The sequence below is a fragment of the Passer domesticus genome, chromosome 13 (assembly GCF_036417665.1).
Source record: "Passer domesticus isolate bPasDom1 chromosome 13, bPasDom1.hap1, whole genome shotgun sequence".
Lineage (NCBI taxonomy): Eukaryota > Metazoa > Chordata > Aves > Passeriformes > Passeridae > Passer > Passer domesticus.
In genome coordinates, this window is record NC_087486.1 from 17,975,232 (window position 1) to 18,032,873 (window position 57,642).

The following is a 57,642-nucleotide window of genomic DNA, read 5'->3' on the forward strand; positions in this document are numbered from 1 at the left end:
GGATCCCGGAACAAGTGGAAATCCCAACTGTGCAAATGCTTCCTGTGCCCAAAAGTGTCGGAACCCAGAGCATCTCTCTGGATGCCCTGGATGTCTCAAAGCCCTGGCAGGGGCTCGGAGACCCTGGCAGGAAGCCAAAGACACCTGGAAATTCGATCTTAATTCATGGAGCAAATTGCCAACCTTATATGAAGAACTACAGGCCACAAAAGTTTAAGTAGCACAGTAGTAGGAATCACAGGGTGAAGGACGAAATTATAATGCACTGTACAGGGGGGTTTTCTATGTTGTACAGGGGGGATTTAGAATTCTGTGCATGGGTCGGGAGTCCCAAGGTGGAGGAATTTGGGCGTGCCCTGTCCTTCTTCTTTCTTCTTCTTGGCATCCATGTTCAGGATGATGTTGGCATGTGTGCATTGGTTCATAGAGAAAGTGCACTTGCCAACAAGGGCGAAAAGTATTGGAAATTAAAGGTAAATATCTACTATGTAGTTTTCACTAGAAAAGAGACAACCACCCCGTGGGCGGGGGAGAGTGCCCTTGGCTGTCTTGCTGATCAGACCTCGGCTGGACAGACAGAAAAACTTTGGAGATAAGGAACAATAAAGTCAACTGAAGACCAAAAAGCAAGAGTCCAGACTCCTTCTTCGAAAGCGCGGCCTGCCCAGAACCACCTTTTCCTGTGCTGGGGCAGAGACCACTGGCAGCCGACCCCGGCACGAAGGAATGAGAAAGAGAAGTGAGGTTTTCTAAAGAAGCAGTATTTACTTGCTGAAGATCGGCAAATTCTAGGATTTCCAGAACACCTTTCATATTTCCTGGGATCCTATGGACTAACAGTCTTCAAAACATATTTACAGAGAACTTCTAAGCGACGAACATATTTACAGAATTCTTCTCACTTTTCAAACATATTTACAGAGGCGTCATATCTGTGGCCATCATCTGCATCAGGCCTGGAAGAAAGGAAGAAGCAAAGCTGGCCTCTGCTGCCAGCACTGGGCCCAGCTGGGCTGGGAGCTGGCCCCCAGGAGCTGGGACAGGGCTGGCAGGGCTGCTGTGGCCCCAGGCAAGTGCAGGGCAGGCCAGGGCTGGTGCTTGTGGCAGCACAATCCAGGCCCCCTGCGGGCAGCGTGTCCCTGAGCGGGGCCATCCAGCCCAGCCCCAGCCTGGCGTCAGGGCAGCCACTGTGTCTGTGGGCAGGGCATGGGGAGCATCTGCCCGTCTTACTTGTGGGGCTCCATCTTCATCCAAGGACCATGGGCTCCTCCTCATCCTCCTCGTCCACTTCCATCTGCTCGATATTGTCCTCCTCTTCGACTTCCATCTCCTCAAGTGGCTCTTCTGTGTCTACCTCCATCCTTTCTTCCCCATCCAGCACCATGTCCACTTCCATTTCCTCTATACCATCTCTGGCAGTCTGCAAGAGACAGCAAAATCTCACAGTGGGCTTCCTGTCCCACACCATCCATTGCCACGTGGCTGCAGCCTGCTCAAGCAGGCTGCCCCCTCCCTGGAATGGCACTGTACCTCCACTGGAGCAGCAGTGCTCATCCTGCTGGGATTGGCGCTCCAGAGCAGGCGTCAGGAAAATCCCAGGCGGCAGCAGCAAGAGAGCGCTGACGGGCAGAGCGCAGAGCGAGCGACAACTGAGCGCTGGCAGCAGGCAGAGTGTCTGCTCTGCTGGTTTCCAGGTGCTGGACGTTCCACCTGGTACACTGTGGGAGCTGTGATGTCACAGAAGTTTCAGGGCCGCGCCACACTGGGAAATGGGCATGGTAGAATGATGAAATCCTTGAATGGTTTGGCTTGGAAGCGACCCTAAAGATCATCTGGTTCCAAGCTGAGCAACTTCCCAGCAGAGCAGGTTGCTGCGGCCCCTGTCCAAGGTGGCCTTGGATGCTCCTTGGCATGGGGTATGCACAGCCTCTCTGCACTGGTCCCAGTGTCAGGGACAAGCACCCTGACAGGAAAGAACTTCTTCCCATCATGGAATGGATTCCAGCTCTTGCAGTTTCATCTCATTCCCCCTTGTTCTGTCACTTCAGTTCCTGGCGGAGAGTCCTCTCCCACTTCCCTGTGGGTCAGGCTGATCCTGCAGGGTCACACATGGGGCTGAAGCTGCAGGCAGGAGAGATTGAAGCCAAGGTCCCAGAGAGAGGAAATGGGGAAAGTGACATGAGAGATGAGCAAAGAAGGAAAATGTAAAGACATGCAAGGCATTGGGTTGGGTGGGCTGCGGGATTCATGACTTCTTTTAGAGGCCAGCTTCTCTGCTGCACTCAATGACTGTGTGATTGCGGCGTGTCCACAGTGAGCCCGTGTGAGCGAGCTGCACTGCCAGAGGCCGGAGCACACTTGCTTCAAGTGCTGATGAACGAGGCCAGAGACGGGTCTTTGTGTGGAACTCCAAACGCTGTGCATTGCGAGGAAGAGGGTCCAGGGCCAGAGAGAAAATGAGGCTGGGGACTGAGGGTTTTATATGGGGGGGAGAAGGGGCGAAGCCAGGGCCTGCAGGCGACAAGAGAGGGAAGAACATTCTCTGGAGAGTAGCTATAAGGAAAAAATGGCAGTTGAAGTGGGTGATGGCAACAAAAGCTGCAGATTGCAAGAGCCTGCAAGTGGCCATGGGTGAGAGCCCTGCATTCAGAGGGGTTTCTCTCTTTCACCTTGGTCCCCTTTGCCCTAAGGTATTACAGTTGCAATGAGAGGCCCCTGGGCCTCCACAAGTGCCCCCTTTTTGTTTTCAAGAATGAAAGCTTCTGCCATGGACTTTTGCAAGCGTTGAGCAAAACTGGATAAAATAAGCAACACAATGAATACAATGTCTCTGCTGCTGTAGGGACACAAGCATATCCTCTCCCCCAAGTAATGAATGGGAAAGGGCCCATAATTTTTTTAGATTCAGGGTCTTTGATCAACACAGGTGGCTTTTCTTTTCACTGGGCTGCAGTGAAATTAAATGCCAATCGCCTGATGACTGGGGGAGTTGGCTCCATAAATGAGGTGTTGAAAAAGTTGAGCACATCAAGGGCCTTGGCCAGTGTCTCAATGGGAGATAATATGTGGACTCCCTGTCTCTGTTGATCAAGGATCCTTTGGATGGAAGAGTGGGCCCTCTGGACTATGGAGTGTCCTGTGGCAGAGTGTGGTATGGCTGTGACATGTTTTATAGCCCACTGGTCAGAAAATGGTTGGAATCAGTGGGAGGTATAAGCAGGACCATGATCAGTTTTCATTTCCTGTGGAACAGGGAAGGTGGAAAAAGCTAAAAAGGAACGTTTTATAGCACCTTTTGATTTCTCACCAGCATGGGCAAAGGCGAAAAACGCAGCGTTGTCGGTGTCAATTCAGACGGGGTTGTATTTTAGTCTCCCAAAAGGGGCTTGGTGTGTGATGCGTGATTGCCCGATCTGGAGACTCTTTAGTCCTCTTAGGTTGACTCCAGCTGTGACAGAAGCAAAGGCATGTTGCTGACAATTTGGGCAGGTGTTTGCCATGGGTCTTGCCTGATCTTGGGTAATTTTAAAGATGCTGAGCGGTGCAGGAATGTTTGGATGGTAGAAGCGGTGGCGGATCCTAGCCTGGTCAAAAACATTCCATAGGGAGGTTTGGACAACCATTGCTGGGGCATCTGCTCTAGCATTGCCTACTATAAATGCAGGAAGGGTGGTATGAGACCTTGTGTACATGATATAGTGTGGGTGTTGTCTGTGGGACAAAAGAGAAATGAAAGGGGAAAGCAAATGCTCTAGTTGGGGTTAGAAATGTCTTTGAAAATGGAATTTTCGGCCCGCTGCACTAGGCCTTAGACATCTGCCGAATCAGTGATCAAATGAATAGGTTCTTTGAAAGCGGAGAAGGTCCTAACGAGTGCAGTCAATTCAGCAATTTGGGCAGGATGAGGATCCCCTGGCTTGGCTTTTGTCTCTTGAGCAATGCGGGCCCAGGGCAGTGCAGGGCAGGCCCAGAAGTAGAGCCCGGAGCCCTTGGAGGCTGCAAGGCTTAAACATCAGCCCCTGCAGCAGCCCAGATGCAGGTGCCATAGTTGCCAAGGCTGTCAAGGCCTTGAGAGTGGGAAGGTGGATTTTGCATCCCTGTGGCCTGATGGCGGCTCTGGAGCCAGGAGTGGCTGTGGCTGCAGCAGGAAGGGTGGCTGAAAGTTTCCTGCCTTGCTTTGGTGGCATGGCTGCAGGGGCCAGTGCAGCGAGAGCCCCCTCTGTGCTGGTGACAGCTCAGCTCTTGGGGACGCGGCTGTGCCCCAGCCCAGGAGCAGCAGCAGTGCCCAGCGGCAGCAGTGGTGTCAGTGGGACCCCCTGTGCACAGGGACCCCCAGCCGCGGGGTGGCCGTGGCAGCAGCCCCAGGGAGCTCCAGCCCCGGGATCCCGGAACAAGTGGAAATCCCAACTGTGCAAATGCTTCCTGTGCCCAAAAGTGTCGGAACCCAGAGCATCTCTCTGGATGTCCTGGATGTCTCAAAGCCCTGGCAGGGGCTCGGAGACCCTGGCAGGAAGCCAAAGACACCTGGAAATTCGATCTTAATTCATGGAGCAAATTGCCAACCTTATATGAAGAACTACAGGCCACAAAAGTTTAAGTAGCACAGTAGTAGGAATCACAGGGTGAAGGACGAAATTATAATGCACTGTACAGGGGGGTTTTCTATGTTGTACAGGGGGGATTTAGAATTCTGTGCATGGGTCGGGAGTCCCAAGGTGGAGGAATTTGGGCGTGCCCTGTCCTTCTTCTTTCTTCTTCTTGGCATCCATGTTCAGGATGATGTTGGCATGTGTGCATTGGTTCATAGAGAAAGTGCACTTGCCAACAAGGGCGAAAAGTATTGGAAATTAAAGGTAAATATCTACTATGTAGTTTTCACTAGAAAAGAGACAACCACCCCGTGGGCGGGGGAGAGTGCCCTTGGCTGTCTTGCTGATCAGACCTCGGCTGGACAGACAGAAAAACTTTGGAGATAAGGAACAATAAAGTCAACTGAAGACCAAAAAGCAAGAGTCCAGACTCCTTCTTTGAAAGCGCGGCCTGCCCAGAACCACCTTTTCCCGTGCTGGGGCAGAGACCACTGGCAGCCGACCCCGGCACGAAGGAATGAGAAAGAGAAGTGAGGTTTTCTAAAGAAGCAGTATTTATTTGCTGAAGATCGGCAAATTCTAGGATTTCCAGAACACCTTTCATATTTCCTGGGATCCTATGGACTAACAGTCTTCAAAACATATTTACAGAGAACTTCTAAGCGACGAACATATTTACAGAATTCTTCTCACTTTTCAAACATATTTACAGAGGCGTCATATCTGTGGCCATCATCTGCATCAGGCCTGGAAGAAAGGAAGAAGCAAAGCTGGCCTCTGCTGCCAGCACTGGGCCCAGCTGGGCTGGGAGCTGGCCCCCAGGAGCTGGGACAGGGCTGGCAGGGCTGCTGTGGCCCCAGGCAAGTGCAGGGCAGGCCAGGGCTGGTGCTTGTGGCAGCACAATCCAGGCCCCCTGCGGGCAGCGTGTCCCTGAGCGGGGCCATCCAGCCCAGCCCCAGGCTGGCGTCAGGGCAGCCACTGTGTCTGTGGGCAGGGCATGGGGAGCATCTGTCCGTCTTACTTGTGGGGCTCCATCTTCATCCAAGGACCATGGGCTCCTCCTCATCCTCCTCGTCCACTTCCATCTGCTCGATATTGTCCTCCTCTTCGACTTCCATCTCCTCAAGTGGCTCTTCTGTGTCTACCTCCATCCTTTCTTCCCCATCCAGCACCATGTCCACTTCCATTTCCACTCTACCATTTCTGGCAGTCTGCAAGAGACAGCAAAATCTCACAGTGGGCTTCCTGTCCCACACCATCCATTGCCACGTGGCTGCAGCCTGCTCAAGCAGGCTGCCCCTTCCCTGGAATGGCACTGTACCTCCACTGGAGCAGCAGTGCTCATCCTGCTGGGATTGGCGCTCCAGAGCAGGCGTCAGGAAAATCCCAGGCGGCAGCAACAGCTCAGCGCTGACGGGCAGAGCGCAGAGCGAGCGACAACTGAGCGCTGGCAGCAGGCAGAGTGTCTGCTCTGCTGGTTTCCAGGTGCTGGACGTTCCACCTGGAACACTGTGGGAGCTGTGATGTCACAGAAGTTTCAGGGCCACTCCACACTGGGAGATGGGCATGGTAGAATGATGAAATCCTTGAATGGTTTGGCTTGGAAGGGACCCTAAAGATCATCTGGTTCCAAGCTGAGCAACTTCCCAGCAGAGCAGGTTGCTGCGGCCCCTGTCCAAGGTGGCCTTGGATGCTCCTTGGCATGGGGTATGCACAGCCTCTCTGCACTGGTCCCAGTGTCAGGGACAAGCACCCTGACAGGAAAGAACTTCTTCCCGTCATGGAATGGATTCCAGCTCTTGCAGTTTCATCTCATTCCCCCTTGTTCTGTCACTTCAGTTCCTGGCGGAGAGTCCTCTCCCACTTCCCTGTGGGTCAGGCTCTTCCAGCAGGGTCACACATGTGGCTGAAGCTGCAGGCAGGAGAGAGTGAAGCCAAGGTCCCAGAGAGAGGAAATGGGGAAAGTGACATGAGAGATGAGCAAAGAAGGAAAATGTAAAGACATGCAAGGCATTGGGTTGGGTGGGCTGTGGGATTCATGACTTCTTTTAGAGGCCAGCTTCTCTGCTGCACTCAATGACTGTGTGATTGCGGCGTGTCCACAGTGAGCCCGTGTGAGCGACCTGCACTCCCAGAGGCCGGAGCACACTTGCTTCAAGTGCTGATGAATGAGGCCAGAGACGGGTCTTTGTGTGGAACTCCAAACGCTGTGCATTGCGAGGAAGAGGGTCCAGGGCCAGAGAGAAAATGAGGCTGGGGACTGAGGGTTTTATATGGGGGGGAGAAGGGGCGAAGCCAGGGCCTGCAGGGGAGAAGAGAGGGAAGAACATTCTCTGGAGAGTAGCTATAAGGAAAAAATGGCAGTTGAAGTGGGTGATGGCAACAAAAGCTGCAGATTGCAAGAGCCTGCAAGTGGCCATGGGTGAGAGCCCTGCATTCAGAGGGGTTTCTCTCTTTCACCTTGGTCCCCTTTGCCCTAAGGTATTACAGTTGCAATGAGAGGCCCCCGGGCCTCCACAACTGCCCCCTTTTTGTTTTCAAGAATGAAAGCTTCTGCCATGGACTTTTGCAAGCGTTGAGCAAAACTGGATAAAATAAGCAACACAATGAATACAATGTCTCTGCTGCTGTAGGGACACAAGCATATCCTCTCCCCCAAGTAATGAATGGGAAAGGGCCCATAATTTTTTTAGATTCAGGGTCTTTGATCAACACAGGTGGCTTTTCTTTTCACTGGGCTGCAGTGAAATTAAATGCCAATCGCCTGATGACTGGGGGAGTTGGCTCCATAAATGAGGTGTTGAAAAAGTTGAGCACATCAAGGGCCTTGGCCAGTGTCTCAATGGGAGATAATATGTGGACTCCCTGTCTCTGTTGATCAAGGATCCTTTGGATGGAAGAGTGGGCCCTCTGGACTATGGAGTGTCCTGTGGCAGAGTGTGGTATGGCTGTGACATGTTTTATAGCCCACTGGTCAGAAAATGGTTGGAATCAGTGGGAGGTATAAGCAGGACCATGATCAGTTTTCATTTCCTGTGGAACAGGGAAGGTGGAAAAAGCTAAAAAGGAACGTTTTATAGCACCTTTTGATTTCTCACCAGCATGGGCAAAGGCGAAAAACGCAGCGTTGTCGGTGTCAATTCAGACGGGGTTGTATTTTAGTCTCCCAAAAGGGGCTTGGTGTGTGATGCGTGATTGCCCGATCTGGAGACTCTTTAGTCCTCTTAGGTTGACTCCAGCTGTGACAGAAGCAAAGGCATGTTGCTGACAATTTGGGCAGGTGTTTGCCATGGATCTTGCCTGATCTTGGGTAATTTTAAAGATGCTGAGTGGTGCAGGAATGTTTGGATGGTAGAAGCGGTGGCGGATCCTAGCCTGGTCAGAAACATTCCATAGGGAGGTTTGGACAACCATTGCTGGGGCATCTGCTCTAGCATTGCCTACTATAAATGCAGGAAGGGTGGTATGAGACCTTGTGTACATGATATAGTGTGGGTGTTGTCTGTGGGACAAAAGAGAAATGAAAGGGGAAAGCAAATGCTCTAGTTGGGGTTAGAAATGCCTTTGAAAATGGAATTTTCGGCCTGCTGCACTAGGCCATAGACATCTGCCGAATCAGTGATCACATGAATAGGTTCTTTGAAAGCGGAGAAGGTCCTAACGAGTGCAGTCAATTCAGCAATTTGGGCAGGATGAGGATCCCCTGGCTTGGCTTTTGTCTCTTGAGCAATGCGGGCCCAGGGCAGTGCAGGGCAGGCCCAGAAGTAGAGCCCGGAGCCCTTGGAGGCTGCAAGGCTTAAACATCAGCCCCTGCAGCAGCCCAGATGCAGGTGCCATAGTTGCCAAGGCTGTCAAGGCCTTGAGAGTGGGAAGGTGGATTTTGCATCCCTGTGGCCTGATGGCGGCTCTGGAGCCAGGAGTGGCTGTGGCTGCAGCAGGAAGGGTGGCTGAAAGTTTCCTGCCTTGCTTTGGTGGCATGGCTGCAGGGGCCAGTGCAGCGAGAGCCCCCTCTGTGCTGGTGACAGCTCAGCTCTTGGGGACGCCGCTGTGGCCCAGCCCAGGAGCAGCAGCAGTGCCCTGCACCAGCAGTGGTGTCAGTGGGACCCCCTGTGCACAGGGACCCCCAGCCGCGGGGTGGCCGTGGCAGCAGCCCCAGGGAGCTCCAGGCCCGGGATCCCGGAACAAGTGGAAATCCCAACTGTGCAAATGCTTCCTGTGCCCAAAAGTGTCGGAACCCAGAGCATCTCTCTGGATGTCCTGGATGTCTCAAAGCCCTGGCAGGGGCTCGGAGATCCTGGCAGGAAGCCAAAGACACCTGGAAATTCGATCTTAATTCATGGAGCAAATTGCCAACCTTATATGAAGAACTACAGGCCACAAAAGTTTAAGTAGCACAGTAGTAGGAATCACAGGGTGAAGGACGAAATTATAATGCACTGTACAGGGGGGTTTTCTATGTTGTACAGGGGAGATTTAGAATTCTGTGCATGGGTCGGGAGTCCCAAGGTGGAGGAATTTGGGCGTGCCCTGTCCTTCTTCTTTCTTCTTCTTGGCATCCATGTTCAGGATGATGTTGGCATGTGTGCATTGGTTCATAGAGAAAGTGCACTTGCCAACAAGGGCGAAAAGTATTGGAAATTAAAGGTAAATATCTACTATGTAGTTTTCACTAGAAAAGAGACAACCACCCCGTGGGCGGGGGAGAGTGCCCTTGGCTGTCTTGCTGATCAGACCTCGGCTGGACAGACAGAAAAACTTTGGAGATAAGGAACAATAAAGTCAACTGAAGACCAAAAAGCAAGAGTCCAGACTCCTTCTTCGAAAGCGCGGCCTGCCCAGAACCACCTTTTCCCGTGCTGGGGCAGAGACCACTGGCAGCCGACCCCGGCACGAAGGAATGAGAAAGAGAAGTGAGGTTTTATAAAGAAGCAGTATTTATTTGCTGAAGATCGGCAAATTCTAGGATTTCCAGAACACCTTTCATATTTCCTGGGATCCTATGGACTAACAGTCTTCAAAACATATTTACAGAGAACTTCTAAGCGACGAACATATTTACAGAATTCTTCTCACTTTTCAAACATATTTACAGAGGCGTCATATCTGTGGCCATCATCTGCATCAGGCCTGGAAGAAAGGAAGAAGCAAAGCTGGCCTCTGCTGCCAGCACTGGGCCCAGCTGGGCTGGGAGCTGGCCCCCAGGAGCTGGGACAGGGCTGGCAGGGCTGCTGTGGCCCCAGGCAAGTGCAGGGCAGGCCAGGGCTGGTGCTTGTGGCAGCACAATCCAGGCCCCCTGCGGGCACCGTGTCCCTGAGCGGGGCCATCCAGCCCAGCCCCAGCCTGGCGTCAGGGCAGCCACTGTGTCTGTGGGCAGGGCATGGGGAGCATCTGTCCGTCTTACTTGTGGGGCTCCTTCTTCATCCAAGGACCATGGGCTCCTCCTCATCCTCCTCGTCCACTTCCATCTGCTCGATATTGTCCTCCTCTTCGACTTCCATCTCCTCAAGTGGCTCTTCTGTGTCTACCTCCATCCTTTCTTCCCCATCCAGCACCATGTCCACTTCCATTTCCACTCTACCATTTCTGGCAGTCTGCAAGAGACAGCAAAATCTCACAGTGGGCTTCCTGTCCCACACCATCCATTGCCACGTGGCTGCAGCCTGCTCAAGCAGGCTGCCCCTTCCCTGGAATGGCACTGTACCTCCACTGGAGCAGCAGTGCTCATCCTGCTGGGATTGGCGCTCCAGAGCAGGCGTCAGGAAAATCCCAGGCGGCAGCAACAGCTCAGCGCTGACGGGCAGAGCGCAGAGCGAGCGACAACTGAGCGCTGGCAGCAGGCAGAGTGTCTGCTCTGCTGGTTTCCAGGTGCTGGACGTTCCACCTGGAACACTGTGGGAGCTGTGATGTCACAGAAGTTTCAGGGCCGCGCCACACTGGGAAATGGGCATGGTAGAATGATGAAATCCTTGAATGGTTTGGCTTGGAAGGGACCCTAAAGATCATCTGGTTCCAAGCTGAGCAACTTCCCAGCAGAGCAGGTTGCTGCGGCCCCTGTCCAAGGTGGCCTTGGATGCTCCTTGGCATGGGGTATGCACAGCCTCTCTGCACTGGTCCCAGTGTCAGGGACAAGCACCCTGACAGGAAAGAACTTCTTCCCATCATGGAATGGATTCCAGCTCTTGCAGTTTCATCTCATTCCCCCTTGTTCTGTCACTTCAGTTCCTGGCGGAGAGTCCTCTCCCACTTCCCTGTGGGTCAGGCTCTTCCAGCAGGGTCACACATGTGGCTGAAGCTGCAGGCAGGAGAGAGTGAAGCCAAGGTCCCAGAGAGAGGAAATGGGGAAAGTGACATGAGAGATGAGCAAAGAAGGAAAATGTAAAGACATGCAAGGCATTGGGTTGGGTGGGCTGTGGGATTCATGACTTCTTTTAGAGGCCAGCTTCTCTGCTGCACTCAATGACTGTGTGATTGCGGCGTGTCCACAGTGAGCCCGTGTGAGCGAGCTGCACTGCCAGAGGCCGGAGCACACTTGCTTCAAGTGCTGATGAACGAGGCCAGAGACGGGTCTTTGTGTGGAACTCCAAACGCTGTGCATTGCGAGGAAGAGGGTCCAGGGCCAGAGAGAAAATGAGGCTGGGGACTGAGGGTTTTATATGGGGGGGAGAAGGGGCGAAGCCAGGGCCTGCAGGGGAGAAGAGAGGGAAGAACATTCTCTGGAGAGTAGCTATAAGGAAAAAATGGCAGTTGAAGTGGGTGATGGCAACAAAAGCTGCAGATTGCAAGAGCCTGCAAGTGGCCATGGGTGAGAGCCCTGCATTCAGAGGGGTTTCTCTCTTTCACCTTGGTCCCCTTTGCCCTAAGGTATTACAGTTGCAATGAGAGGCCCCCGGGCCTCCACAACTGCCCCCTTTTTGTTTTCAAGAATGAAAGCTTCTGCCATGGACTTTTGCAAGCGTTGAGCAAAACTGGATAAAATAAGCAACACAATGAATACAATGTCTCTGCTGCTGTAGGGACACAAGCACAGCCTCTCCCCCAAGTAATGAATGGGAAAGGGCCCATAATTTTTTTAGATTCAGGGTCTTTGATCAACACAGGTGGCTTTTCTTTTCACTGGGCTGCAGTGAAATTAAATGCCAATCGCCTGATGACTGGGGGAGTTGGCTCCATAAATGAGGTGTTGAAAAAGTTGAGCACATCAAGGGCCTTGGCCAGTGTCTCAATGGGAGATAATATGTGGACTCCCTGTCTCTGTTGATCAAGGATCCTTTGGATGGAAGAGTGGGCCCTCTGGACTATGGAGTGTCCTGTGGCAGAGTGTGGTATGGCTGTGACATGTTTTATAGCCCACTGGTCAGAAAATGGTTGGAATCAGTGGGAGGTATAAGCAGGACCATGATCAGTTTTCATTTCCTGTGGAACAGGGAAGGTGGAAAAAGCTAAAAAGGAACGTTTTATAGCACCTTTTGATTTCTCACCAGCATGGGCAAAGGCGAAAAACGCAGCGTTGTCGGTGTCAATTCAGACGGGGTTGTATTTTAGTCTCCCAAAAGGGGCTTGGTGTGTGATGCGTGATTGCCCGATCTGGAGACTCTTTAGTCCTCTTAGGTTGACTCCAGCTGTGACAGAAGCAAAGGCATGTTGCTGACAATTTGGGCAGGTGTTTGCCATGGATCTTGCCTGATCTTGGGTAATTTTAAAGATGCTGAGCGGTGCAGGAATGTTTGGATGGTAGAAGCGGTGGCGGATCCTAGCCTGGTCAGAAACATTCCATAGGGAGGTTTGGACAACCATTGCTGGGGCATCTGCTCTAGCATTGCCTACTATAAATGCAGGAAGGGTGGTATGAGACCTTGTGTACATGATATAGTGTGGGTGTTGTCTGTGGGACAAAAGAGAAATGAAAGGGGAAAGCAAATGCTCTAGTTGGGGTTAGAAATGTCTTTGAAAATGGAATTTTCGGCCCGCTGCACTAGGCCTTAGACATCTGCCGAATCAGTGATCAAATGAATAGGTTCTTTGAAAACGGAGAAGGTCCTAACGAGTGCAGTCAATTCAGCAATTTGGGCAGGATGAGGATCCCCTGGCTTGGCTTTTGTCTCTTGAGCAATGCGGGCCCAGGGCAGTGCAGGGCAGGCCCAGAAGTAGAGCCCGGAGCCCTTGGAGGCTGCAAGGCTTAAACATCAGCCCCTGCAGCAGCCCAGATGCAGGTGCCATAGTTGCCAAGGCTGTCAAGGCCTTGAGAGTGGGAAGGTGGATTTTGCATCCCCGTGGCCTGATGGCGGCTCTGGAGCCAGGAGTGGCTGTGGCTGCAGCAGGAAGGGTGGCTGAAAGTTTCCTGCCTTGCTTTGGTGGCATGGCTGCAGGGGCCAGTGCAGCGAGAGCCCCCTCTGTGCTGGTGACAGCTCAGCTCTTGGGGACGCGGCTGTGCCCCAGCCCAGGAGCAGCAGCAGTGCCCTGCACCAGCAGTGGTGTCAGTGGGACCCCCTGTGCACAGGGACCCCCAGCCGCGGGGTGGCCGTGGCAGCAGCCCCAGGGAGCTCCAGGCCCGGGATCCCGGAACAAGTGGAAATCCCAACTGTGCAAATGCTTCCTGTGCCCAAAAGTGTCGGAACCCAGAGCATCTCTCTGGATGCCCTGGATGTCTCAAAGCCCTGGCAGGGGCTCGGAGACCCTGGCAGGAAGCCAAAGACACCTGGAAATTCGATCTTAATTCATGGAGCAAATTGCCAACCTTATATGAAGAACTACAGGCCACAAAAGTTTAAGTAGCACAGTAGTAGGAATCACAGGGTGAAGGACGAAATTATAATGCACTGTACAGGGGGGTTTTCTATGTTGTACAGGGGGGATTTAGAATTCTGTGCATGGGTCGGGAGTCCCAAGGTGGAGGAATTTGGGCGTGCCCTGTCCTTCTTCTTTCTTCTTCTTGGCATCCATGTTCAGGATGATGTTGGCATGTGTGCATTGGTTCATAGAGAAAGTGCACTTGCCAACAAGGGCGAAAAGTATTGGAAATTAAAGGTAAATATCTACTATGTAGTTTTCACTAGAAAAGAGACAACCACCCCGTGGGCGGGGGAGAGTGCCCATGGCTGTCTTGCTGATCAGACCTCGGCTGGACAGACAGAAAAACTTTGGAGATAAGGAACAATAAAGTCAACTGAAGACCAAAAAGCAAGAGTCCAGACTCCTTCTTCGAAAGCGCGGCCTGCCCAGAACCACCTTTTCCCGTGCTGGGGCAGAGACCACTGGCAGCCGACCCCGGCACGAAGGAATGAGAAAGAGAAGTGAGGTTTTCTAAAGAAGCAGTATTTGTTTGCTGAAGATCGGCAAATTCTAGGATTTCCAGAACACCTTTCATATTTCCTGGGATCCTATGGACTAACAGTCTTCAAAACATATTTACAGAGAACTTCTAAGCGACGACCATATTTACAGAATTCTTCTCACTTTTCAAACATATTTACAGAGGCGTCATATCTGTGGCCATCATCTGCATCAGGCCTGGAAGAAAGGAAGAAGCAAAGCTGGCCTCTGCTGCCAGCACTGGGCCCAGCTGGGCTGGGAGCTGGCCCCCAGGAGCTGGGACAGGGCTGGCAGGGCTGCTGTGGCCCCAGGCAAGTGCAGAGCAGGCTAGGGCTGGTGCTTGTGGCAGCACAATCCAGGCCCCCTGTGGGCAGCGTGTCCCTGAGCGGGGCCATCCAGCCCAGCCCCAGGCTGGCGTCAGGGCAGCCACTGTGTCTGTGGGCAGGGCATGGGGAGCATCTGTCCGTCTTACTTGTGGGGCTCCATCTTCATCCAAGGACCATGGGCTCCTCCTCATCCTCCTCGTCCACTTCCATCTGCTCGATATTGTCCTCCTCTTCGACTTCCATCTCCTCAAGTGGCTCTTCTGTGTCTACCTCCATCCTTTCTTCCCCATCCAGCACCATGTCCACTTCCATTTCCACTCTACCATTTCTGGCAGTCTGCAAGAGACAGCAAAATCTCACAGTGGGCTTCCTGTCCCACACCATCCATTGCCACGTGGCTGCAGCCTGCTCAAGCAGGCTGCCCCTTCCCTGGAATGGCACTGTACCTCCACTGGCACAGCAGTGCTCATCCTGCTGGGATTGGCGCTCCAGAGCAGGCGTCAGGAAAATCCCAGGCGGCAGCAACAGCTCAGCGCTGACGGGCAGAGCGCAGAGCGAGCGACAACTGAGCGCTGGCAGCAGGCAGAGTGTCTGCTCTGCTGGTTTCCAGGTGCTGGACGTTCCACCTGGAACACTGTGGGAGCTGTGATGTCACAGAAGTTTCAGGGCCGCGCCACACTGGGAGATGGGCATGGTGGAATGATGAAATCCTTGAATGGTTTGGCTTGGAAGCGACCCTAAAGATCATCTGGTTCCAAGCTGAGCAACTTCCCAGCAGAGCAGGTTGCTGCGGCCCCTGTCCAAGGTGGCCTTGGATGCTCCTTGGCATGGGGTATGCACAGCCTCTCTGCACTGGTCCCAGTGTCAGGGACAAGCACCCTGACAGGAAAGAACTTCTTCCCATCATGGAATGGATTCCAGCTCTTGCAGTTTCATCTCATTCCCCCTTGTTCTGTCACTTCAGTTCCTGGCGGAGAGTCCTCTCCCACTTCCCTGTGGGTCAGGCTCTTCCAGCAGGGTCACACATGTGGCTGAAGCTGCAGGCAGGAGAGAGTGAAGCCAAGGTCCCAGAGAGAGGCAATGGGGAAAGTCACACAAGAGATGAGCAAAGAAGGAAAATGTAAAGACATGCAAGGCATTGGGTTGGGTGGGCTGCGGGATTCATGACTTCTTTTAGAGGCCAGCTTCTCTGCTGCACTCAATGACTGTGTGATTGCGGCGTGTCCACAGTGAGCCCGTGTGAGCGACCTGCACTGCCAGAGGCCGGAGCACACTTGCTTCAAGTGCTGATGAACGAGGCCAGAGACGGGTCTTTGTGTGGAACTCCAAACGCTGTGCATTGCGAGGAAGAGGGTCCAGGGCCAGAGAGAAAATGAGGCTGGGGACTGAGGGTTTTATATGGGGGGGAGAAGGGGCGAAGCCAGGGCCTGCAGGGGACAAGAGAGGGAAGAACATTCTCTGGAGAGTAGCTATAAGGAAAAAATGGCAGTTGAAGTGGGTGATGGCAACAAAAGCTGCAGATTGCAAGAGCCTGCAAGTGGCCATGGGTGAGAGCCCTGCATTCAGAGGGGTTTCTCTCTTTCACCTTGGTCCCCTTTGCCCTAAGGTATTACAGTTGCAATGAGAGGCCCCCGGGCCTCCACAACTGCCCCCTTTTTGTTTTCAAGAATGAAAGCTTCTGCCATGGACTTTTGCAAGCGTTGAGCAAAACTGGATAAAATAAGCAACACAATGAATACAATGTCTCTGCTGCTGTAGGGACACAAGCACAGCCTCTCCCCCAAGTAATGAATGGGAAAGGGCCCATAATTTTTTTAGATTCAGGGTCTTTGATCAACACAGGTGGCTTTTCTTTTCACTGGGCTGCAGTGAAATTAAATGCCAATCGCCTGATGACTGGGGGAGTTGGCTCCATAAATGAGGTGTTGAAAAAGTTGAGCACATCAAGGGCCTTGGCCAGTGTCTCAATGGGAGATAATATGTGGACTCCCTGTCTCTGTTGATCAAGGATCCTTTGGATGGAAGAGTGGGCCCTCTGGACTATGGAGTGTCCTGTGGCAGAGTGTGGTATGGCTGTGACATGTTTTATAGCCCACTGGTCAGAAAATGGTTGGAATCAGTGGGAGGTATAAGCAGGACCATGATCAGTTTTCATTTCCTGTGGAACAGGGAAGGTGGAAAAAGCTAAAAAGGAACGTTTTATAGCACCTTTTGATTTCTCACCAGCATGGGCAAAGGCGAAAAACGCAGCGTTGTCGGTGTCAATTCAGACGGGGATATATTTTAGTCTCCCAAAAGGGGCTTGGTGTGTGATGCGTGATTGCCCGATCTGGAGACTCTTTAGTCCTCTTAGGTTGACTCCAGCTGTGACAGAAGCAAAGGCATGTTGCTGACAATTTGGGCAGGTGTTTGCCATGGATCTTGCCTGATCTTGGGTAATTTTAAAGATGCTGAGCGGTGCAGGAATGTTTGGATGGTAGAAGCGGTGGCGGATCCTAGCCTGGTCAAAAACATTCCATAGGGAGGTTTGGACAACCATTGCTGGGGCATCTGCTCTAGCATTGCCTACTATAAATGCAGGAAGGGTGGTATGAGACCTTGTGTACATGATATAGTGTGGGTGTTGTCTGTGGGACAAAAGAGAAATGAAAGGGGAAAGCAAATGCTCTAGTTGGGGTTAGAAATGTCTTTGAAAATGGAATTTTCGGCCCGCTGCACTAGGCCTTAGACATCTGCCGAATCAGTGATCAAATGAATAGGTTCTTTGAAAGCGGAGAAGGTCCTAACGAGTGCAGTCAATTCAGCAATTTGGGCAGGATGAGGATCCCCTGGCTTGGCTTTTGTCTCTTGAGCAATGCGGGCCCAGGGCAGTGCAGGGCAGGCCCAGAAGTAGAGCCCGGAGCCCTTGGAGGCTGCAAGGCTTAAACATCAGCCCCTGCAGCAGCCCAGATGCAGGTGCCATAGTTGCCAAGGCTGTCAAGGCCTTGAGAGCGGGAAGGTGGATTTTGCATCCCCGTGGCCTGATGGCAGCTCTGGAGCCAGGAGTGGCTGTGGCTGCAGCAGGAAGGGTGGCTGAAAGTTTCCTGCCTTGCTTTGGTGGCATGGCTGCAGGGGCCAGTGCAGCGAGAGCCCCCTCTGTGCTGGTGACAGCTCAGCTCTTGGGGACGCGGCTGTGCCCCAGCCCAGGAGCAGCAGCAGTGCCCTGCACCAGCAGTGGTGTCAGTGGGACCCCCTGTGCACAGGGACCCCCAGCCGCGGGGTGGCCGTGGCAGCAGCCCCAGGGAGCTCCAGGCCCGGGATCCCGGAACAAGTGGAAATCCCAACTGTGCAAATGCTTCCTGTGCCCAAAAGTGTCGGAACCCAGAGCATCTCTCTGGATGTCCTGGATGTCTCAAAGCCCTGGCAGGGGCTCGGAGACCCTGGCAGGAAGCCAAAGACACCTGGAAATTCGATCTTAATTCATGGAGCAAATTGCCAACCTTATATGAAGAACTACAGGCCACAAAAGTTTAAGTAGCACAGTAGTAGGAATCACAGGGTGAAGGACGAAATTATAATGCACTGTACAGGGGGGTTTTCTATGTTGTACAGGGGGGATTTAGAATTCTGTGCATGGGTCGGGAGTCCCAAGGTGGAGGAATTTGGGCGTGCCCTGTCCTTCTTCTTTCTTCTTCTTGGCATCCATGTTCAGGATGATGTTGGCATGTGTGCATTGGTTCATAGAGAAAGTGCACTTGCCAACAAGGGCGAAAAGTATTGGAAATTAAAGGTAAATATCTACTATGTAGTTTTCACTAGAAAAGAGACAACCACCCCGTGGGCGGGGGAGAGTGCCCTTGGCTGTCTTGCTGATCAGACCTCGGCTGGACAGACAGAAAAACTTTGGAGATAAGGAACAATAAAGTCAACTGAAGACCAAAAAGCAAGAGTCCAGACTCCTTCTTCGAAAGCGCGGCCTGCCCAGAACCACCTTTTCCCGTGCTGGGGCAGAGACCACTGGCAGCCGACCCCGGCACGAAGGAATGAGAAAGAGAAGTGAGGTTTTCTAAAGAAGCAGTATTTATTTGCTGAAGATCGGCAAATTCTAGGATTTCCAGAACACCTTTCATATTTCCTGGGATCCTATGGACTAACAGTCTTCAAAACATATTTACAGAGAACTTCTAAGCGACGAACATATTTACAGAATTCTTCTCACTTTTCAAACATATTTACAGAGGCGTCATATCTGTGGCCATCATCTGCATCAGGCCTGGAAGAAAGGAAGAAGCAAAGCTGGCCTCTGCTGCCAGCACTGGGCCCAGCTGGGCTGGGAGCCGGGCCCTAGGAGCTGGGACAGGGCTGGCAGGGCTGGTGTGGCCCCAGGCAAGTGCAGGGCAGGCCAGGGCTGGTGCTTGTGGCAGCACAATCCAGGCCCCCTGCGGGCAGCGTGTCCCTGAGCGGGGCCATCCAGCCCAGCCCCAGGCTGGCGTCAGGGCAGCCACTGTGTCTGTGGGCAGGGCATGGGGAGCATCTGTCCGTCTTACTTGTGGGGCTCCATCTTCATCCAAGGACCATGGGCTCCTCCTCATCCTCCTCGTCCACTTCCATCTGCTCGATATTGTCCTCCTCTTCGACTTCCATCTCCTCAAGTGGCTCTTCTGTGTCTACCTCCATCCTTTCTTCCCCATCCAGCACCATGTCCACTTCCATTTCCACTCTACCATTTCTGGCAGTCTGCAAGAGACAGCAAAATCTCACAGTGGGCTTCCTGTCCCACACCATCCATTGCCACGTGGCTGCAGCCTGCTCAAGCAGGCTGCCCCTTCCCTGGAATGGCACTGTACCTCCACTGGAGCAGCAGTGCTCATCCTGCTGGGATTGGCGCTCCAGAGCAGGCGTCAGGAAAATCCCAGGCGGCAGCAACAGCTCAGCGCTGACGGGCAGAGCGCAGAGCGAGCGACAACTGAGCGCTGGCAGCAGGCAGAGTGTCTGCTCTGCTGGTTTCCAGGTGCTGGACGTTCCACCTGGAACACTGTGGGAGCTGTGATGTCACAGAAGTTTCAGGGCCGCGCCACACTGGGAGATGGGCATGGTAGAATGATGAAATCCTTGAATGGTTTGGCTTGGAAGGGACCCTAAAGATCATCTGGTTCCAAGCTGAGCAACTTCCCAGCAGAGCAGGTTGCTGCGGCCCCTGTCCAAGGTGGCCTTGGATGCTCCTTGGCATGGGGTATGCACAGCCTCTCTGCACTGGTCCCAGTGTCAGGGACAAGCACCCTGACAGGAAAGAACTTCTTCCCATCATGGAATGGATTCCAGCTCTTGCAGTTTCATCTCATTCCCCCTTGTTCTGTCACTTCAGTTCCTGGCGGAGAGTCCTCTCCCACTTCCCTGTGGGTCAGGCTCTTCCAGCAGGGTCACACATGTGGCTGAAGCTGCAGGCAGGAGAGAGTGAAGCCAAGGTCCCAGAGAGAGGAAATGGGGAAAGTGACATGAGAGATGAGCAAAGAAGGAAAATGTAAAGACATGCATGGCATTGGGTTGGGTGGGCTGCGGGATTCATGACTTCTTTTAGAGGCCAGCTTCTCTGCTGCACTCAATGACTGTGTGATTGCGGCGTGTCCACAGTGAGCCCGTGTGAGCGACCTGCACTGCCAGAGGCCGGAGCACACTTGCTTCAAGTGCTGATGAACGAGGCCAGAGACGGGTCTTTGTGTGGAACTCCAAACGCTGTGCATTGCGAGGAAGAGGGTCCAGGGCCAGAGAGAAAATGAGGCTGGGGACTGAGGGTTTTATATGGGGGGGAGAAGGGGCGAAGCCAGGGCCTGCAGGGGACAAGAGAGGGAAGAACATTCTCTGGAGAGTAGCTATAAGGAAAAAATGGCAGTTGAAGTGGGTGATGGCAACAAAAGCTGCAGATTGCAAGAGCCTGCAAGTGGCCATGGGTGAGAGCCCTGCATTCAGAGGGGTTTCTCTCTTTCACCTTGGTCCCCTTTGCCCTAAGGTATTACAGTTGCAATGAGAGGCCCCTGGGCCTCCACAAGTGCCCCCTTTTTGTTTTCAAGAATGAAAGCTTCTGCCATGGACTTTTGCAAGCGTTGAGCAAAACTGGATAAAATAAGCAACACAATGAATACAATGTCTCTGCTGCTGTAGGGACACAAGCATATCCTCTCCCCCAAGTAATGAATGGGAAAGGGCCCATAATTTTTTTAGATTCAGGGTCTTTGATCAACACAGGTGGCTTTTCTTTTCACTGGGCTGCAGTGAAATTAAATGCCAATCGCCTGATGACTGGGGGAGTTGGCTCCATAAATGAGGTGTTGAAAAAGTTGAGCACATCAAGGGCCTTGGCCAGTGTCTCAATGGGAGATAATATGTGGACTCCCTGTCTCTGTTGATCAAGGATCCTTTGGATGGAACAGTGGGCCCTCTGGACTATGGAGTGTCCTGTGGCAGAGTGTGGTATGGCTGTGACATGTTTTATAGCCCACTGGTCAGAAAATGGTTGGAATCAGTGGGAGGTATAAGCAGGACCATGATCAGTTTTCATTTCCTGTGGAACAGGGAAGGTGGAAAAAGCTAAAAAGGAACGTTTTATAGCACCTTTTGATTTCTCACCAGCATGGGCAAAGGCGAAAACCACACCGTTGTCGGCGTCGATTCAGAACAAGTGGAAATCCCAACTGTGCAAACGCTGCCTGTGCCTCTTGGGTTTTGTTTGGTTGAGAGTATTTCAAGGTATGTTAAAAGTCTCTTTTTTCTAAGTTAGCTGTCAAAAGAAGAGTTGAGAAGTTTGTGGTTCACGCTCTTAAGGTTGATTTTTATATTTTGTCTAAAACATTTTTTGTCTGGCCTGCTGAGTTTTGTTCAGCAGGTCAACTGAAGGTACTCTTTTTGCCTCTCGCGTTGGTGTTATCTTTTATATTAAGAACTGCGTATACTGAAATGAATCGAGCAGGAGATCTTTCTCCTTTTTAATGCCTTTATTAAGTGATCAGCTCTGGGTGGGGGCCCGAGGGGTCGCGCACATCGCCACTGCTCCCGGTAGCGACGCAGAGGAGGAGGTGACGCAGTTTTGCTGCACAGCAGAACTGGGGCTTCCGTCCTCACGAGCGTGCCCAGGAAGTCAACTGTCTGGCTCAGAGTCTAGGGTCCTCACTTCAACTTTGTTCTGTTGAGGTTACAGCGATTTTTAAAACCTCACTAATTGAATAGCAGTACTTTTTGCCAGCAGAACCATTCTTGAATTTTAGTTTAGTTTGTCGGTTTCAAGGTCTATAGTTAGATTCCCTTGACTTTCTCTTGATTTGCATATTTCCCAGAGAGGTTTCCTCGGCGCCATTTTAGAGAGCAGTGGAGGCAGCACTTGACCGCGGTAACAAGGGTGGGTGTGAACTGCGGGGATTAACAGTGGAGGTAACTAACAGGTTCAACTTTGTAACAACAACTTTGCTTATTACAGCTTCAAATCAACAGTAACATTAGAGGTTTGACATTTTAACAACAACATAATTAACACACTTAACTTATTGAAACTTCATGTTTAACAGTAACACTTTCAATGGCTTTAACTTATAGAATTGTCCATCACATATACTATGTTTACAATAATGTTTTAATACCTATTACTTATGTTAGATAGTGACTTTCTACTTGAAACCAATTTGTGAATGCTAACATCATCTTTCATATGGATGCTAGGGAGAAGAAAGAGGAAGGACAGGGTACGCCCAAATTTTTCTATCTTAGAACCTTTGACTTCTATGTAGAGAATTCCAAACTCTTTGGTACGAGGTTCAAAACCTCTGTGTACAGTGCTCTAAAGGTTTTCTGTTCACTTTGTGATTACTATTACTAGACTATCTAAATTTTTGTGACTTTTAATTCTTGACATAAAGGTTGTAACTTGCTTTATGGGTTAAATTCAAAGCCACAGGGGTCTTTGGCTACATGCCAGGGACTCTGAAGCCCCTGCCAGGGTTTTAAAGCCCCCTGGCTGGGGCTGGAATCATTTAGGATGGTCAGGGGGACGTCCGGGGTTCTGACAGTGCCCAAAAGAATGAGAAAGAGAAGTGAGGTTTTATAAAGAAGCAGTATTTATTTGCTGAAGATCGGCAAATTCTAGGATTTACAGAACAATTTTCATTACAACAATCCTTATGACAACAACAATCAAGCACATATTTACATGGGATCCTATGGACTAACAGTCTTCAAAACATATCTACAAAGAACTACTAACCTAAGAACATATTTACAAAAATCTCCTAACTATTTAAACATATATACAGAGGCGTAATATGTACGGCCATCATCTCCATCAGACCTGGAAGGAAGAAAGAAGCAAAGCTGGCCTCTGCTGCCAGCACTGGGCCAGGCTGGGCTGGGAGCTGGCCCCCAGGAGCTGGGACAGGGCTGGCAGGGCTGGTGTGGCCCCAGGCAAGTACAGGGCAGGCCAGGGCTGGTGCTTGTGGCAGCACAATCCAGGCCCCCTGCGGGCAGCGTGTCCCTGAGCGGGGCCATCCAGCCCAGCCCCAGGCTGGCGTCAGGGCAGCCACTGTGTCTGTGGGCAGGACATGGGGAGCATCTGCCCGTCTTACTTGTGAGGCTCCATCTTCATCCAAGGACCATGGGCTCCTCCTTATCCTCCTCAACAACGTCCATCTCCTCGATGTCATCCTCCACGTCTACTTCCATCTCCTCAACCTACTCTTCCACGTCCACCTCCATCCTTTCATCCTCATTCAGCACCATGTCCACTTCCATCTCCTCCACAATGTCTCTGGCAGTCTGCAAGAGACAGCAAAATCTCACAGTGGGCTTCCTGTCCCACACCATCCATTGCCACGTGGCTGCAGCCTGATCAAGCAGGCTGCCCCTTCCCTGGAATGGCACTGTACCTCCACTGGCACAGCAGTGCTCATCCTGCTGGGATTGGCGCTCCAGAGCAGGCGTCAGGAAAATCCCAGTCGGCAGCAGCAACAGCTCAACGCTGATGGGCAGAGCGCAGAGCGAGCAACAACTGAGCGCTGGCAGCAGGCAGAGTGTCTGCTCTGCTGGTTTCCAGGTGCTGGACGTTCCACCTGGAACACTGTGGGAGCTGTGATGTCACAGAAGTTTCAGGGCCGCTCCAGACTGGGAGATGGGCATGGTGGAATGATCAAATCCTTGAATGGTTTGGCTAGGAAGGGACCCTAAAGATCATCTGGTTCCTAGCTGAGCAAGCTGCCAGCACAGCAGGTTGCTGCGGCCCCTGTCCAAGCTGGCCTTGGATGTTCGTGGCCATGGGGTATGCACAGGCTCTCTGCACTGCTCCCAGTGTCAGGGACAAGCACCCTGACAGGAAAGAACTTCTTCCCATCATGGAATGGATTCCAGCTCTTGTAGTTTGATCCCATTCCTCCTTGTTCTGTCACTTCAGTTCCTGACAAAGAGTCCTCTCCCACTTCCCTGTAGGTCAGGCTGTTCCTGCAGTGTCACACATGTGGCTGATGCTGCAGGCAGGAGAGAGTGAAGCCAAGCTGCCAGACAGAGAAAATGGGGAAAGTGACATGAGAGATGAGCGAAGAAGGAAAATGTAGAGACATGCAAGGCATTGGGTTGTGTGATTTGTGGGATTCATGCCTTTTATTAGAGGCTAGGTTCTCTGGTGCACTGAATGACTGTGTGATTGCGGCGTGTCCACAGTGAGCCCGTGTGAGCGACCTGCACTCCCAGAGGCCGGAGCACACTTGCTTCAAGTGCTGATGAATGAGGCCTGAGACGGGTCTTTGTGTGCAACTCCAAACGCTGTGCATGGCCATGAAGAGGGTCCAGGGACGGAGAGAAAATGCGGCTGGGGACTGAGGGTTTTATATTGGAAGGAGAAGGGGCGAAGCAGGGGAGAAGAGAGGGAAGAACATTCTCTGGAGAGTAGCTATAAGGACAAAATGGCAGTTGAAGTGGGTGATTGCAACAAAAGCTGCAGATTGCAAGAGCCTGCAAGTGGCCATGGGTGAGAGCCTTGCATTCAGAGGGGTTTCTCTGTTTCACCTTGGTCCCCTTTGTCCTAAGGTATTACAGTTCCAATGAGCGGCTCCTGGACAACTGCCCCCTTTTTGTTTTCAAGAATGAAGGCTTCTGCCATGGACTTTTGCAAGCGTTGAGCAAAAATGGATAGGACAACCAACACAATGAATACAAGAAACAAAGCCCACGAAACAGTCTTAACTAAAGGTCGAAGCCAACATTTCATGCCCCATTCTTTCAAAAGTCCAGTGAGCCAGTCGTTGTTGCCTTTTGTCTGGATCTTGTTGATTTGGTCTTTGAGCAGCTGGACACTCTGGTATACTGACTCCCTATGTGAGAAGAGGTTGACAAACGTGGCCATGGGCAAGAAATTGTGGCTTGGCTGTGGAAGCAGCCAGCTGAAGGCACGTGGCATAGTGAGGAGCTTTGCTGCTTGCGGCTGCCTGCTGCAGCGGCAACAAAGGACAGCATCCTTTGACTTTAGCTAATTTAGTCGTGGCTGGAGGCTTGGGTGGCCTGAAAGTAAAGAGATAGGGAGATTGCAATGTGAAACTTAAATTCTGGTCCCATTAAACTTTCTCTTCTGTAAGGCAAGAGTTTGAACTCAGCTTATTAGAAGAATCAAATATCAAGGCTAGAATACAGTTTTTACAAATGTTAAGTGATATATCCCGCTTAGTGGTGTCTGAGCTCTCTTGGTGTTGGTCTGTGTGGTCCACACTGCTTAGGAGATCTTCTTCTGTCCTTCTTCTTCTTCTTTTCCAGGCTGCTGCTGTCTCTCTTAGGCTTTCATTCTGTTCTTCTGATGGTGGCTCTGGTGTTTGCCTCGCCATTGGCAGAAGGGTTTGATGTTTTTTGGTGGGATCCATGTTGGGCCTGCTGCTGTAGAGACACAAGCGTATCCCCTCCCCCAAGTAATGAATGGGAAAGGCCCATAATTTGTTTGGATTCAGGGTCTTTGATCAACACAGGTGGCTTTTCTTTTCACTGGGCTGCAGTCACATGAAAAGCAAAAAGCCTGATGACTGGGGGAGTTGGCTCCATAAATTAGATGTTAAAAAAGTTGAGCACATCAAGGGCCTTGGCCAGTGTCTCAATGGGAGATAATACGTGGACTCCCTGTCTCTGTTGATCAAGGATCCTTTGGATGGAAGAGTGGGCCCTCTGGACTATGGAGTGTCCTCTGGCAGAGTGTGGTATGGCTGTGACATGTTTTATAGCCCACTGGTCAGAAAATGGTTGGAATCCGTGCGAGGTATAAGCAGGACTATGATCAGTTTTCATTTCCTGTGGAACAGGGAAGGTGGAATAGGCTAAAAAGGAACGTTTTATAGCATCTTTTGATTTCTCACCAGCATAGGCAAAGGCGAAACCCGCACCGTTGTTGGTGTGGATTGAGACGGGGATGTATTTTCGTCTCCCAAAAGGGGCTTGGTGTGTGATTGCCCGATCTGGAGAGTCTTTAGTCCTCTTGGATTGACTCCAGCTGTGACAGAAACAAAGGCATGTTGCTGACAATTTGGGCAGGTGTTTGCCATGGATCTTGCCTGATCTTGGGTAATTTTAAAGATGCTGAGCGGTGCAGGAATGTTTGGATGGTAGATGCGGTGGCGGATCCTAGCCTGGTCAGAAACATTCCATAGGGAGGTTTGGAGAACCATTGCTGAGGCATCTGCTCTAGCATTGCCTACTATAAATGCAGGAAGGGTGGTATGAGACCTTGTGTACATGATATAGTGTGGGTGTTGTCTGTGGGACAAAAGAGAAATTAAAAGGGAAAGCAAATGCTCTAGTTGGGGTTAGAAATGTCTTTGAAAACGGAATTTTTGGTCCGCTATGCTACGCCATAGACATCTGCTGAATCAGTGATCAAATGAATAGGTTCTTTGAAAGTGGAGAAGGTCCTAAGGACTGCAGTCATTTCAGCAATTTGGGGAGAGCCGTGAATGAATTCAAGATCTGAGTTCCCTTGTTGGGTTGTGGGGTCTTTCCATGTAAAGAGAGATTGGTGCAAGCTCCCGAGGCAGCTGTGAAAGCAGTTAGGGCCTTTAAAGGTGTTTAGCTTATTATAGATGTTTGAGGACTAAATTGCGAGCAGAAATAAAGAGTTTGTGTTTTAGAAAATGACTAGAAATTTGTCCTGAGTAACTATCCAAGGTGTATTGCAGCGGTTCAGGTATTTGAATTAGCCAATAGAGGTGTTCTGGAGTGAGAGGTAAGTATATATATTCGCAAGGTCTGTTCCTGCAAGGGGACACAGATGCGCTCTAGCTTTCCTGATTAGCTGTGCAATAACTATTTGTGGGGTTGTTATCGTTTTACTAGGTTGATGTGATCTGAAACCCCATGCAATTATTATCAGGAGATCAGAGATAGCTGAGTTCCACTGAAAACAATAATGCATGCAATTGTGGACTTACAGCAAGGATTGCCAGGGAGAAAGGTAAATTAGGCTGGTGTCAGTGCGCCTGTTTAGTTTGAATCGCCTCAGCTACCTTTTGTAGAGCTGCTTATACCTCCGGTGTCAAGGATGGTGGGGAATGGAGTTCTTTGCTGCCTTTGAGGAGCAGGAAGATTGGAGCGAGATCTTGTGTGGTTACTCCCAGCAGTGAACGTAACCCATTGATGCTTTGGCAGAGTTGGTGGCGTTCTGAGAGATTCTTTGGGCTGTCCTTGATTTGCAGTGTTTGGAGTGTGGTGGTTCTCTCTGCAGTTTTTAGGCCGCGGTGCTTCTTGGGGGCTGTCTTTTGGACTTTATCTTCTGCAATCTCAAAACCATTCTCCTGTAGCGCAGTGATGACATCTTGTTGTGCAATGTCCCAAGTAATTTCAGCTTCTGCACAAATGAATATATCGTGCATGTAATGAAAAATGGCAGCATGAGGATGTCTGTTCTGGATGGGCAAGAGAATTTGGGCTACAAACCAATGACAAATCGTTGGGCTGTTCTTCGTTCCTTGAGGCAATATCATCCACTGGTAGCTCTGTAAAGGTCCTTGTTGGTTTAGGGACAGAAAAGTCATACTGGGAGGCATCATTGGAGTGCAAGGGGATGTCCAGAAAACAGTCTTTTAGATCTGTAACAACCATCTGCCAATCTGGAGGTAACATTGAGGCTGAGGGCAGGTGGGGCTGGAGGGCACCCATGTCCTCGATGACCTCGTTGACTTTCCTGAGGTGCTGCAGGAGCCGCCACTAGTCCTTGCCTGGCTTTGGTATGAGAAAGACAGGCGTATTGCAGGGGCTAGTAGATGGTACCATGTGGCCCGTAGACGGCTGCTGCTGCACGAGGGAGTGCCGCGCCTTTGACTTTGTGCCTGGGAGGGGCCACTGATCCACCCATATGGGATCCTTGGTCTTCCAGGTTAACTTAAGGGTGGCACGCTGCTCAGTGGCCCCGGCTAGAAATGCTGAGGTGTTGATAGGACCTCTAGCCTTGTCCCTGATGGGAACAAGAGATCTCTACCCCAAAATGTTCTTGGTGCGCAGGTGATGAATGGTTTTACTGTAGCAAATCTGCCCTCAGGACCTTCCACACAGATGGTAGCTGGACTCCAAAAGCTGGTAGTGACTTCCCTTGATGCTAAAACTCACCCCAGCAGCTGGAACCAGGGGCCATTCTTTTGGCCAGCCAGAGTGGGAATCACGGTGATGTCACCTCCTGTATCTAATAGTTGTGAAAGACATATCTTTCTCCCTTGTCATGACAAAGCACACTTCATTACGGGGCTATTTCGGCCTATAATCAGTGCCCACATCACCATTGGATCAGCTGGTGGGGTGATCATGTCGGGTAGGAGGTAGGCTTGTGCTATGACTGTTCCTTTTGGGATGAAAAGGGGAGGGTCTAAGCATAGAGCCTGGAGAGTTCTGTCCTGCAAAGGTGTCAAGGTGACTGTCTCAGGTAGTCTCCTTGGTGAGTCCCTCCATCCTTTCCCTGGTGTCACTTCAAATCCAAATGTCTCCTGGCCGTTCTTCAGGCCCATATTTGCCTGCTGGAATGTGGTGAACGTAAACATGGTGGATTTGAGTTGAAAAGGAGCTTACCAGCTGCCTTTGGGTTCCAGGGCAGACCTGTCATTTGTCGAGTTCTTGTGTGGCAATCGAGCCGTCCCGATGGGTCTGAGAAGGTCAATGTGCTGGTTGTCCAGGATGGTGGGGAGAGGAGGGAGGAAAGGCCTTGCATTTGGTGTCATTGCGTGGGGCCTTTCTGTGGGCCTGTGTGGAGTTTCCTGAAGGCCACCGGTTTTGCTGGTGTTGGAAAGCGTGTTGATGAGGGGGGCAGTCAGGAGAGTGTTTGTGACACCTAGAAGGTCCCTGGTAATAGCCTTTATTTTTCCATTTCTCTTGAAAATGCTCCATCTCTCCACATTTAAAGCAAGATCCTTTTTCATGACTACATCGGGGAAGACCTTGGCAGGCTATTAGCACCTCTACTAGACCCTGCCTGGTAGCCTTAGCTATGCTGGCATCACAGTGGAAGGATGCCCTAAGGGTGCATGCCTCGATCATTTGTGCCACGGTAGGTTTTGGGTGGAGGGGTAGGGAGCATAAAATGTCTTTACAGGTGTTGTTAACATTTGTTTCAGGAAGTTTAGTAAGCGGTTCCTGCCTGGCTTTTGGATGGTCAACTTGCTTCTCTATTGCTTGTGTAAGGTGGTCAATAAATTTTCTAAAGGATTGCCCAGGTCCCTGCTGAATGTCTGTGAAATCTGGAGTAGGTGGTGTTCCATCAGGTGTCTGCATGAGAGCTGAGGTTGCAACACCTTTTATCCCTTCTAACACAGGTCGGGGAAGGTCTATTGCTTGATCCTCAGGTTTAGTGAAAAGTCCCTCCCTGGCCAGATGGTCTAGTGTTAGGTGTGACCACCTGTCTACTCCAGCATAGTCTTTTAATAGTGCTGACTTTCAACTTGGAGCCCTTGGTTTAGTTCCTGTGGGTAATATCTTTCCTAAAACACGTGGGATTTCCCACTGCTGCCAGTGATGGGGATGCTTGGGGAGTGTGAAGCTCTGGGGGCAGCTGCCCGGGCAGGGGCTGAGCATGGGGAACTGTTGGGCCCATGGTCCCCAGCAGCAGCACCCACAGGGCCCAAAGCCCCCCACCCCCGGCCCAGCAGAGCCTGTCCTGCTGTCACCTGAGTGGGGGAAAAGAGCCAGTGGCCACTGGGGGGAGAGAGCTGCCAGCAGTAAGAATGAGGATCCCCTGGCTTGGCTTTGTCTCTTGAGCAATGCGGGCCCAGGGCAGTGCAGGGCAGGCTGGGAAGCAGAGCCCGGAGCCTTTGGAGGCTGCAAGGCTTAAACATCAGCCCCTGCAGCAGCCCAGATGCAGGTGCCACAGTTGCCAAGGCTGTCAAGGCCTTGAGAGCGGGAAGGTGGATTTTGCATCCCTGTGGCCTGATGGCAGCTCTGGAGCCAGGAGTGGCTGTGGCTGCAGCAGGAAGGGTGGCTGAAAGTTTCCTGCCTTGCTTTGGTGGCATGGCTGCAGGGGCCAGTGCAGTGAGAGCCCCCTCTGTGCTGGTGACAGCTCAGCTCTTGGGGACGCCGCTGTGCCCCAGCCCAGGAGCAGCAGCAGTGCCCAGCGGCAGCAGTGGTGTCAGTGGGACCCCCTGTGCACAGGGACCCCCAGCCGCGGGGTGGCCGTGGCAGCAGCCCCAGGGAGCTCCAGCCCCGGCATACCGGAACAAGTGGAAATCCCAACTGTATAAATGCTGCCTGTGTCCAAAGGTGTCGAAACCCAGAGCATCTCTCTGGATGCCCTGGATGTCTCAAAGCCCTGGTAGGGGCTCGGAGACCCTGGCAGGAAGCCAAAGACACCTTGAAATTTGATCTTAATTCATGGAGCAAATTGCCAACCTTATATGAAGAACTACAGGCCACAAAAGTTTAAGTAGCACAGTAGTAGGAATCACAGGGTGAAGGACAAAATTATAATGCACTGTACAGGGGGGTTTTCTATGTTGTACAGGGGGGATTTAGAATTCTGTGCATGGGTCGGGAGTCCCAAGGTGGAGGAATTTGGGCGTGCCCTGTCCTTCTTCTTTCTTCTTCTTGGCATCCATGTTCAGGATGATGTTGGCATGTGTGCATTGGTTCATAGAGAAAGTGCACTTGCCAACAAGGGCGAAAAGTATTGGAAATTAAAGGTAAATATCTACTATGTAGTTTTCACTAGAAAAGAGACAACCACCCCGTGGGCATGGGAGAGTGCCCTTGGCTGGCTTGCTGATCAGACCTCGGCTGGACAGACAGAAAAACTTTGGAGATAAGGAACAATAAAGTCAACTGAAGACCAAAAAGCAAGAGTCCAGACTCCTTCTTCGAAAGCGCGGCCTGCCCAGAACCACCTTTTCCCGTGCTGGGGCAGAGACCACTGGCAGCAGACCCCGGCACGAAGGAATGAGAAAAAGAAGTGAGGTTTTCTAAAGAAGCAGTATTTATTTGCTGAAGATCGGCAAATTCTAGGATTTCCAGAACACCTTTCATATTTCCATGGGATCCTATGGACTAACAGTCTTCAAAACATATTTACAGAGAACTTCTAAGCGACGAACATATTTACAGAATTCTTCTAACTTTTCAAACATATGTACAGAGGCGACGTATCTGTGGCCATCATCTGCATCAGGCCTGGAAGAAAGGAGGAAGCAAAGCTGGACTCTGGTGCCAGCACTGAGCCCAGCTGGGCTGGGAGCTGGGCCCCAGGAGCTGGGACAGGGCTGGCAGGGCTGCTGTGGCCCCAGGCAAGTGCAGGGCAGGCCAGGGCTGGTGCTTGTGGCAGCACAATCCAGGCCCCCTGCGGGCAGCGTGTCACTGAGCGGGGCCATCCAGCCCAGCCCCAGCCTGGCGTCAGGGCAGCCACTGTGTCTGTGGGCAGGGCATGGGGAGCATCTGTCCGTCTTACTTGTGGGGCTCCATCTTCATCCAAGGACCATGGGCTCCTCCTCATCCTCCTCGTCCACTTCCATCTGCTCGATATTGTCCTCCTCTTCGACTTCCACCTCCTCAAGTGGCTCTTCTGTGTCTACTTCCATCCTTTCTTCCCCATCCAGCACCATGTCCACTTCCATTTCCTCTATACCATCTCTGGCAGTCTGCAAGAGACAGCACAATCTCACAGTGGGGTTCCTGTCCCACACCATCCATTGCCACGTGGCTGCAGCCTGCTCAAGCAGGCTGCCCCCTCCCTGGAATGGCACTGTACCTCCACTGGAGCAGCAGTGCTCATCCTGCTGGGATTGGCGCTCCAAAGCAGGCAGCAGGAAAATCCCAGGCGGCAGCAGCAACAGCTCAGCACTGAGGGTCAGAGCGCAGAGCGAGCGACAACTGAGCGCTGGCAGCAGGCAGAGTGTCTGCTCTGCTGGTTTCCAGGTGCTGGACGTTCCACCTGGAACACTCTGGGAGCTGTGATGTCACAGAAGTTTCAGGGCCGCGCCACAATGGGAGATGGGCATGGTAGAATGATGAAATCCTTGAATGGTTTGGCTAGGAAGGGGCCCTAAAGATCATTGGTTCCAAGCTGAGCAAGCTGCCAGCACAGCAGGTTGCTGCGGCCCCAGTCCAACCTGGCCTTGGATGTTCCTTGGCATGGGGTATGCACAGCCTCTCTGCACTGGTCCCAGTGTCAGGGACAAGCACCCTGACAGGAAAGAACTTCTTCCCATCATGGAATGGATTCCAGCTCTTGCAGTTTCATCCCATTCCTCCTTGTTCTGTCACTTCAGTTCCTGACAAAGAGTCCTCTCCCACTTCCCTGTAGGTCAGGCTGTTCCTGCAGGGTCACACATGTGGCTGAAGCTGCAGGCAGGAGAGAGAGAAGCCAAGCTGCCAGCCAGGGTCACACATGTGGCTGAAGCTGCAGGCAGGAGAGAGAGAAGCCAAGCTGCCAGCCAGAGCAAATGGGGAAAGTGACATGAAAGATGAGCGAAGAAGGAAAAAGTAGAGACATGCAAGGCATTGGGTTGGGTGGGCTGTGGCATTCATGCCTTTCATTAGAGGCCAGGTTCTCTGGTGCACTCAATGACTGTGTGATTGCGGCGTGTCCACAGTGAGCCCGTGTGAGCGAGCTGCACTCCCAGAGCCCAGAGCACACTTGCTTCATGTGCTGATGAACGAGGCCAGAGACGGGTCTTTGTGTGGAACTCCAAACGCTGTGCATTGCCATGAAGAGGGTCCAGGGCCAGAGAGAAAATGAGGCTGGGGACTGAGGGTTTCATTCGCTGGGGAGAAGGGGTGAAGCACTGTAGTAAGCCAGGAGCAACAGGGGAGAAGAGAGGGGAGAACGTTCTCTGGAGAGTACATATAAGGTAAACACAAAGTTGATGATACCAAGAAAACCTGTTGCATCATCATGAGCCTGCAAATGTCCGAGGGCAAGATCATTGCATTCAGAGGGGAGTGTCTCACTTTGGTCATCTTTGCCCTGAGATATTAGAGTTCCAATGGCAGGCCCCTGGACCTCCACCAGACTGCCTCTTCCTGAGACTTCATTGCTGTGTTAGGAGCCTGAGTGGCCTGAGTGCACATTCAGAGCCACCTTCCAGGCTTCTGATGCCCCGACACCGCAAGAAAATTGGCAACGTGGCTTCTTTGAATGACATGTAGTCCTGTTTAATATCTGCAGCAAGTGGTGTGAAAGTGCTTTCTGAGGCTGCTCCTTGGGATCAGCTGTGAGGGGCTGAGGGCTGGCGTGAGCCCAGTGCTGTGTCCCACTGGGAGCAGCCCCACAGCCTCACGTGCACAGCAGGCAGTGCCAGAGGCCCTGGAGATCACAGCTGCCCTGCAGCCACCTTTGCAAAGGTGCTTTAAACATCAGCGGGTGCTGACTTTCCCCATGGAACCCTTGGTTCACTTGCTCTGGGGAATTTCTTTAGTCACGTATGTGGGATTTCCCACTGCCACCAGTGATGGGGATGCTCAGGGTGTGTGGGGCTTTGGGGGCAGCTGCCCGGGCAGGGGCTGAGCTGGGGGCCCTGTTGGGCCCATGGTCCCCAGCAGCAGCACCCACAGGGCCCAAAGCCTCCCACCCCCTGCCCAGCAGAGCCTGCCCTGTCTGTCCTGCTGTCACCCGAGTGGGGGACAGGAGCCAGTGGCCGCTGCCAGCAGTAGGAATGAGGGCAGGGTGAGGATCCCTTGGCTTGGCTTTTGTCTCTTGAGCAATGCGGGCCCAGGGCAGTGCAGAGCAGGCCCGGAAGCAGAGCCCAGAGCCTTTGGAGGTTGCAAGCCTTAAACATCAGCCCCCGCCGCAGCCCAGATGCAGGTGCCACAGTTGCCAAGGCTGTCGTGGCCTTGAGAGCGGGAAGGTGGATTTTGCATCCCTGTGGCCTGATGGCGGCTCTGGAGCCAGGAGTGCCTGTGGCTGCAGCAGGAAGGGTGGCTGAAAGTTTCCTGCCTTGCTTTGGTGGCATGGCTGCAGGGGCCAGTGCAGTGAGAGCCCCCTCTGTGCTGGTGGCAGCTCAGCTCTTGGGGACGCCGCTGTGGCCCAGCCCAGGAGCAGCAGCAGTGCCCTGCACCAGCAGTGGTGTCAGTGGGACCCCCTGTGCACAGGGACCCCCAGCCGCGGGGTGGCCGTGGCAGCAGCCCCAGGGAGCTCCAGCCCCGAGATCCCAGAACAAGTGGAAATCCCAAGTGTGCAAACGCTGCCTGTTCCCAAAGGAATGACAAAGAGAAGTGAGGTTTAAAAAGAAGCCGTATTTATTTGCCAAAGATTGGCAAACTCTAGGATTTACAGAACACCTTTCATTACAACAATCCTTAGAACAACAACAACAACAATAACAATCTACAGGATTTATTTACATGGGATCCTAGGGACTAACAATCTTCAAAATATATTTACAGAGAACTACTAACCTAAGAACATATTTACAAAAATCTTCTAACTATTCAAACATATATACACAGGCGTAATATCTACGGCCGTCATCTCCATCAGTCCTGGAAGAAAGGAAGAAGCAAAGCTGGACTCTGCTGCCAGCACTGGGCCCAGCTGGGCCCCAGGAGCTGGGACAGGGCTGGCAGGGCTGCTGTGGCCCCAGGCAAGTGCAGGGCAGGCCAGGGCTGGTGCTTGTGGCAGCACAATCCAGGCCCCCTGCGGGCAGCGTGTCCCTGAGCGGGGCCATCCAGCCCAGCCCCAGGCTGGCGTCAGGGCAGCCACTGTGTCTGTGGGCAGGGCATGGGGAGGATCTGCCTTTCTTGCTTGTGGGACTCCATCTTCATCCAAGGACCATGGGCTCCTCCTCATCATTCTCATCCACTTCCATCGCCTCGATATTTTCCTCCTCATCAACTTCCATCTCCTCAATATTATCCTCCATGTCGACTTCCATCTCCTCAACTTGCTCTTCTGTGTCCACCTCCATCCCTTCTTCCTCACCTAGCACCATGTCCACTTGCATCTCCTCCACAGTGTCTCTGGCAGTCTGCAAGAGACAGCACAATCTCACAGTGGGGTTCCTGTCCCACACCATCCATTGCCACGTGGCTGCAGCCTGCTCAAGCAGGCTGCTTTCTCCCTGGAATGGCACTGTACCTCCACTGGCACAGCAGTGCTCATTCTGCTGGGGTTGGCGCTCCGGTCCAGGCATGAGGAAAAGCCCAGGCAGCAGCAGCAACAGTTCAGTGCTGACGGGCAGAGCGCAGAGAGAGCGACAACTGACCACTGGCAGCAGGCAGAGTGTCTGCTGTGGACGTTTCCAGGTGCTGGACGTTCCACCTGGAACACTGTGGGAGCTGTGATGTCACAGAAGTTTCAGGGCCACTCCACTTTGGGAGATGGGCATGGTGGAATGATCAAATCCTTGAATGCTTTGGCTAGGAAGGGACCCTAAAGATCATCTGGTTCCTAGCTGAGCAAGCTGCCAGCACAGCAGGTTGCTGCGGCCCCTGTCCAAGGTGGCCTTGGATGTTCCTTGGCATGGGGTATGCACAGCCTCTCTGCACTGGTCCCTGTGTCAGGAACAAGCACCCTGACAGGAAAGAACTTCTTCCCATCATGGAATGGATTCCAGCTCTTGCAGTTTGATCCCATTCCTCCTTGTTCTGTCACTTCAGTTCCTGACAAAGGGTCCTCTCCCACTTCCCTGTAGGTCAGGCTGTTCCTGCAGTGTCACACATGTGGCTGATGCTGCAGGCAGGAGAGAGTGAAGCCAAGCTGCCAGACAGAGAAAATGGGGAAAGTGACATGAGAGATGAGCGAAGAAGGAAAATGTAGAGACATGCAAGGCATTGGGTTGTGTGATTTGTGGGATTCATGCCTTTTATTAGAGGCTAGGTTCTCTGGTGCACTGAATGACTGTGTGATTGCGGCGTGTCCACAGTGAGCCCGTGTGAGCGACCTGCACTCCCAGAGGCCGGAGCACACTTGCTTCAAGTGCTGATGAATGAGGCCAGAGACGGGTCTTTGTGTGCAACTCCAAACGTGTGCATTGCATTGAAGAGGGTCCAGGGCCAGAGAGAAAATGAGGCTGGGGACTGAGGGTTTCATATGGCGGGGGTGAATGTGCGAAGCCAGGACCAGCAGGGGAGAAGAGAGGGAAGAACATTCTCTGGAGAGTAGATATAAGGAAAAAATGGCAGTTGAAGTGGGTGATAGCAACAAAACCTGCAGATTGCAAGAGGCTGCAAGTGGCCATGGGTGAGAGCCTTGCGTTCAGAGGGGTTTCTCTGTTTCACCTTGGTCCCCTTTGCCCTAAGGTATTACAGTTGCAATGAGAGGCCCCTGGGCCTCCACAACTGCCCCCTTTTTGTTTTCAAGAATGAAGGCTTCTGCCATGGACTTTTGCAAGCGTTTAGCAAAAATGGATAGACAAACCAACGCAATGTATATAACAAACAAAGTCCACAAAACAGTCTTAAGTAAAGGTGAAAGCCAGCCTTTCATGCCCCAGTCTTTCAAAATTCCAGTGGGCCAGTCTTTGTTGCCTTTCGTCTGGGTCTTGTTTGTTTGATCTTTGAGCAGCTGGACGCTCTGGTATACTGACTCCCTATGTGAGAAGAGGTTGACAAACGTGGCCATGGGCAAGAAATTGTGGCTTGGCTGTGGAAGCAGCCAGCTGAAGGCACGTGGCATAGTGAGGAGCTTTGCTGCTTGTGGCTGCCTGCTGCAGTGGCAACAAAGGACAGCATCCTTTGACTTTAGCTAATTTAGAAGTGGGTGGAGGCTTGGGTAGTCTGAAAGTAAAGAGATAGGGAGATTGCAATGTGAAACTTAAATTCTGGTCCCACTAAACTTCCTCTTCTGTAAGGCAATGGTTAGAAGTCAGGTTATTAGAAGAATCAAATATCAAGGCTAGAATACAGTTTTTACAAATGTTAAGTGATATATCCCGCTTAGTGGTGTCTGAGCTCTCTTGGTGTTGGTCTGTGTGGTCCACGCTGCTTAGGGGATCTTCTTCTGTCCTTCTTCTTCTTCTTTTCCAGGCTGCTGCTGTCTCTCTTAGGCTTTCATTCTGTTCTTCTGATGGTGGCTCTGGTGTTTGCCTCGCCATTGGCAGAAGGGTTTGATGTTTTTTGGTGGGATCCATCTTGGGCCTGCTGCTGTAGAGACACAAGCATATCCCCTCCCCCAAGTAATGAATGGGAAAGGGCCCATCATTTGTTTGGATTCAGGGTCTTTGATCAACACAGGTGGCTTTTCTTTTCACTGGGCTGCAAATTAAATGCAAAACGCCTGATGACTGGGAGAGTTGGCTCCATAAATGTGGTGTTGAAAATGTTGAGCACATCAAGGGCCTTGGCCAGTCTCTCAATGGGAGATAATACGTGCACTCCCTGACTCTGTTGATCAAGGATCCTTTGGATGGAAGAGTGGGCCCTCTGCGCTATGGACTGTCCTGTGGCCGAGTGTGGTATGGCTGTGACATGTTTTGTACCCCACTGGTCAGAAAATGGTTGGAATCAGTGGGAGGTATAAGCAGGACCATGATCAGTTTTATTTTCCTGTGGAGCTGGGAAGGCGGAAAAAGCTAAAAAGTAACGTTTTATAGCATCTTTTGATTTCTCACCAGCATGGGCAGGAGCGAAAACCGCACCGTTGTCGGTGTGGATTGAGACGGGGATGAATTTTAGTCTCCCAAAAGGAGCTTGGTGTGTGATGTGTGATTGCCCGATCTGGAGAGTCTTTAGTCCTCTTGGGTTGACTCCAGCTGTGACAGAAGCAAAGGCATGTTGCTGACAATTTGGGCAGGTGTTTGCCATGGATCTTGCCTGATCTTGGGTAATTTTAAAGATGCTGAGCGGTGCAGGAATGTTTGGATGGTAGAAGTGGTGGTGGATCCTAGCCTGGTCAAAACCATTCTGTAGGGAGGTTTGGAGAACCATTGCTGGGGCATCTGCTCTAGCGTTGCCTACTATAAATGCAGGAAGGGTGGTATGAGACCTTTTGTGAATGATATAGTGTGGGTGTTGTCTGTGGGACAAAAGAGAAATGAAAGGGGAAAGCAAATGCTCTAGTTGGGGTTAGAAATGTCTTTGAAAATGGAATTTTTGGCCTGCTGCACTAGGCCATAGACATCTGCCGAATCAGCGATCAAAGGAATAGGTTCTTTGAAAGTGGAGAAGGTCCTAAGGACTGCAGTCAATTCAGCAATTTGGGGAGAGCCGTGAATGAATTCAAGATCTGAGTCCCCTTGTTGGGTTGTGGGGTCTTTCCATGTAAAGAGTGATTGGTGCGAGCTGCCAGAGGCAGCTGTGGAAACGGTTAGAGCCTTTAAAGATGTTTAGCATTTAGATGTTTGAGGACTAAATTGGGAGCCGAAATAAAGAGTTTTTGTTTTAGAAAATGACTAGAAATTTGTCCTGAGTAACTATCCAAGGTGTATTGCAGCGGTTCAGGTATTTGAAGTAGCCAATAGAGGTGTTCTGGAGTGAGAGGTAAGTATATATATTCGCAAGGTCTGTTCCTGCAAGGGGACACAGACGCGCTCTAGCTTTCCTGATTAGTTGTGCAATAACTATTTGTGGGGTTGTTATCGTTTTACTAGGTTGGTGTGATCTGAAACCCCATGCAATTATTATCAGGGGATCGGAGATAGTTGAGTTCCACTGAAAGCAATAATGCCTGGAATTTTGGACTTACAGCAAGGATTGTCAGGGAGAAAGGTAAATTAGGCTGGTGTCAGTGTGCCTGTTTAGTTTGAATTGCCTCAGCTACCTTTTGTAGAGCTGCTTGGGCCTCCGGTGTCAAGGATGGTGGGGAATCGAGTTCTTTGCTGCCTTTGAGGAGCAGGACGAGTGGTGCGAGATCTTGTGTGGTGACTCCCAGCGGTGAACGTAGCCCATTGATGCTTCTGCAGAGTTGGTGGCGTTCTGACAGGGTCTTTGGGCTGTCCTTGATTTGCATTGTTTGGAGTGTGGTGGTTCTCTCTGCGATTTTTAGGCCGCGGTGCTTCTTGGGGGCTGTCTTTTGGACTTTATCTTCTGCATTCTCAAAACCATTCTCTTGTACCGCAGTGATGACATCTTGTAGTGCATTGTCCAAAATCATTTCAGCTTCTGCACAAATGAATATATCGTGCATGTAATGAAAAATGGCAGCATGAGGATGTCTTTTCTGGATGGGCAAGAGAATTTGGGCTACAAAGCATTGACAAATCGTTGGGCTGTTCTTCGTTCCTTGAGGCAACATGGTCCACTGGTAGCTCTGTAAAGGTCCTTGTTGGTTTAGGGACAGAAAAGGGGAACCGGGAGGCATCACTGGGCTGCAAGGGGATGTCCAGAAAGCAGTCTTTTAGATCTGTAACAACCATTTGCCAATCTGGAGGTAACATGGCGGCTGAGGGCAGGCGGGGCTGGAGGGGACCCATGTCCTCGATGACCTCGTTGATTTTCCTGAGGTGCTGCAGGAGCCGCCCCTAGTCCTTGCCTGGCTTTGGTATGAGAAAGACAGGCGTATTGCAGGGGCTAGTAGATGGTACCATGTGGCCCGTAGACGGCTGCTGCTGCACGAGGGAGTGCCGCGCCTTTGACTTTGTGCCTGGGAGGGGCCACTGATCCACCCATATGGGATCCTTGGTCTTCCAGGTTAACTTAAGGGTGGCACGCTGCTCAGTGGCCCCGGCTAGAAATGCTGAGGTGTTGATAGGACCTCTAGCCTTGTCCCTGATGGGAACAAGAGATCTCTACCCCAAAGTGTTCTTGGTGCGCAGGTGACAAATTATTTTATTGTAGCAAGTCTGCCCTCAGGACCTTCCACACAGATGGTAGCTGGACTCCAAAAGCTGGTAGAGACTTCCCCTGATGCTAAAAATGACCCCAGCAGCTGGAACCAGGGGCCATTCTTTTGGCCAGCCGCAGTAGGAAATCAGGGTGATGTCATCTCCTGTATCTAATAGTCGAGAAATACATATCTTTCTCCCTTGTCATGACAAAGCACACTTCAGAAGGGGGCTATTTCAGCCCATAATCAGTGCCCACATCACCATTGGATCAGCTGGTGGGGTGATCATGTCGGGTAGGAGGTAGGCTTGTGCTATGACTGTTCCTTTTGGAATGAAAAGGGGAGGGTCTAAGCATAGAGCCTGGAGAGTTCTGTCCTGCAAAGGTGTCAAGTTGACTGTCTCAGGTAGTCTCCTTGGTGAGTCCCTCCATCCCTTCCCTGGTGTCACTTCAAATCCAAATGTCTCCTGGCCGTTCTTCAGGCCCATATTTGCCTGCTGGAATGTGGTGAACGTAAACATGGTGGATTTGAGTTGAAAAGGAGCTTACCAGCTGCCTTTGGATTCCAGGGCAGACCTGTCATTTGTCGAGTTCTTGTGTGGCAATCGAGCAGTCCCAACGGGTCTGAGAAGGTCGATGTGCTGGTTGTCCAGGATGGTGGGGAGAGGAGGGAGGAAAGGCCTTGCATTTGGTGTCATTGCGTGGGGCCTTTCTGTGGGCCTGTGTGGAGTTTCCTGAAGGCCACCGGTTTTGCTGGTGTTGGAAAGCGTGTTGATGAGGGGGGCAGTCAGGAGAGTGTTTGTGACACCTAGAAGGTCCCTGGTAATAGCCTTTATTTTTCCATTTCTCTTGAAAATGCTCCATCTCCCCACAGTTAAACAAGATCCTTTTTCATGACTACATCGGGGAAGACCTTGGCAGGCTATTAGCACCTCTACTAGACCCTGCCTGGTAGCCTTAGCTATGCTGGCATCACAGTGGAAGGATGCCCTAAGGGTGCATGCCTCGACCATTTGTGCCACGGTAGGTTTTGGGTGGGGGGTAGAGAGCATAAAATGTCTTTACAGGAGTTGCTAACATTTGTTTCAGGAAGTTTAGTAAGCAGTTCCTGCCTGGCTTTTGGATGGTCAACTTGCTTCTCTATTGCTTGTGTAAGGTGGTCAATAAATTTTCTAAAGGATTGCCCAGGTCCCTGCTGAATGTCTGTGAAATCTGGAGTAGGTGGTGTTCCATCAGGTGTCTGCATGAGAGCTGAGGTTGCAACACCTTTTATCCCTTCTAACACAGGTCGGGGAAGGTCTATTGCTTGATCCTCAGGTTTAGTGAAATTTCCCTCCCTGGCCAGATGGTCTAGTGTTAGGTGTGCCCGCCTGTCTACTCCAGCGTAGTTGTTTAATAGTGCTGACTTAACACTTGGAGCCCTTGGTTTAGTTCCTGTGGGGAATTTCTTTCCTAAAACACGTGGGATTTCCCACTGCCGCCAGTGATGGGGATGCTCAGGGAGTGTGAAGTTTTGGGGACAGCTGCCCGGGCAGGGGCTGAGCTGGGGGCCCTGTTGGGCCCATGGTCCCCAGCAGCAGCACCCACAGGGCCCAAAGCCCCCCAGCCCCTGCCCAGCAGAGCCTGCCCTGTCTGTCCTGCTGTCACCCGAGTGGGGGACAGGAGCCAGTGGCTGCTGCCAGCAGTAGGAATGAGGGCAGGGTGAGGATCCCCTGGCTTGGCTTTTGTCTCTTGAGCAATGCGGGCCCAGGGCAGTGCAGAGCAGGCCCGGAAGCAGAGCCCAGAGCCTTTGGAGGCTGCAAGCCTTAAACATCAGCCCCCGCCGCAGCCCAGATGCAGGTGCCACAGTTGCCAAGGCTGCCATGGCCTTGAGAGCGGGAAGGTGGATTTTGCATCCCTGTGGCCTGATGGCAGCTCTGGAGCCAGGAGTGGCTGTGGCTGCAGCAGGAAGGGTGGCTGAAAGTTTCCTGCCTTGCTTTGGTGGCATGGCTGCAGGGGCCAGTGCAGTGAGAGCCCCCTCTGTGCTGGTGACAGCTCAGCTCTTGGGGACGCCGCTGTGGCCCAGCCTAGGAGCAGCAGCAGTGTCCTGCACCAGCAGTGGTGTCAGTGGGACCCCCTGTGCACAGGGACCCCCAGCCGCGGGGTGGCCTTGGCAGCAGCCCCAGGGAGCTCCAGCCCCGGGATCCCGGAACAAGTGGAAATCCCAGCTGTGCAAACACTGCCCGTGCCCAAAGGAATGACAAAGACAAGTGAGGTTTTAAAAAAAAATCAGTATTTATTTGCCAAAGATTGGCAAACTCTAGGATTTACAGAACACCTTTCATTACAACAATCCTTAGAACAACAACAGCAATCTACAGAACATATTTGCATGGGATCCTATGGACTAACAATCTTCAAAACATATTTACAGTGAACTACGAGGATGTGAACATATTTACAGAAATCTTCAAACTTTTTAAATGTATATACACAGGCGTAATATCTACGGCCGTCATCTCCATCAGTCCTGGAAGAAAAGAAGAAGGAAAGCTGGATTCTGCTGCCAGCACGGGGCTCAGCTGGGTTGGGAGCTGGGCCCCAGGAGCTGGGACAGGGCTGGCAGGGCTGCTGTGGCCCCAGGCAAGTGCAGGGGAGGCCAGGGCTGGTGCTTGTGGCAGCACAATCCAGGCCCCCTGCGGGCAGCATGTCCCTGAGTGGGGCCATCCAGCCCAGCCCCAGGCTGGCGTCAGGGCAGCCACTGTGTCTGTGGGCAGGGCATGGGGAGCATCTGTCCGTCTTACTTGTGAGGCTCCATCTTCATCCAAGGACCATGGGCTCCTCCTCATCCTTCTCATCCACTTCCACCGCCTCGATATTGTCCTCCTCATCAACTTCCATCTCCTCGATATTGTCCTCCATGTCGACTTCCATCTCCTCAACTTGCTCTTCTGTGTCCACCTCCATCCCTTCTTCCTCACCTAGCACCATGTCCACTTGAATCTCCTCCACAGTGTCTCTGGCAGTCTGCAGGAGACAGCACAATCTCACAGTGGGGTTCCTGTCCCACACCATCCATTGCCACGTGGCTGCAGCCTGCTCAAGCAGGCTGCTCCCTCCCTGGAATGGCACTGTACCTCCACTGGCACAGCAGTGCTCATCCTGCTGGGGTTGGCGCTCCGGTCCAGGCAGCAGGAAAATCCCAGGCAGCAGCAGCAACAGCTGAGTGCTGACGGGCAGAGCGCAGAGCGAGCGACAACTGAGCGCTGGCAGCAGGCAGAGTGTCTGCTGTGGTCGTTTCCAGGTGCTGGACATTCCACCTGGAACACTCTGGGAGCTGTGATGTCACAGAAGTTTCAGGGCCACTCCACTTTGGGAGATGGGCATGGTGGAATGATCAAATCCTTGAATGGTTTGGCTAGGAAGGGACCCTAAAGATCATCTGGTTCCAAGCTGAGCAAGCTGCCAGCACAGCAGGTTGCTGCGGCCCCTGTCCAAGCTGGACTTGGATGTTCCTTGGCATGGGGTATGCACAGCCTCTCTGCACTGGTCCCTGTGTCAGGGACAAGCACCCTGACAGGAAAGAACTTCTTCCCATCATGGAATGGATTCCAGCTCTTGCAGTTTGATCCCATTCCTCCTTGTTCTGTCACTTCAGTTCCTGACAAAGAGTCCTCTCCCACTTCCCTGTGGGCAGGCTGTTCCTGCAGGGTCACACATGTGCTGAAGCTGCAGGCAGGAGAGAGAGAAGCCAAGCTGCCAGAGAGAGGAAATGGGGAAAGTGACATGAGAGATGAGAGAAGAAGGAAAAAGTAGAGACATGCAAGGCATTGGCTATGGGATTCATGCCTTTTATTAGAGGCCAGGTTCTCTGGTGCACTCAATGACTGTGTGATTGTGGCGTGTCCACAGTGAGCCCGTGTGAGCGACCTGCACTCCCAGACGCCGGAGCACACTTGCTTCAAGTGCTGATGAACGAGGCCAGAGACGGGTCTTTGTGTGCAACTCCAAACGTGTGCATTGCATTGAAGAGGGTCCAGGGCCAGAGAGAAAATGAGGCTGGGGACTGAGGGTTTCATATGGGGGGGGGAGAAGGGGCAAAGCCAGGACCAGCAGGGGAGAAGAGAGGGAAGAACATTTTCTGGAGAGTATATATAAGGAAAAAATGGCAGTTGAACTGGGTGATAGCAACAAAAGATGCAGATTGCAAGAGGCTGCAAGTGGCCATGGGTGAGAGCCTTGCATTCAGAGGGGTTTCTCTGTTTCACCTTGGTCCCCTTTGCCCTAAGGTATTACAGTTGCAATGAGAGGCCCCTGGCCCTCCACAACTGCCCCCTTTTTGTTTTCAAGAATGAAGGCTCCTGCCATGGACTTTTGCAAGCGTTTAGCAAAAATGCATAGAATAACCAACACAATGAATACAAGAAACAAAGTCCCCAAAACAGTCTTGACTAAAGGTGAAAGCCAGCCTTTCATGCCCCAGTCTTTCAAAAGTCCAGTGAGCCAGTCGTTGTTGCCTTTTGTCTGGATCTTGTTGATTTGATCTTTGAGCAGCTGGACGCTCTGGTATACTGACTCCCTATGTGAGAAGAGGTGGACAAACGTGGCCATGGGCAAGAAATTGTGGCTTGGCTGTGGAAGCAGCCAGCTGAAGGCACGTGGCATAGTGAGGAGCTTTGCTGCTTGTGGCTGCCTGCTGCAGTGGCAACAAAGGACAGCATCCTTTGACTTTAGCTAATTTAGTAGTGGGTGGAGGCTTGGGTGGCCTGAAAGTAAAGAGATAGGGAGATTCCCATGTGAAACTTAAATTCTGGTCCCACTACACTTCCTCTTCTGTAAGGCAAGGATTTGAACTCAACTTATTAGAAGAATCAAATATAAATGCTAGAATATAGTTTTTCCAAATGTTAAGTGATATATCCCACTTAGTGGTGTCTGAGTTCTCTTGGTGTTGGTCTGTGTGGTCCACGCTGCTTAGGAGATCTTCTTCTGTCCTTCTTCTTCTTCTTTTCCAGGCTGCTGCTGTCTCTCTTAGGCTTTCATTCTGTTCTTCTGATGGTGGTTCTGGTGTTTGCCTCGCCATTTGCAGAAGGGTTTGATGTTTTTTGCTGGGATCCATCTTGGGCCTGCTGCTGTAGAGACACAAGCGTATCCCCTCCCCCAAGTAATGAATGGGAAAGGGCCCATCATTTGTTTGGATTCAGGGTCTTTGATCAACACAGGTGGCTTTTCTTTTAATTGAGCTGCAAATTTAATATAAAATGCCTGATGACTGGGGGAGTTGTTCAAAATGTTGAGCACATCAAGGGCCTTAGCCAGTGTCTCAATGGGAGATCGTATGTGGACTCCCTGTCTCTGTTGATCAAGGATCCTTTGGATGGAAGAGTGGGCCCTCTGGACTATGGAGTGTCCTGTGGCAGAGTGTGGTATGGCTGTGACATGTTTTATAGCCCACTGGTCAGAAAATGGTTGGAATCAGTGGGAGGTATAAGCAGGACCATGATCAGTTTTAATTTCCTGTGGAGCTGGGAAAGTGGCAAAAGCTAAAAAGTAACATTTTATAGCATCTTTTGATTTCTCACCAGCATGGGCAGGAGCGAAAACCGCAGCGTTGTCGGTGTGGATTGAGACGGGGATGTATTTTAGTCTCCCAAAAGGGGCTGTGTGTGTGATGTGTGATTGCCCGATCTGGAGACTCTTTAGTCTCTCTGCAATTTTAAGCCATGGGACTTCCCAGGTTCTTTCTTTTCAACTTTATCTTCTGCAGTCTCTAAACCATTCCCCTGTACTGCAGTGATGACATCTTGTACTGCATTGTCCAAAATAATTTCAGCTTCTGCACAAATGAATATATCACACATGTAATGCAAATTGCAGCATGAGGATGTCTGTTCTGGATGGGCAAGAGAATTTGGGCTACAAACCATTGACAAATCGTTGGGCTATTCTTCTTTCCTTGAGGCAATATGGTCTATATGGATTTGTCTCCCTGCTGTGTGAAGATAGCTCACCATCCCATAATATGAAGCCTAAACTTACACACTAAAGCAGAATAGAATCTGAAATATACAAAAGCTAAAACTTGAGGCATCACCTGTGCCTGTCCTCTGGTGGGACCCCACCGACAGAGCTGCCCCAGCCCTCGCCCAGCACAGGGAGGAGCTGCAGCTGCTGGAGCCAGGCCAGAGGAGGCTCCAGGATGAGCAGAGGGATGGAGCAGCTCTGCTGGCAGGAAAGGCTGGCACAGCTGGGAATGTTCACCTGGAGAGAAACTTTGGGGTGATGTGACCTGAAGGAGCTGACAGGAAACAAGTAGAGACAATTTCCAGGGGATGGAGGGACAGGACACAGGGAATGGCTTCCCAGTGCCAGAGGGCAGGGATGGATGGGATATTGGCAAAAGCCCAAATTCCCCATTTTTTACCACTTTTGGGAATACCTGGTCCAGCAGGAGAGCCCCCTGACATAAGTGAGTGTTCCTTGGCTGCCAGCAGGCAGGACCCCCCCACACCACACAGGCAGCAGGCACCCAGCCCTGGGAAAGAGGAAAATTGCTGGACACAACATAAATCCATGGAGAAACCCCTGATTAGTTTTGCAGGTGGGATTCGCTCCTACAGAAACAACAGAACTCAGGCTTCAACCAGGAAAAACTTTTATTCCCCAGTGATTAGTATTTTAACAAGTATTCCCATGTGCAGTACAAAAAAAGGGCATTCAAAGCTCTGGATATTCAGGTGGCAGAAGGGCTCATGGCTAAACTAACAGTGTCGGGGACATTTAAGGAGTCTGGATTATTTCACAAAGTCAGGGTTTCCTAGAAGACTGCAAGGAATCCAAAGGGATCCAAATCTCATTTTGGAGAGTAAAATACTGCTTTTGTTCCAGCTTTTGCATTTAAATACCATTTTTGTCTGAAGCCCTGTCTGTCCCTCCCCACCAGGTCTGATGTATTTTACACAACCATCAGCCTTTTCCAACCTTCCTTTGTGGGCTCATTTCCCCCCAGGCCTAGGGATGAGAGCTGGTGCCTCACTACAGCCTCTCCAGTCTCCACTCTCAAATCCTGCTGCATCCAACAGCCTTGTAAGATAATGAAAAGCAAACTGAGCAAGCTTAAATATAAATACGTTTAATTGAGGTCATATAAAAATGTATTTCCAAAAAAGCAATGAGAGGAGATTAACAATAAACACTACACATAATTCTTGTTATACTTTGCCCCAAATCACCTTTGCTGTTCCCAATTCCTACATCCACATCCTGAAAACAAATTCTTCTCCAGCTGCCCCATTTAAACTGTGGGCTCCAGGTTTCCATCTTCTCAATACCTTTCAAACAAGGATCTTCAAAGCAGCATCGACAGCTTTACTTCTGACCACTCCTGCTGCTCCAGCAAGCCTCACACCAACAATTTACCTGTAATAAAAACCCAATAAAGAAACTGAAAAGAGGACCCCTATTCAAACCTTAGCATTGACCAGTTAATTAACTGACATTCATTTTTATATAAAAGATGCACATTAAAATATCTGCAACAGAATTTTCCATTTTCTGTGTGTTGTCTGCATCCAATCTAGGCTGTAACTCCACGGGCAGGGGTTACTCCACTCTCGGGCATGCAGAGTGCTGCCAAAACCTGGCACCACTGAACACCAGGACGGCCCCACCGGTGCCAGGAAAGCTCAGCAGCACCTTCCTCTCCCAGCAGCATAACACTGGCACAGGCACTGAGCAGCCACGGGCAGCTGACTACTGCTGGCAGAAAAAAACCCACCAAAACTGGGGGGTTTACAGGGCAGAAAAAACGTGGAGGCACTTCTCCGATGATGCCTACTATCATCAAGGCTTCATCCAGCAAGAGGGATAAGCTAAACCTAACTGCTGGATAAACCAGCAATGTTATTGCCACCCTGAGGACCTGAGGCTAGCACAGGAGCCAGCAGAGGCCTTTTAGTTAATTCAAGACAGCAAAACATTTTTCCCCATTTCCCCTCACTGGCTCATGGTCACACCTCACCCACGTGGCTCCAGAGCTCTCCCTGTCTCTCACGGGCAGGTTATTCCTTCTCATCTCCTCTCCACAGGTTCAAGTGCCCTCCTGGAGAGCCTCCTTGGCTGTCCCAGCACAGCACAGCACAGCTTGGGCGTTTCACACACGACAAGGTCGGGCCACCTCAGGGCTGCTGCCGGCCACCGACAGCTGCGGGTCACCGCGATCCCCCCATCGGCTGAAGGCCTAAAGAGAGGACAGCAGAAACATCGCAAATAATCCATTAGGTCCATCTGTATTCATAAAGTTCAACAGCAGCGGCCTGGCTTATGGCAGAACACAAAAGCCGAGTGAAGGCTTTTGAGCTCAGCCTCTCACTCACCACCGAGTGAGAGGCTGAGGAATTAATGCTGAACAGCACAGCCGAGCAACACCCCCAGTCCCGGGCACCAGCCCCCAGTGGGCTGCAGCGCTTGCCGGCTACCAGGAACAGCTAAATAAGAAAAAGCGAGTATTTCAGGTGGCGCCTTCCTTCCCCTGAGCCCCGGTCTCCAGCCCCGCTGCCGCCGCCACCCGTGCCCCGTTCCCCCCTCACCTCATGGCGGCGGCGGCCCCTCATGGCGAGGGAGCCCGGCCCGCCTGAGCCGCTCCTTGCCCCCATGGCGGCGAGCTGATGGAGCCCGGCCCGCCTCAGCCGCTCCTTGCCCCCATGGCGGCGAGCTGAGGAAGAAGCCCGGCCCGCCCGAGCCGCTCCGGAGCCTCACGGCGGCGGCGGCACAAAAGGAGCCGGCCCCCCCCGCGCTGCCGAGGTGATTCCACAGGCACCGCCCCGCTCGCCTCGGCCGCTCCCCCCGGGGCGGGGAAAAACCCTCGATAATCCGTCACAGAGCGGCATGGGCTGGGTGGGATTTTAATGATCGTCTTGTCTCACTCCCTGCCATGGGCAGGGACATTTTCCCCTATCCCAGGTTGCTCCAATCCGTCCAGCCTGGCCTTGGACACTTCCAGCATCCCTGGCAGAGCCAGAGCAGGAAACACAGGATCTGTAGAGCTGGGAGAGCTGAACTCAAGCACCAGCTCATGGAAAGCAGAGGGCTGGTGAGCTGCCTCTGCTTGTCCCTGATGTGTCCCACTTCAGGCACAGGAGGTAGAAGTGTCAGCTCAGAAACAGCTGCCAGCAACAAAAATCCAGCCATGAAATAAGCAGAGAAAAATTTGGGGTGCTGCCGAGTGCCTTGCTGGGAGAAGCACAATTCCACACCTTCCCTGGCCTCCACTGGATGCCTTAACATCAGCCCAGTGCTCTGTGTATCCATGTCTGGGCACAGCAGCGTAACTGTGACCTCTCTCGCTGGGGATCCATTCAAAGGAAGTTTTTCTCTGGGCTTTGTGCCCCAGTGAGACACTTCAAGGCCTTTCCAGAAAGCCTGGCATCCCTCCCACATGCTCCTCATGTCCTTATGCTCTCAGAGCTCAGCAAGGAACTCAGCTGGAGCTGTGCCTTGCCTCAGGCAATCATCCACTCCAGCTCTGTCTTCAAATGTATTTTCAGCCCAAGGCAGGCAGCTATTCTTCCTGGATGTGGGGTGCTCCTCCCCAGCTCAGCCTGATCCTGCCTTGTCCCGGGAAGCTCTGGGCTTGTTGTGCCCGGGACACGACTGTGTGCAGGGAGAGAGGCTGGTGCTGAGCAGAAGGAGCTCGGTGCTTCCCCCTGTAAGTGATGAACCTGGTGAGGAACAGGTTTCCCAGCTATGCCCAGTGCAGCACAGCAAAAGCTCTCTGGGGGAGAGACAGGTAGGGGCAGACACAGAGCATTTCATGCTCTTGTTCCTGGGGGTCTCGCTGCCCATGACCGAGGGCACGTGCCCACACAGGGATGGATGATGACTCTGCTGAGACCCTAAGCCACAGCTTCAGTCTGGAACTGTTTAATTCATTGGCGCAGGATGGGGCCCAAATTAATATGCTTTGTCTCTTTTAATAAGACATTTTCAGCAGGATTGGGGAGATACTTCAAAAGCTTCCTGAATGCCAAATACCAGAAGTCAGCAACTCTCAGTGCCAAGACCAGTCCCTCACTTCCCAGTACAGATTCCCTCTGTGTGCACAGCTTTTCCTCTGCTTGCTGGCCTCAGAGGGGGCCTCAAACTAAGGCCTGCACATCATTTGTGAACTTTGGGTGAAAAGCATCAAACCAGGTGAAACACAGCAGCTCTGCCATGGGAGTGAAGCCCTTTTCTGTCACAGGAATGTGCTCTCTGCATTAGTTGCAGCCAGTCCCTGTTGTTCATCTTGGCTTGCTGACCACTAAACAGATCCTCCTTTTCTCCTGCAAGTGTTGTGGCAGGGTCTGAAGGGACGGAGATGCTTTGTTGCAAGCCAGATTAGAGATATGAGTTACTACAAAACAAAAGCCCAGCTAGCCTTCAGGAGAGTTCCTCTAGTCTAGACACAGCCTCCCCTGAGCTCCCTGTGTGCATCCCAGCACAGCCCTGCAGCTTGTGTTCAAAGCAACTCAACAGGCTCTAGAAGCCTGGGTAACCTCTGCCGTGTGAATGCTCAGTTGCAGCATAAAGGAGAAATCACATCTGAGTGATTTTGCTCCCATAAATTAGCAGGATGGGTTAAACCAGGACATGAGCACGGTCTGCTGGCACAGTGCATCCACTCAAGAGATCTGCACTGGCATGGAGCTGTAGTGCTTCAAAATACGTGTGCTCCAAGCCTGGGGTGGGACATCCCCCATGTAGCCAATGTCTGCAGCTTCTGTGGCAGCAAGAGAGATCCTTTACTGTCACCTCAGTCTTGAACACACCCATGCTCAGGGCTCGCTGCCTGCCCCATGTCACTGCTCACCTCCAGCTCTGGCACTGCAGGGTTGGTCCTGTGATCCTTCTGTACTGATCAGATTTTGGCTCAACATCATTTGGCCACACCGTCAGTCACCAGAGCAAAAGACAGAGTAGTACTGTGGGAAGAGGAAGAAAATTCAGTAAACCTATGAAAGAAAAGATTTGTGGGTGTACATCATCATTTATCATGGTGGTCACCTCCAGACCCACAGCCAAGCACGTTCAGGCTCTGGTGAGAAGAACTTTTGTCCCCCTGGTGTCTGTCATGGCTGGGGACCATGATGATGACACCTTGTGGGTGCTGGTGCTTGCACTGCCCTATGAGGGACACCAGCCTTGCTCGGCTCCCACACAGCAGAGGTGGTGGGGCAGCCACGGCCTCGATGGTGCCTTTTCCTCTCTTGGGAGATTCAGCACGCTTTGAGGTGCTGCACCCAGGTCAGGCCAACCCCATACATGAGCACAGACTGGGAGAAGAGCTCATTGACCAGCAGAGAAGGATTTGGAAGATATCATGGATTAAAAGCTGAACATGTGTCGGACCCCAGAGCATCTCTCTGGATGCCCTGGATGTCTCAAAGCCCTGGCAGGGGCTTGGAGACCCTGGCAGGAAGCCAAAGACACCTGAATGTGAGGAAATGAGAGAATTTCAGGCCTGAATGGTGAGGGGATGACATTCACTTGATAAAATTTGAATTATAATGCACTGTACAGGGGGGTTTTATATGTTGTACAGGGGGGTCTAGAATCCTGTGCATGGGTCAGGAGTCCTAAGATGGAGGAATTTGGGCGTGCCCTGTCCTTCTTCTTTCTTCTTCTTGGCATCCATGTTCAGGATGATGTTGGCATGTGTGGATTGGTTCATAGAGAAGGTGCACTTGCCAACAAGGGCAGAAAGTATTGGAAATAGAAGGTAAATATCTAATACGTAGTTTTCACTATAAAAGAGACAACCGCCCCGTGGGCGGGGGAAGAGTGCCCTTGGCTGTCTTGCTGATCAGACCTTGGCTGGACAGACAGAAAAACTTTGTAGATAAGGAACAATAAACTCAACTGAAGACCAAAAAGCAAGAGTCCAGACTTCTTCTTCGAGAGCGTGGCCTGCCCAGAACCACCTTTTCCCATGCTGGGGCAGAGACCACTGGCAGCCGACCCCGGCAAACATGGGCCAACAATGTACAGCAGGAGCCTAGAAATTCCCCTGTGCTGAGCTGCACCCACAGAGGAGTGGGCAGTGGGTGAGGGGGGGATTGTCCCCCTCTACTCTGCCGTTGTGAGATGCCCCTGCAGTGCTGCTCCAGCATCAGAAGGACCTGGAGCTGTTGGAACAAGTCCAGAGAGGCCACGGAGCTGCTCCCAGGGCTGGAGTCCCTCTGCCATGGAGTCAGGCTGGGAGAGCTGGGGGTGCTCACCTGGAGAGGAGAAGGCTCCAGGGAGAGCTCAGAGCCCCTGCCAGGGCCTAAAGGGGCTCCAGGAGAGCTGGAGAGGGACTGGGGACAAGGCATGGAGGGGCAGGACGCAGGGAATGGCTCCCACTGCCAGAGGGCAGGGATGGATGGGATATTGGGAATTAGGAATTGTTCCCTGGCAGGGTGGGCAGGCCCTGGCACAGGGTGCCCAGAGCAGCTGTGGCTGCCCCTGGATCCCTGGCACTGTCCAAGGCCAGGCTTGACGCAGCCTGCGATAGTGTAAGGTGTCCCTGACATGGCAGGGGGAGGAATAAAATTATTTTTATGGTCTCTTCTGACCCAACCCTTTTTGTAATTCCATCATCTCCTCCAACTTCACAGAGGGGCCATTTCCACTTCCCCACTGCCATCACAAGATGGCATTCCAGACCTAAAAGCTGAGCTGGCTCAGCTGATACTTAAGAGACCTTTTCCAGGCCCTGAGGTGTCCAACCCCAGAAGAAGCTGTGGATTTAACCCTGCCTGCTGAGCTCCTCTGCCAGGTCTCAGCCCTGACACCACCTTTTAATCACATCCCTTAATGCCAGGGCTGTGCTTTAATCAGCGGCACTGAAACACTGCTGCCGTTACTCCATAACCTCTGAGCCATCTAATTGCACTGAGTTAAGCCAGTTATAGTTTGGACAGTGAATGGCATGCAGAGCACTTTAATCTTGACCTGCAATACCTCCAGCTCTTGCAGGACCTCCTCTGCCTCCGAGGAGACACTGCTAATCAGAGCAAGCCAGGATGCTGTTTAAGACATGGACAAAGGGAGCCAAGGGCAAATCATGAGCAAAATGAACCTGACTCATTTTGTTACAAAGCACTGTTGAAGGTAGAAGTGCCTTTTCTTTGCCTGAGAATGATTTGGGAGAGTAGTGAGAAGTCTTTCAGTAATTTATAACTTCAAAATAATAACAAAAAAAAAGAAGAAAAATCATTCGTCTCAGATATGTTTTTTAAAAAGAAAGCTTATTTTGAGTTAGGTGCATAAAGCACTGGTGCAGTGTGTTATCCTGTATCTGCTCCCACGTGAGTGGGTGCTCCAGGCTTCATCCACCAGTTGCTCCCTGCAAGAAGAACCCATGATCCAACCACCTCCTTCCCCGGCCAAGGGCCTGCAGCCTCCCAGTGGGGCTTGGTGCCATGCCCTGGGTGCCAGCTCTGCCAGCACAGCTCCCCTGGGGTGGCAGTGGGGCAGGACCTGCTGCTCAGCTGTCTCAGAGGCTGGGGCTGGCTGTGTCCCTCTGGGAAGCTGGGGGAAAGGCTGCTCGGGCTGTTCCTTTGCAGGGAGCTGGAGCAGCAACCCCACTTGGTCCAGAAGAAAGAGCAATCGGGAAGGGTTACATAACCCCCGATCAGTCTGCCAAAGGGGTGGTGCACCAGCAGCAAGGGCAGTGCCCCTCTGGATGTGGCTGGGCAGGAGTGTGCCCTGCCTGTGGGACCCTGCCTCCCCCGGGCCTGCAGCCCCTCTCTCTGTTCCCCCTCCATGCCCGCCTGGGTCTCCTGGCCCTGTCAGAGCCTGCTGGTTTTGTTGTTCAAAATGCACTCAGGCAGCTCGAGGAGCCCATGCAGCTCCCTCTGTTCTGGGCTGAAAATGCTGCACAGCAATTTCTTTTTCCATTTCATCGCTGGCAGAGCCCTTGAGCTTTGCTCCCCTCCTCTTCCACCCTCCTCTCCTCCTTCTGAGCTTCTCCCTGGCCCAGTCTCCTTCCCTGCTGCCCCCTTCTGCTCCCAGCTCCTATTTAACACCCATGTTTTCTGTCCTCTCCTTCAGTGCTCCTACCACAAGCCACAAGCTCTGCTATTCATCTACCAGATCCTAAACCACTGGCTCAATGTGATAAATGTGATCTGCTAATCCTGGAGAGAGGATCCTCCAGGAAGCAAACTCCTGCTGGGAGCTGTGGCAATCCCATGGCATCAACCACGGGGTACAAGAGGGGGCTGCAGCTGCCTTGCCCCGAGTGTGAGCACCACAATCAGCTCACCTTAGGAATTCAGACCTGCACAAGGCCCACCAAACACACCTGTGTCCTTCCAGTGCCCCACCAGGTCTCTTGACAGCAAGGGATTTGCTTTGATTCTGTGAGTTTTATAAAGCCCGACTCAAATCCCAGGGATTTCAGGCAGTGCTGGCACCCAGAGTGGGGTGGTGTGAGCACAGCCCTGGGGTCAGGTGCTGGGGACAGATGGGTGGGCACATCAACCCAGTGTTTTACAGCACAGCTAACTAGGAACAGCTTATTCCATTAAGGAAAAAAGAAAACCAATAATCATTCTTAATTAGGACAGAAACCCCCAGATAGGCTTTTTAAAAGAAAATGCCTAAAATTACCATTTTTGCTTTGATTTGAAAACTATTTTTTGCTCTGCAGACTGTAAGATAAAACACATTTGAATTGATGATGCATTTCACAGCAAAAATACATCCCTTTTCATCTTGAAAATGCTGAAATGGATTGTTACAAAATCTTCAACGTTTACCCCCTTTCTTAAAAACAAAATTTTTAATTTTGATGAAATGTCTTTTTTCTTTTTTTTCCCCCCCTAATAGAAACTCTTGATTACATTTTTACCCAACATCTCCAATTAGAATTAACAATTACAGCTGATTCTTGGTGGGGTGATAAACAGCTGGACTGCACAGCCCTCTCCACTCTGGGACTTCCAAACAAACCCCAGCCCTGGCAGTTTAGCCTTCTGCAACATTTTAGACTTGTCTAGTCACTGGAATTTATTTTTCTTTCTTTTTTTTCCCTGGTCTTTCTCCTCTGAGGGTTAGTTTTTACCAGTGCAGCATCTCTAACAGTCAGGGAACTTCACAGTGAGTTGAGATCGCATTGATTTCTTGAGGAAGAAGCCGCATACTAATTTTTCCTATTCTCTCCCTTGAGGAACACAGGTAGCAGCTCCAGGAAGGCAGCTGGGTTTGTAGATATTTTGTTTACCTGCTGGTTGACAGGGAAGTCTGAAGTCTGTGGGACCATCATGGGACATGAGGAGACTTTGGCTGGTCTAGTGCAAGGCCAGCTTTGCTGGGAAAGCACGTGAGATTAAAGCAGAACAGGTTAAACCTGAGAGAAGCATCAGGTGAGGATCAGGGAATAGATCAGTCCATGGTTTGCTGCCACAGCTTCCCCCTGCCTCCAGGATGATCCCCACACCCCCAGCTCTGTGGGGCAAGGGAAGGAACACTGGAGCAGTGTGAATGGAGAGGAAGGGACTGTGGTGGAGGGGAAGGGAAGATGTCAGAGTCTGCTCTTAAACCCCCAAACCCTCTGTTCCAGGCACCCAGGCAAGTTTGTGCAGCCTTTGCAGGCAACTTCCAGAGAGCTAAGAGGCACTGGGGCATCCTCCTTCAGGGAACTAGTGTCCCCAGTGCCACTGTGACTCCTGTGCTGCTGTGTCCAGTGCTTTTCATGGCTGCTCATCCCTGTGCTGGCTCCACACTGTTAATGGCTGATCTTCTCTCCCTGGAAACAAGCCCATGGCCTCTGCCTGTCCCACCTCGCCCCTCCCACTCCCCTGCCAAGCAGTTATTGCCTTCTTGGACAAACCTGAGATAGTATTAAATGAGAGGGAGGTTTTCATACACAAATGTCCCTGTGATTAATGGATTAAGAGATTCTGTGCAAATTAAACCCTTTTTTCAAAATTCACACATTCAGCTCTTCAGCTGTTGCTCTTTCCCATGTAGTCCTTTACAGAAGTGCCTGTGGGCCTTGCTTGCCCCATCCCTTTTGCTGCAGTTTTCTCCCCACAGTGACCCAGGGATTCCCCCCAAATCCTTCACCCCACTGAGTCCTGGGCAGACCCTGCTGCTCCTGTACCAGCACCGTGGAGAGGAAGATGCTGTGAGCACAGCTTGTTTATATACAAAACCAGCCCAAGAGAGGGGCTTTAAATGCCTCTTTATTTCCATATTTATCATTGCAGCTCAGATGGATGAGGAACCCAATGGAAAGTTTAGATGAAACAGAGAAGAAATTAAAAACTGCTGGCAAGCGGCAGCTCAGCTGAGACTGGCAGCCTCAAGGGCTTCCAGAAGGAAAAAGGCTTTCAATTCCTGCATTGCTGCTCCATAACAACCCAATTCCCCTGCCAGGCCAGGAGGGGTGGGGCAGCTGAGGAGCCCTGCCCTCCTGTGATCCCACCCCAGGGAGATGGACCTGAGACCCCAAAGCAGCAGTCTGGTCTTGTTGATGTTTGACAGGGCTGATTTCTTCCCAGAGTAGCAACAGAGTGTGGCTGTGGAGGCTCCATAAGGATCTCCAGGTGATGGGCACTGTGGTCACCTGTGCCGTGGTGGAAAGGAGCCACAAAGGCTTTGCTGGACACTTTTGGAACATCCTTTGCTGGGTGTTGGTGACGGATGATGATTCAAAGCCCATTTGTGCAGGGAATAATGGCTCATAACCATCCCCTCTCCTTTAGTGGTGTGACACTGCTGAGATGGGGGGTCTCATGTTTCCACCTTAGGGGAGGTGTTTTATAAATTGCCCCTGCCCTTGCTCCTGAGCCCGTGTGTGCTGTGATGTGGACGTGCTTCAAATACAGTGAAGCGGAGGTTGCAGCTGGGATGTGGCTCCTGGGGGAGGCAGCCAGGGAGGCAGGGATGAGTGCTGCCCATGGCCGTCCAGTGATCTGAAGCCTTCAGCCCTGGGAGGGACTGACTGCCCCCAGGCCAGTGGAGTCTGACTCTGCTGGGGGATAACCAGGACTCTGTGTCTGTGACCGGAGTCTGTTCCATGGGGAGGAGGCAGGGGATTGAACTGTCCCCTTGCTGTCTGCATGCTGCATGCTGCCTGCCTCTGTGCTGGCCAATTTTTCACCCAGATCCCTGCTTGAGCACCCATAAAGGCCCCTGCCAGGTCATTGGCATGATGGCTTCTACAAAAGCATCCCTAAGGTCTCTGTCCCTGCTTGGTCACAGCTGAGCTGGTGGCACTAAAAATTTGAATTTCCCTTCACACCCCTCCTGTACCTGCAGGTCCCTGTGCTCTCACTCTGGGCTTTATTCTCCTCCCTGCTTTCTCCTCATCCGTGCCCAGCTCCGGAGGAGAGCACTGGGAATTGATGACTGTCTAGCCTTCGCTGATTTATCCAAAGCCGGTACCAGGCGGGAGCGAACGAGGGCAGCCCGGGGGCCCCTGCGTGCGGCGAAGCCCCCGGCGGTGCCGAGCGGCGCCGTTAATAACGGGAACGAAAGGTGGCAGCCAGCCGGCATCGCCCGTCTCACCCAGGCACAGCTGGAGCTCCCAGGGGACTGAGCTGTCCTGCGGACACGGCCGGAGGCAGAGGAACCATCAGGGGCTGTCACCCGGCGGGCGCTGACCCCGAGCTGTGCCGCTGCTGCGTGGGCAGCAGCTCAGCCGTGACCCTTGTGCTGCACGCCGCCGGCAGAGCCCTTCCAGAGCAGGGATGGCCCCTGGGCTCATCGCATCCCACTTACGGCTCCAGAGCTCCGAGGGACTGACGGCAAAAGCCCTTGGATGAGTGTCTTTTTTCGGCGGTGAATGAAATAGGGTTTCTGCTGGTGGTAATAAGAGACTGCAAGATGGACCCATCTGATCCTCACAGCAATTCAGAGAGGCTGATGCTGACATGGCAGAGCAGGTCCTGCAGTAGCCTTCGTGTCCCAGCACACAAAATGTGTGGGAAAAGCATTTTTAAAAGTGACTGGGGAAACTCTGTAGCTGTGATGCCATCCTATTTCAAGCCCAGGGCTCCCCTCTGGCCTCTTTGGAGTCACATGTACTCCAAAAACGCTCTGCTCTGAACTCAGCCTGGGTCACGTCTTGGGCTGTAAAAATGCATTTCATTGTGTCAGCACAGAAAGTGGCTGTGGGCAGCGCTCTGGCAGTGGTGAGGCCGGCCGGGGCAGGCTGTTCAACAATTACACCCACTGCAGCTCAAATTCCATCTCACATTTTGCTACAGCACACAAAAAAGGCTCAGGGGAAGGAAAGGCTGGAGGGGAAAATGTTTCAC

General features: G+C 51.9%; 2 protein-coding genes, 4 long non-coding RNA genes and 1 other non-coding gene across 8 annotated transcripts; all 7 read right to left on the minus strand.

The window, feature by feature from the left end:
* Positions 1-5,125: 5,125 nt before the first annotated feature.
* LOC135279845 (uncharacterized) lies at positions 5,126-6,006 on the minus strand. The gene is made up of 3 exons (XR_010347020.1): positions 5,911-6,006; positions 5,611-5,800; positions 5,126-5,336 (listed from the first exon to the last, which is right to left on the minus strand). It is a non-coding gene; the product is annotated as an uncharacterized LOC135279845 (long non-coding RNA).
* Positions 6,007-30,653: 24,647 nt separating this feature from the next.
* Positions 30,654-31,548, minus strand: LOC135280468 (uncharacterized). The gene is made up of 3 exons (XR_010347391.1): positions 31,422-31,548; positions 31,122-31,311; positions 30,654-30,847 (listed from the first exon to the last, which is right to left on the minus strand). It is a non-coding gene; the product is annotated as an uncharacterized LOC135280468 (long non-coding RNA).
* Positions 31,549-34,370: 2,822 nt separating this feature from the next.
* Positions 34,371-34,875, minus strand: LOC135280074 (ring-infected erythrocyte surface antigen-like). Its single transcript, XM_064387828.1, has 2 exons — positions 34,749-34,875; positions 34,371-34,638 (listed from the first exon to the last, which is right to left on the minus strand). Exons 1-2 carry the CDS (start codon positions 34,770-34,772, stop codon positions 34,432-34,434), a joined length of 231 nt encoding a protein of 76 aa, XP_064243898.1. The 5' UTR covers positions 34,773-34,875; the 3' UTR covers positions 34,371-34,431.
* Positions 34,876-41,650: 6,775 nt separating this feature from the next.
* On the minus strand, positions 41,651-42,616 carry LOC135280082 (ring-infected erythrocyte surface antigen-like). Of its 2 annotated transcripts, XR_010347153.1 has the most exons (3): positions 42,490-42,616; positions 42,157-42,379; positions 41,651-41,882 (listed from the first exon to the last, which is right to left on the minus strand). XR_010347153.1 is itself a non-coding variant. In XM_064387837.1 (2 exons), the coding sequence occupies exons 1-2, from the start codon at positions 42,511-42,513 to the stop codon at positions 42,173-42,175; spliced, it is 231 nt and encodes a 76-aa protein (XP_064243907.1). In that variant the 5' UTR covers positions 42,514-42,610; the 3' UTR covers positions 42,127-42,172. The 2 variants fall into 2 exon arrangements, 1 of the variants encoding a protein (XP_064243907.1); XM_064387837.1 differs by lacking the exon at positions 41,651-41,882 and having other exon boundaries at positions 42,127-42,379; positions 42,490-42,610.
* A 3,852-nt stretch (positions 42,617-46,468) lies between these two features.
* LOC135280083 (uncharacterized) lies at positions 46,469-48,127 on the minus strand. The gene is made up of 3 exons (XR_010347154.1): positions 47,941-48,127; positions 47,368-47,591; positions 46,469-46,771 (listed from the first exon to the last, which is right to left on the minus strand). It is a non-coding gene; the product is annotated as an uncharacterized LOC135280083 (long non-coding RNA).
* LOC135280477 (small nucleolar RNA SNORA74) lies at positions 46,913-47,115 on the minus strand. Its single transcript, XR_010347395.1, has one exon. It is a non-coding gene; the product is annotated as a small nucleolar RNA SNORA74 (small nucleolar RNA).
* A 1,804-nt stretch (positions 48,128-49,931) lies between the features above and the next one.
* Positions 49,932-56,810, minus strand: LOC135280084 (uncharacterized). Its single transcript, XR_010347155.1, has 2 exons — positions 56,636-56,810; positions 49,932-50,313 (listed from the first exon to the last, which is right to left on the minus strand). It is a non-coding gene; the product is annotated as an uncharacterized LOC135280084 (long non-coding RNA).
* Positions 56,811-57,642: the final 832 nt, after the last annotated feature.

Coding starts and splice junctions, on each gene's coding strand:
- LOC135280074 (XM_064387828.1), bottom strand. CDS start 34,772: ATGAGCACTGCTGTGCCAGTGGAG. Junction 34,639..34,748: donor GCACTGCTGTGCCAGTGGAG/GTACAGTGCCAT, acceptor TGTCTCTTGCAG/ACTGCCAGAGACACTGTGGA.
- LOC135280082 (XM_064387837.1), bottom strand. CDS start 42,513: ATGAGCACTGCTGTGCCAGTGGAG. Junction 42,380..42,489: donor GCACTGCTGTGCCAGTGGAG/GTACAGTGCCAT, acceptor TGTCTCCTGCAG/ACTGCCAGAGACACTGTGGA.